This window comes from Somniosus microcephalus, unplaced genomic scaffold (assembly GCF_052327205.1).
Source record: "Somniosus microcephalus isolate GS21.2 unplaced genomic scaffold, FLI_Smic_1.0 unresolved_chr9, whole genome shotgun sequence".
In the NCBI taxonomy this organism is placed as follows: domain Eukaryota; kingdom Metazoa; phylum Chordata; class Chondrichthyes; order Squaliformes; family Somniosidae; genus Somniosus; species Somniosus microcephalus.
The window spans coordinates 41,557,913-41,630,001 of NW_028225187.1; the positions used below are offsets into that span (position 1 = coordinate 41,557,913).

General features: G+C 44.5%; 1 protein-coding gene across 1 annotated transcript; it reads right to left on the reverse strand.

The window, feature by feature from the left end:
• Positions 1-20,832: 20,832 nt before the first annotated feature.
• Positions 20,833-35,855, reverse strand: LOC147085116 (NACHT, LRR and PYD domains-containing protein 3-like). The gene is made up of 6 exons (XM_085979306.1): positions 35,708-35,855; positions 35,541-35,607; positions 28,873-30,649; positions 25,918-26,004; positions 25,609-25,776; positions 20,833-21,401 (listed from the first exon to the last, which is right to left on the reverse strand). The coding sequence occupies exons 1-6, from the start codon at positions 35,816-35,818 to the stop codon at positions 21,314-21,316; spliced, it is 2,298 nt and encodes a 765-aa protein (XP_085835432.1). The 5' UTR covers positions 35,819-35,855; the 3' UTR covers positions 20,833-21,313.
• Between the last annotated feature and the right edge of the window lie 36,234 nt (positions 35,856-72,089).

Genomic DNA, 72,089 nt, shown 5'->3' on the forward strand with positions numbered 1-72,089 from the left:
CCGAGAGCGAGAGTCCCGAAGGCTGTGTTGCGTACCCGGTGCCAGGGTTAAGGACATCTCCTCTGGGCTGGAAAGAAACTTGCAGTGGGAGGGGGTGGATCCAGTTGTCGTGGTCCATGTTGGTACAAATGACGTAGATAGGATTAAGAAGCCAGTTCTGTTAAAGGAGTATGAGCAGCTAGGGGTCAAGTTAAAAAACAGAACCTCAAGGGTAATAATCTGTGGATTATTACCTGAGCCACGAGCGAATTTGGCTTGGACAAATAAAATTAGAGGGTTAAATGCATAGCTCAAAGACTGGTGTGGGAGAAATGGGTTTTGCTTACTGAGACACTGGCACCAGTACTGGCCAGGAGTGAGCTCTTCCGTTGGGACGGGCTTCACTTGGCCGGTGCTGGGACTAGAGTCCTGGCAGATCATATAACTAGGGCTGTAGAGAGGGCTTTTTAACAAACTAGTCGCGGGGGGGGGGGGAGGTTCCTAGAGAGCAAGTAATAAAAATGACAACAGAGAAGGTCATAGACTTAGGTAACAGTGGGGAAATTAAAATCCAGAGCGTGTCAGGAAGGGGCAGAAGGTATGGAGTAAAATGTAAAGTAATAAAAAGGGCAAAAGCAGGAATTAAGTGTCACAAAACATATTTGATCGTTCTCTATCTGAATGCACGTAGCATTTGTAACAAAATAGACGAGTTAATGGCACAAACAACTACATATGGGTATGATCTTGTGGCCATTACAGAAACATGGCTGCAGTGTGACAATGTCTGGGAATTCAAAATACCAGGTTATTTAACGATCAGGTAGGACAGGCAGGAAGGAAGGGGAGGTGGGGTGGCTGTGTTAAAAAAGGAAGGAGTCACTGTAATACAGAGAAATGATATTGGGTCAAAAGATCAGGATAATGAAACAGTTTGGGTGGAGGTAAGGAATACTAAGGGGAAAAAAACACTAGTGGGCAAAGTCTATAGGCCTCCGAACAGTGGCAACTCTGTTGGATGGAGTATCAATCAGGAAATAGTTCAGGCTTGTAATAAGGGAGCATCTATAATTATGGGGGTTTTAACTATCATATTAACTGGATAAATCAAATTGGGCAGGGCTGCCTTGAGGATGAGTTCATTGAGTGTATTAGGGATGGGTTTCTTGAGCAGTATGTAACTGAACCGACCAGGGGGCAAGCAACCGTAGATCTGGTCCTGTGTAACGAGACAGGATTAATTAAAAATGTCCTAGTAAAGGATCCCCTTGGAATGAGTGACCATAACATGGTTGAATTCCATATTCAATTAAAGGGTGAGAAGGTTGGATCTCAAACAAGCGTGCTAAGCTTGAATAAAGGAGACTATGAAGTATGAGAGCGAAATTGAGTAGAGTGGATTGGGAAAATAGATTAAAGGGTAAGACGATACATGATCAGTGGTGTACATTTAAGGAGTTATTTTACAACTTCCAAAAAATATATATTCCACTGAGAAGAAAAGGGTGTAAAAGAAAAGACAGCCATCCGTGGCTAAGTAAAGAAATTAAGGATAGCATTCAACTAAAAACAAGGGCATATAAGGTAGCCAAATCTAGTGGGAGGACAGAGGATTGGGAAAACTTTAAAAGACAGCAAAAAATAACAAAAAGATTGATTAAGAAAGGGAAGCTAGATTATGAAAGTAAATTAGCAACAAATATATAAACCGATAGTAAGAGTTTTTATAGTTATATAAAAAGAAAAAGGGTGGCTAAAGTAAATGTTGGTCCCTTAGATGATGAGACCAGGAAATTAATGGTGGGAAATATGGAGATGGCAAAAACACTAAATGAATATTTTTTATCAGTCTTTACAGTAGAAGACACTAAGAATATCCCAACACTGGACAAACAGGGGGCTATAGGGGTGGAGGAGCTAAACACGATCAAAATCACTAAGGAAGAGGTGCTCGGTAAAATAATGGGACTGAAGGCGGATAAATCACCTGGACCTGATGGCTTACATCCTAGGGCCTTGAGAGAAGTGGCAGTAGGGATTGTGGATCCATTGGTAATAATTTTCCAAAACTCCCTGGACTCAGCAAAGGTCCCGGCAGACTGGAAAACTGCTAATGTAATGCCCTTATTTAAAAAGGGCAGTAGACAGAAGGCTGGAAACTATAGACCGGTTAGCCTAACATCTGTGGAAGGGAAAATATTGGAGTCCCTTATTAAGGAGACAGTAACAGGACATTTGGATAATCATAATTTAATAGGACAAAGTCAGCATGGTTTTATGAAGGGGAAGTCATGTTTTACAAATTTGCTGGAGTTCTTTGAGGAAGTAACATATAGGGTGGATAAAGGGGAACCAGTGAACGTAGTGTATTTAGACTTCCAAAAGGCATTTGACAAGGTGCCACACAAAAGATTATTGCTTAAGATAAAAAATCACAGGATTGGGGGTAATATTCTGGCATGGATAGAGGATTAGCTATTTAACAGAAGGCAGAGAGTTGGGATAAATGGTTCATTCTCGGACTGGCAATCAGTAACTAGTGGTGTTCCACAGGGGTCAGCGCTGGGTCCCCAACTCTTTCCAATCTATATTAACGATTTGGAGCAGGGGACCGAGTGTAACATATCAAAGTTTGCAGATGATACGAAGATGGGAGGGAAAGTAGTGAGTGAGGAGGACATAAAAAACCTGCAAGGGGACATAGACATGCTAAGTAAATGGGCAGAGATTTGGCTGATGGAATACAATACTGGAAAGTGTGAGGTTATGCACTTTGGCAGGAAAAATCGTAGAGCAAGTTATTATCTTAATGGCAATAAACTGGAAAGTGCTGAAGTACAAAGTGATCTGGGGGTCCTGGTGCACGAAACTCAAAAGGTTAGTATGCAGGTGCAGCAAGTGATTCAGAAGGCCAATGGAATGTTGGCTTTCATTGCTAAGGGGATAGAATATAAAAATAGGGAGGTATTGCTTCAGTTGTACAAGGTATTGATGAGACCGCACCTGGAATACTGCGTGCAGTTTTGGTGTCCATACTTAAGAAAAGACATACTTGCTCTCGAGTCAGTACAAAGAAGGTTCACTCGGTTAATTCCGGGGATGAGGGGATGGACATATGAGGAGAGGTTGAGTAGATTGGGACTCTACTCATTGGAGTTCATAAGAATGAGAGGCGATCTTATTGAAACATATAAGGTTGTGAAGGAGTTGGATCGGGTGGGTGCGGGGAGGATGTTCCCGATGATGGGTGAAAGTAGAACTAGGGGGCATAATCTTAGAATAAGGTGCTGCTCTTTCAAAACTGAGATGAGGAGGAACTACTTCACTCAGAGGGTGGTAGGTCCATGGAATATGCTGCCCCAAAATGCTGTAGAAGCTACATCATTACATAAATCTAAAACAGAAATAGACAGTTTCCTAGAAGTAAAGGGTATAAAGATTATGAGGAGCGGGCAGGAATTTGGAGATGAGTCTAGGTTCGGATCGGTCATGGCCCTGTGGATAGCAGAGCCGGCCCAGGGGCCGTGTAGCCTGATCCTGCTCCTATTTCATGTGTCTAATTCTGTTAGATTCAGGAGATGGTTCTGTGATAGTAGATTGGCGGATAGGATCAGATCAGCCATGATCTTATTGAATGGCGGAGCAGGCTCGAGGTGCTGATTGGTCTACTCCCGCTCCTATTTCTTATGTTCTTATGTACCATTTGTGAGCATGAGATTCTATAGCTATCAGTCTCTGATAATCAGTGTCAGTGTGGGATTGATTCTGTATTAGTCAGTGTCTGATACTCTATGTGACAGCAAGATATATTCTGTATCTCTCAGGTATCTCTCAGTCTATGGTAATATGTTTGAGAGTGAGATTCATGCTGTATCAGTCAGTCGTTGATACTTTGTATCAGAGTGGGGATCATTTTCTGTTACTGTATATGCTTGTGGGATGCATTCTGTACCTGTCTGACTCTAATACTCTGTTAGTGTGAGATTCATTCTGTATCTGTCAGTCTCTAATACTGTATATGAGACTGAGATGTAGTCAATATCAGTCACTTCTGGCACGGCATAAGAATTTGAGAATTATTTTTTAACTGCCTGTCTCTGATACCCTATGTGAGAGAGAGATTAATTTCCTGTCTCTTAATCTTTGTTATTGTATGTGATTGTTATATGCAATCTTTATCTCTCAGACCTTGATACACTTTGTCAGTGTTTGATTAATTCTGGATTTGTCAGTTTCTGGTTCAGTATGTGACAATGAGGTGCATTCAGTATCTGTCAATCTCAGGCAATGAGTGAGAATGAGAATCATTTGTTACTTCAATCTCTGATACTGTGTGTCGGTGTGTGATTGATTCTGTATTGGCAATGTCTGGTACTGTATGTGACAGTGAGGTAGATTTTGTATCTGTCAGTGCCTGATACTACGTGTTAGAGTGAGATTCATTCTGTATCAGTCAGTCTTTAATAGTATGTGTCAGTGTGGAATTCATTTCATCTCTATTATTTTCTGGTACTCTATGTGAGTGTGAAATTAATTCTGTGTCTATGTCATGTCACTAAGTTAGTGTGTAAATAATTCAGTCTCTGTCACTCTCTAATACTATGTGTCAGTGTGAGATTCATTCTCTCTGTCAGTCTCTGGTACTGTATGTGAGATTGAGATTAATTCCATGTCTGTCAGTTTCTTGTACGGTATGTTAGATTGGTATTTATTATGCACCTGTGAGTCTGATATTGTATGTGAGATATAGATTAATTCTGGAGCTGTCAATCTCTCGCAAAAATTTGAGATTTAGATTAAATCTGTATCTGTCAATCTGGGTAGTGTGTGTGATTGAGAATCAATCTGTATGTCAGTCTCTGAAAATCAGTGTCAGTGTTTGATTGATTATGTATTCTCAGTGTCTGGTACTGTAAGTGAAAATGAGCTAGATTTTCATATCTATCAGTCCCTGATACTATGTGAGCAAGTGAGATTCATTGAGTATCAGTCAGTCTGTTCTGCTCTGTGTCAGGGTGAGATTCCTTTTGTCTCGATCATTTACTAAGTTAGTGTTACCGTTTTTGATTCTGTATGTGAGAGTTAGATTAATTCAGTATCTGTTAGTCTCTGGGGTTGTATGAACATGTGGGATACATTCTGTCCCTGTCTGTCTCTGATTCCCTCAGTTAGTGTGAAATTCATTCTCTCTTTGTCAGTTTTTGATTCTGTATGTGAGAGTTAGATTATTTCAGTATCTGTCACTCTCTCGTGTTGTATGAAAGTGTAGGATACATTCTGTATGTGTAATTCTCTGATACTGTATGTATGAATGAGATTTATGTTATACATGCCAGTCTCTTGTGCTCTTTCTTGGAATTAGATTAATTATGTGTCTGTCAGTCTTTGCTACTTTGTGCAGGAGTGAGAATCATTCTGTGTATCAGTCTCTGAAACTCTTGTCATTGTGTGATTGATTCTGTATTTCTCAATGTCTAGTACTTTATATGACAGTGAGATAAATTCTCTGTCAGTCTCTGGACTTTGTGTGAGAGTGAGATTCATTCTGTACCAGTCAGTCTTTAATAATCGGTGTCAGTGTGGGATTCATTGTGTCTCTATCATTTTCTGGTATTGCATGTGTGTGGGCAACTCATTCTGTGTCTGTCACATTCCGATACTCTGTGTCAGTTTGTGATTCAACCTGCACCTGTCAGTCTCTGGATGGTGAATTTGGGGTTTGCTCTGTACCTGTCAGTCTCTGATGAGATGGTGTGGGTTTTACACTGTAACTGTCAGCTTCTGATATGTGAATTTTAGGTTTTACTCTACCAGTCATTCTCTGGTTTGTGAATGTTGGTTCTATTCTGTACCCATCGATCTCTTGTATGCTATCTGGTTTTATTCAGTACCAGTCAGTTTCTGATAGATTAGTACGATAGCAAAATACTGCAGATGCTGGAAATCAGAAATAACAACAGAGAATGCTGGAAAAACTCAGCAAGCCAGGCAACATCCGTGGAGAGAAAATGGAGTCAACTTTTCGAGTCAAACTCTTTGTCAAGACTGGAAAGGCTCAGGCAATGAAATAGATTAAAAGGCCAGGCTGGGAGAGAACAAAAGAGAAGTGAAGAGACATTAAGAGGTATTCAAAACGAGATGAGATGGCGATAGGACTAGTGGAGACAAAAGGCGGCTCTTGATTAGGTGTGAAATGCGCTGGCAGAATGGAGACAGCTGCCATGTGGGAGAGAGAAAAAGGGGGGAGGGAAAAGGGCCAAAACAAAGGTGTGGATAAAAAATAAGTAAAAATGTAATGGGTTATGATCTGATTTTGTTGAACTTGATATTGAATCCAGAAGGCTGTAAAGTGCCTAGTCGGAAGATGAGGTGCTGTTCCTCGAGTTTACGCTGAGCTTCCATGGAACAATGCATGAGGCCGAGGACAGTGAGGTCTGAGTGAGAATGGAGCGGTGAATTAAAGTGACAGGTGACCGGAAGCTCGGGGTCACTCTTATAGACTGAACGGATGTGTTCCACAAAGAGGTCACCCAATTTGCATTTGGTCTCCCCAGTTTAGAGGAGACCACATCATGAGCAGCGAATACAGTATACTAGATTGCAAGAAGTACAAGTAATCCGCTGTTTCACCTGGAAGGGGTGTTTGGGGCCCTGGACTGTGGGAAGGGGGGAGGTAAAAGGGCAGGTGTTGCATCTCCTGCGCTTGCACAGGAAGTGCTGGGTGAAGGGGAAGGGGTACTGGCTGAACGCCAACTCTCCGACATCTCCTCCTACCTCCACCTGGACCATGACCCCACTACCGAACGTCAAACCAACGATTCCAAGACTGTCACTGATCTCATCTCCTCTGGAGAGCTTCCCCCCGCGGCCACCAAACTCATACTTCTCCAACCTCGCACAGCCCGCTTCTACCTCCTTCCCAAGATCCACAAACAGGACTGCACTGGTAGACACATCATTTGAGCCTGTTAATGCCCCATGGAACTTATGTCTTCCTATCTCGACTATATCTTTTCTCCCCTTGTCCAGTCTCTCCCCACCTACTTCCGCAACTCTTCGGATGCCACCAACACTTTAACAGTTTCCAGTTTCCTGGCCCCATCCGCTTCCTTTTCACCATGGACGTACAACCCCTCTACAACTCCATCCCCCACCAGGATGGCCTGAGGGTGCTCCGCTTCTTCCTTGAACAGAGGCCCAACCAGTCCCCATTGACCACTACCCTCCTCCGCCTGGCTGAACTTGTTCTCACATTGAACAAATTCTCCTTTAACTCCACTCATTTCCTCCAAATCAAAGGTGTTGCTATGGGTACCCACATGAGTCCCAGCTATGCCTGCCTTTTCATGGGATATGTGGAACACTCTTTGTTCCAGTCCTACTCGGGCCCCCTCCCTCACTTATTTTTCCGATACATTGATGACTGTATCAGTGCCATTTCCTGCTCTCGCCCTGAACTAGACAATTTCATTCACTTTGCCTCCAATTTCCACCCTTCCCTCACCTTCACATTAATTAAGAAGGTGAAAATAGAATATGAGAGTAAGCTTGCATGGAACGTAAAAACTGACTGTAAAAGCTTATATAGATATGTGAAGAGACAAAGATTGCTGAAGTCAAGCGTAGGTCCCTTGCAGTCAGAATATGGGGAATTTATAATTGGGAACAAACAAATGGCACACCAATTAAATACATATTTTGGTTCTGTCTTCACAAAGGAGGACACAAATAACCTCCCAGAGATGTCGGGGAACATAGGGTCTGATGAAAGGGAGGAACTGAAAGAAATCAGTATTTGTAGGGAAATGGTGTTAGGGAAATTGCTGGGATTGAAGGCCAATAAATCCCCAGGGCCTGATAATCTACATCATAGGGTACTTAAGGAAGTGGCCCTAGATATAGTTGATGCTTTGCTGATCATCTTCCAGCATTCGATAGAATCTGGAACAGTACCCATGAATTGGAGGGTAGCTAATGTTACCCCACTATTCAAAAAAGGTGGTAGAGAGAAAATGGGGAATTACAGACTGGTAAGCCTGACATCGGTAGTGGGGAAAATGCTAGAGTCCATTATAAAAGATGTAATAGCAGAGAACTGGGAAAACAGTGACAGGATCGGACAAAGTCAACATGGATTTACAAAAGGTAAATCGTGCTTGACTAATCTAGTGGAACTTTTTGAGGATGTAACTGGTAAATAGATAAGGGAGAATCAGTGGATGTGGTGTATTTGGACTTTAAGAAGGCTTTCAATAAGGTCCCGCATAAGAGATTAGCATGTAAAGTTAAGGCACATGGGATTGGGGGCAAGGTTTTGACTTGGATAGAGAACTGTTTGGCAGTCAGAAAGCAAAGGATTGGATTAAATGGGTCTTTTTCTGAGTGGCAGGCAGTGACTAGTGGGGTACCGCAGGGATCGGTCCTTGGGCCCCAGCTAGTCACAATATATATTAATGATCTAGACAAGGGAACTAGATGTAATATCTCCAAATTTGCAGATGACACAAACCTTTGTGGGCGTGTGTGCGGTGAGGAGGATGCCGAGAAACTCCAGGATGATTTGGACAGGTTGGGTGATTGGGCAGAAGCATGGCAGATGGGCAGAAGCATGGCAGATGCAATATAACGTGGATAAATGTGAATTATCCACTTTGGTGGCAAAAGCAGGAAGGCAATAGATTGGGAGAAGGGGAAGTGCAAAGAGACCTGGGCATCCTTGTGCACCAGTCACTGAAGGTAAGCATGCAGGTGCAGCAGGCGGTTAAGAAGGTAAATGGTACGTTGGCCTTTGTAGCGAGAGGATTCGAGTACAGGAACAAGGATGTCGTGCTACAGTTATACGGGGCCTTGGTGAGACCACATCTTGAGTATTGTGTGCAGTTTTGGTCGCCTTATCTGAGAAAGGATGTTCTTGCCATGGAAGGAGTTCAGCGAAGATTCACCAGGCTGATACCTGGGATGGCAGGAATGACGTATGAGGAGAGATTGGGTCGATTGGGCTTGTACTCGCTGCAGTTTAGAAGAATGAGAGAGGATCTCATTGAATTTTATAAAATTCTGACAGGACTGGACAGACTAGATGCAGGAAGGATTTTCCTGATGGTCGGGAGTCCAGAACCAGGGGTCACAGTCTAAGGATAAGGGGTAGGCCTTTTGCGACAGAAATGAGTAGGAATTTCTTCACCCAGAGAATGGTGAACCTGTGGAATTCTCTACCACAGAAGGCAGTAGAGGCCAATACATTAAATATATTCAAGAAGGAGTTGGATATATTTCTTAAGGCTAAAGGGATCAAGGGTTGTGGGGAGAAAGCGGGGACAGGGCACTGAATTTGGTTGATCAGCCATGATCGCATTGAATGGTGGAGCAGGCTCGAGGGGCCGAATGGCCTACTCCTGCTCCTATCTTCTATGTTTCTATGAAATGTCTGCATTCTGTGATTTGAGTGGCGTGGAATAAAATGAATAGAAATAACCCACAGCAGCTTTTGCTCTGAAAACAGTCCAGAAACCTTCCCCAATAGGGCCCAGTCTAGAAAAACATCAAATGGACTATTCTGAAAATAATAATAATATAAATATAATATATATATAAACTTTGGTTTTACAAAAGCTTTGTCTTGTCTTAGTTGGGTTGGGAATTAAAGGGAGAGTAAGGTACCACAGAGGATATGCTCTGACACTTCCCACAAACATTCCCCCATAAAGTCCAATCCAGAAGAACATTAAAGGGCTTGTTGTATATATGTAGCTTTGATTTTTACAAGTCCTGAAAGAGAAGCAAAGTAAGATCCCACAGCAGTGCAGTCTGGAATGAAATCAGTATGATCCAATGGTGTATACTTTCTGTTTTTACAGACATGAGATGCAGTACCAATGCACACGGCAGATAACTGGAACACAGACAAGCCCCGCATACACTCCAGCTTTTGCTGTCAGTCTCTCTTGCTCACACACACACACACACACACACACAAACACAGGCCTGCCTGCAAAATTACCACACAACACTGTCAGCAATGAAAGAAAGTTGATTGCTTTCATTGCTCTGCTTTGATTGGCAGTTTAAAAGTAAAAAAAACACTTTTCAGTACCTTATCTTTTCATGTTGTGGCCTACAGAATTAGGCTTTCTATTCTGCATCAAAAGCAAAATACTGCGGATGCTGGAAATCTGAAATTCAAACAGAAAATGCTGCAAATACTCAGCAGGTCAGGCAGCATCTGTGGAGAGAGCGAGAGAAACAGAATTACGTCAGGTCATCAAACTCAAACGTTAACTATGCTTCTCCCTCTCTCCACAGATGCTGCCTGACCTGCTGATCATTTCCAGCATTTTGTTTTGATTTCTATTTGCTTGTTGTCTTAATTTCATGTGTCTCTCTCATTGCCTGCCTGTCTTATCATGATTTGAGTGGAGTGGGATAAAAAGAATGCAAAGATCGCAGAGCAGCTTTTACTTTCAGATAGTCCACAAGACATTTTTCAGTATCTCACTGACTGGCTGTCTGTCTTGAAGTGAAGTGAAGTGAAACAAAATGCAATAAAGTGATACACAGCAGCATTACATGTGGGCCAGGCAAGAATGAAATCAATAGGGTTTAATACAACAACAGCAGGTAATAAGACAGCAGACCACATCTCACAAAACACCAGCTTTTGATCTCTCCCTCTCTCGCACACACACACAGCCCCCCTGCTCCCCGGCCAGCCTGCAGAATGATGACTGCCATGTTGGAAAATTTAAACCAAAATTACACATTTATGTATCTTATATTTTCACTTCGTGGCCTACAGAAAAATGGTTTATATTCTGAATCTTGCCTTTTGATTTCAGGTCTCTCTCTCACTGGCTATCTATCTGTCTGTCTCCCACTCACACACTCTCCCTCCCATCCACAGTGAACTAAGACTTACAGTAACATGACACACAGGCACACACTGACTCTGCAATTTGCAGACACACAGACACCCACTCACATACAGACACACTCGCACTGATTCTGCAATTTGCAGACACCCACTCACATATAGATACACGCACACTGACTCTGCAATTTTCAGACACACAGACACCCACTCACATACAGACACACTCACACAGACTCTGCTATTTGCAAAAACTCACACTCACACATCCATTTTGAAAGGGGTGCAGCCTGGGAGTGTCTACTTTTGATGATGTCCCTTCCTGGCTGTGCGGCCATGTTTGATGAGGTCAATCCAACAGGAAGAAGTGAAGCCGAGGCCCCAGAAATCTGGGTCCCCGAGAGGAAATGAAAGCCAGGGAGGGTGAAAAGAAGTAAATACAATCAGGAATAAATAATAATATATATACTTTACTTCTGTTAACTAAGTGTCTGCCTGTCTGTGGTTTGCCTGGAGTGTAATAAAATGACTGTAAAGATCGCTCAGCAGCTTTTGCTCTGAAAACATCCCAAGCACATTCCCCAATAAAGCCCAGTCCAGAAAAAAATCAAATGGATTGTTCTGAAAATAATTTAAAAAATGTAATATATACTTTTATTTTACAAATGTCTTGTCTTGTTTGAGTTGGGCTGAAGGGGACAGTAAGATCCCACAAAGCAGGATATGCCATAAACACTCCACAAACATTCCCCTCTAAAGTCCAGTCCTGAAAAATATCAAATGCCTTGATATATATATGTAGATTGGCATTTTACAAAATTCTTGGGAAAAGCAAAGTAAGATCCCACAGCAGCGCAGTCTGGAATTGAATCAGTATGATCTAATGGTGTATACTTTCTGTTTTTTCAGACATGAGATGCAATACCAATGCACACGGCAGATAACTTGAACACAGACAAGCCCTGCATACACACCAGCTTTTGCTGTCTATCTGTCTGTCTGTCTGTCTCTCTCTCACACACACAAAGACCAGCCTTAAAATTGCCACAAATGAAAGAAAGTTGATTTCTATCATTCCTCTGCTCTGTTCGGCAGTTTAAAAGCAAACCGACAGTTTTCAGTATTTTAACTTATCATTTTGCGGCCTACAGAAACAAATGCTGTGGATGTGGGAAATCTGAAATAAAAGTAGAAAATGCTGGAAATACTCAGCAGGTAAGGCAGCATCTGCGGAGAGAGAGGGAAACAGAGTTAATGTTTCAGCTCGATGACCTTTGGTCAGATTCTGGCAAGGTTCTGACGAAAGGTCATCGAGCTGGAACATTTACTCTGTTTCTCTGTATCTCCACGGATGCTGCCTAACATACTGAGTATTTCCAGCATTTCCTGTTTTTATTTCTATTCTGCAGGTTGTCTTGAGTTCATGTGTCTCTCTCACTGCCTGCCAGCCTTGTCTTGATTTGAGTGGAGTGGAATTACATGAATGCAAAGATGCCAGAGCAGCTTTTATTCTCAGACAGTCCAAAAAGATATTTTTCAGTATCTCACTGACTGACTGACTGTCTTGAAGTGAAGTGAAGTGAAGTGAAGTGAAAAAAGTGCAATAAAGTGATACACAACAGCATTACATGTGGACCAGGCCAGAATGAAATCAATAGGGTTTAATACAACAACAGCAGGTAATAAGACAGCAGACCACATCTCACACAAACACCAGCTATTGCCCTCTCTCTCTCTCACACACACACTCACAGCCTGGCCAGCCTGCAGAGGGATGACTGCCGTGTTGGAAGATTAAAACCAAAAAGACACTTTTCAGTATCTTATCTTTTCACTTTGTGGCCTACAGAAACAGGCTTTCTATTCTGCTACTTGCCTTTTGATTCCATGTCTCTCTCGCTCTCACTGACTGTCTGTCTGTCTGTCTCTCACTCACACAGTCTCCCTCCCATCCACATTGAAATAAAATTTACAGTAACATGATATACACTCACACAGACTCTGCAATTTGCAGACACCCACTCACATACAGACACACTCACACAGACCCTGCAATTTACAGACAGACACCCACTCACATACAGACACACTCACACAGACCCTGCAATTTACAGACAGACACCCACTCACATACAGACACACTCACACAGACCCTACAATTTACAGACACACACCCACTCACATACAGACACACTCACAGACTCTACAATTTGCAGACACACACCCACTCACATACAGACACACTCACACAGACTCTGCAATTTGCAGACACACAGACACCCACTCACATGCAGACACACTCACACAGACTCTACAATTTGCAGACACACAGACACCCACTCACGTACAGACACACTCACACAGACTCTGCAATTTACAGACACACAGACACACACTCACATACAGACACACTCACACAGACTCTGCAATTTGCAGACACACAGACACCCACTCACATACAGACACACTCACAGACTCTGCAATTTGCAGAAACTCACACTCACGCATCCATTTTGAAAGGGGTGCAGCCTGGGAGTGTCTCTTTTTGATGATGTCCCTTCCTGGCTGTGCAGCCACGTTTGATGAGGTCAATCCAACAGGAAGTAGTGAAGCCGAAGCCCCAGAAATCCGGGTCCCCGAGAGGAAATGAAAGCCCGGGAGGTTGAAATGAAGTAAATACAATCAGGAATAAATAATAATATATATACTTTCTTCTGTTAATTAAATGTCTGCCTGTCTGTGGTTTGCCTGGAGTGTAATAAACTGAATGGAATGATTGCACAGCAGCTTTTGCTCTGAAAACATCCCAAGCACATTCCCCAATAAAGCCCAGTCCAGGATAAAACCAAATGGATTATCCTGAATATAATTTAAAAAATGTAAAATATACTTGTTTTTTAAGAAAATTTCTTGTCGTGTTTGAGTTGGGCTGAAGGGGAGAGTAAGATCCCACAGCAGGATCTGCCATGAAACACTCCACAAACATTCCCCTATGAAGTCTAGTCCAGAAAAGTATCAAATGGCTTGATCTATAAATGTAGATTTGCTTTTTACAAAATTCTTGAATGAAAGGCAAAGTAAGATCCCAAAGCAGTGCAGTCTGGAATGAAATCAGTATGATCTAAAGGTGTATACTTTCTGTTTTCTTCCGACATGAGATGCAGTACCAATGCACACAGCAGATAACTGGAACACAGACAAGCCCTGCATACACACCAGCTTTTGCTGTCTGTCTCTCTCTCTCTCTCTCTCACACACACACACACACACACACACAGACCAGCCTCAATATGGCCACAAATCACTGTCAGCAATGAAGCAAAGTTGATTTCTATCATTGCTCTGCTATGTTCGGCAGTTTAAAAGCAGACAGTTTTCAGTATTTTATCTTTTCATTTTGCGGCCTACAGAAACAGGCTTTCCATTCTGCATCAAAAGCAAATGCTGTGGATGTGAGATATCTGAAATAAAATCAGAACATGCTGGAAACATTCAGCAGGTAAGGCAGCATCTGTGGGGAGAGAGAGAGAGAAACAGAGTTAATGGCCCAGTAATCCCGGACCCAACACGTGAGTACGGACGGGGTACTCACACGTGGGCCCATTGGAAGTGCCGGATTTCAGCATGCACAGCGCATGCGCGGGAAACCGGCATTTCCTCTCCTCTGAACCAAGGGGTTAAGAGGCGGTTCCCTAGCGACGTTTGGGGCAGCGTGTACGCGTTGAACTTCGGTTTTTATGACAGGTTTGTCTGTGCGTGAATGCCTCCACCTTTTACGAATGTAAAAAGCAGACGTAAGGACTTAGTTTTATAAGGTAAGTGGTCTAATAATTAAAGTTAGAATTTTTTTTCCACAGGTTTATTATTTTTAAGAATTTACAGTAAGGCAAGTTAATTTTTGAACCCGATTTCTTGAATAAAAAATTTGATTAATTGTTCAAATTAGTTTTTTAAAGTTATTAATAGTTAATTTAATTGTTGGAATGTTTTTTAACTTTTATTTAAAGTTTAAGTAGTGTTTTGGGTGCCCGTACTTTTCATGAGTTTGACAGGTCTTATGTCTAACGCATGAATGGACTTTTATAAACTCCCATTTGTTGCCCAGTGCTCACGTGATCCCAGCCAGCTCATCGCACTAAGTACGACGCTGGATCACGCACGCACAGCGCGCCGGGAGCTGAACCGGGCCACAGACCGGAAATCCACGCAGGCCCAGTCTTCAAATGACAGCGCGATAGGTAAGTGTAGGTCGGGGGCTTGCGCCCGCGGGAAGACCCCGACCCGAATTTCTGGGCCATCGTTTCAGCTCGATTACCTTTTGTCAAATGCTGGCAAGGTTCTGACGAAAGGTCATCGAGCTGAAACATTTACTCTGTTTCTCTGTGTCTCCACTGATGCTGACTAACATACTGAGTATTTCCAGCATTTTCTGTTTTTATTTCTGTTCTGCCTGTTGTCTTGATTCCATGTGTCTCTCTCACTGCCTGCCAACCTGCCTGCCTTGTCTTGATTTGAGAAGGGTGGAATAAAAAGAATGCAAAGATCCCAGAGCAGCTTTTGTCAGAAATTATAAAAATACATTTTTCAGTCTCTCACTGACTGTCTGCCTTGAAGTGAAGAGAAATAAAGTGCAATAAAGTGATACACAACAGCAATAAATATGGACCAGGCAAGCATGAAATCAATAGGGTTTAATACAACAACAGCAGGTAGTAAGACAGCAGACCACATCTCACACAAACACCAGCTATTGCCCTCCCTCTCACACACACACTCAGAGCCTGACCAGCCTGCAGAGCGATGACTGCCGTGTTGGAAGATTAAAACCAAAAAGACACTTTTCAGTATCTTATATTTTCACTTTGTGGCCTACAGAAACAGGCTTTCTATTCTGCAACTTGCCTTTTGATTTCATGTCTCTCTCACGCTCGCTGACTGTCTGTCTGTCTGTATGCCACTCAGTCTCCCGCCCACCCACGTTGAACTAAAATTTACAGTAACATGACACACACACTCACACAGACACTGCAATTTGCAGACACACAGACACCCACTCATATACAGACACACTCAGACAGACTCAGCAATTTGCAGACACACAGACACCCACTCACATACAGACACACTCACACAGACTCTGCAATTTGCAGAAACTCACACTCACACATCCATTTTGAAAGGGACGCAGCCTGGGAGTGTCTACTTTTGATGATGTCCCTTCCTGGCTGTGCGGCCATGTTTGATGAGGTCAATCCAACAGGAAGTAGTGAAGCCGAGTCCCCAGAAATCTGGGTCCCCGAGAGGAAATGAAAGCCCAGGAGGGTGAAAAGATGTAAATACAATCAGGAATAAATAATAATATATATACTTTACTTCTGTTAATTAAATGTCTGCCTGTCTGTGGTTTGCCTGGAGTGTAATAAACTGAATGGAATGATCGCACAGCAGCTTTTGCTCTGAAAACATCCCAAGCACATTCCCCAATAAAGCCCAGTCCAGAAAAAATAAAATGGATTGTTCTGAAAATAATTTAAAAAATAAAATGCTTTTTTTTTACAAATATCTTGTCTTGTTTGGGTTGGGCTGAAAGGGAGAGTAAGATCGCACAGCAGGACATGCCATGAAACACTCCACAAACATTCCCCTATAAAGTCTAGCCCAGAGAAATATCAAATGGCTTGATGTATATATGTAGATTTGCTTTTTACAAAATTCTTGAAAGAAATGGAAAGTAAGATCCCACAGCAGTGCAGTCTGGATTAAAATCAGTATGATCTAATGTTGTATACTTTCTGTTTTATTCCGACATGAGATGCAGTACCAATGCACACGGCAGATAACTTGAACACAGACAAGCCCTGCATACACACCAGCTTTTGCTGTCTGTCTCTCTCTCACACATACACACACACACACACACACAGGCCAGCCTTAAAATTGCAACAAGTCACTGTCAGCAATGAAAGAAAGTTGAATTTTATCATTGCTCTGCTCTGTTTGGCAGTTTAAAAGCAGTCAGTCAGTTTTCAGTATTTTATCTTTTCATTTTGCAGCCTACAGAAACAGGCTTTCTATTCTGCATCAAAAGCAAATGCTTTGGATGTGAGAAATCTGAAATAAAAACAGAAAATTTTGGAAATATTCAGCAGGTAAGGCAGCATCTGTGGAGATTGAAATTGTGTCAATGTTTCAGCTCATTTATCTTTTGTCAGATTCTGGCAAGGTTCTGTCGAATGGTCATCGAGCTGAAACATTTACTCTGTTTCTCTGTATCTCCACTGATGCTGCCTAACATACTGAGTATTTCCAGCATTGTCTGCTTTTATTTCTATTCTGCCTGTTGTCTTGATTTCATGTGTCTCTCTCACTGCCTGCCAGCCTTGTCTTGATTTGAGTGGAGTGGAATAACATGAATGTAAAGATCCCAGAGCAGCTTTTATTCGCAGACAGTCCAAGAAGATATTTTTCAGTATCTCACTGACTGACTGTCTGTCTTGAAGTGAAGTGAAGTGAAAAAAGTGCAATGAAGTGATACACAACAGCATTACATGTGGACCAGGCCAGAATGGAATCAATAGGATTTAATACAACAACAGCAGGTAATAAGACAGCAAACCACATCTCACACAAACATCAGCTATTGCCCTCTGTTTCTCTCACACACTCACTCACAGCTTGGCCAGGCTGCAGAGCGATGACTGCCGTGTTGGAAGATTAAAACCAAAAAGGCACTTTTCAGTATCTTATCTTTTCACTTTGTGGCCTACAGAAACAGGCTTTCTATTCTGCAACTTGCCTTTTGATTTCATGTTTCTCTCACTCGCACTGACTGTCTGGGGTTAAGGTAGAAGCGTTCACATCGCGGCCCTGTTTCAACCAATTCTAGTACCACCACACACAGCATGCCTGAAGACGGAAGTAGTCGTCGATTTCAGAAACACGGGTCTTTTTCATGACCGGCATTGACTGTTATATCTGCTAACGTTGAAGGGTTCTCTATAGCTAAACAAAACATCCTCACTACATTATGCAATGAGTTGGAATGTGATGTCCTCTGCCTGCAGGAGACACATAGAGGAAGTGAGAACAACCACCCAAAAATACCAGGAATGGTCCTGGCTATTGAAAGACCTCATCAACAATATGGCAGTGCTCTATTTGTTAGAGCTGGTTCAGTTGTAGAAGCCACTTCTAAAACAGAGGAGCACAACATCGAAATTCTAACCGTAGAGCGGAACAAAGTACTAGTGACCTCAGTCTACAAGCCACCTTGCACAGATTTCAGCCTCTCTAACCCTGTACCCAACCTGCACAATAAACCACAGATCATCATTGGAGACTTTAATAGCCACAGTACCCAATGGGGGTACAAGGAGACTAACAACGATGGAGAAGCAGTCGAACAATGGATGGACGCTAACCAGCTTAGTCTCATCCACGATCCTAAATTGCCAGCCTCCTTCCACAGTGCCCGCTGGAAATATAGATATAATCCAGATCTTGCCATTGCCAGCAACAACATCGCTGGCCTCTGCAAGAAGCTTGTCACAGACCCAATACCACAGACACAACACCATCCTATTGGCATCCAGGTAAATGCAGCAGTGTTACCAACCGTCGTACCATTCAAAAGGCGCTTCAACTTCAAGAAGGCCGATTGGAACGGTTTTACACGAGCACTTGACCGCAAGGTTAAACGCATTAAACTATTACCTGAGCACTACAACCTCTTTGCAAAAGCTGTCCAAAAAACAGCTAGAAGGTAGATCCCCCGAGGTTGCAGAGTACACTACATCCCTAGTCTCACCAAGGAGAATGCTGAACTCTACTGGGAGTAGGTCTCAATGTTTGAATCTGACCCCTTCTCATAGGAAACAATATCTACCGATGAGAGGGTGATGTTAAGTATCTCTCAAGAACGTCAAAACACCTGGAACACTTTGATAGAGACAACAGATCTTACAAAAAACAGCAAGAAGGCATGGTCTCTCATACGCAAACTTGGAGGTGATCCCAAGAAAGCTGCCCAACATCCAAATGTATCTGCTAACCAAGTTGCACACCAGTTGCTCCTAAATGGATAAATCAACAAGAAACAACCAAGAGCACAACTACATAGGAAGAAGTACAGCGATGATCCTGGCTTCACTAGACCATTCACCATGGAAGAGCTAGAAACTGGTATATCTAGTCTAAAACACGGGAAAGCAATTGGTCTTGACAACATAGCAACGGAGCAGATAAAGCATTTTGGACAGAAAGCAAAGAGATAGCTCCTACAACTGTTCAACCACTATCTGGCAACACACAAGCTACCTAATATCTGGCAGAAGGCACATGTAATAGCACTATTAAAGCCTGGAAAAGATCCCTCAGATCCTAAGAGTTTTCAGCCAATTTCACTGCTTTGCCACACCTATAAGCTGTTTGAACACCTGATACTCAATAGGATAGCACCAACTGTAGATGAGAAGATCATTCCAGAGCAAGCAGGTTTCCACCCTGGCAAATCAACAAGCCAACTGCTCAACCTCACACAACACATCGAAGATGGTTTTGAGCAAGGGATGGTGACAGGTGCTGTTTTTGTAGACCTGTCAGCAGCCTACGATACAGTGAACCATAGACGTCTCCTCTGCAAGATTCTAGAGATGACAAAAGAGATTCACTTAACAGAGCTGTTAGAAAGCATGCTTCAGAATCGTCGGTTCTATGTTGAACTAGGTGGGAAGCGCAGCAGGTGGCGTATTCAGAAGAATGGTCTTCCTCAGGGAAGCATGCTTGCACTGCTGCTGTACAACATCTACACGAATGACCAACCTATAGACGGTGTTACACGCCGTTTTATATATGCTGATGATGACTTATGTTTCACTGCCCAAAGCACTGATTTTAACGCCGTGGAGAAAACACTTTCTGAGGCCTTGGAGGGACTAAAATCCTACGATGAAGAAAACCACCTTCGCGCAAACCCATCAAAGACGCAAGTTTGTGCATTCCACCTCAGAAACGGGAAGCCAAACGTCAGCTGAAAGTAACCTGGTGTGGAGCAACACTGACGCATTGCGGGCACCCTATCTACTTAGGAGGCACGCTTGACTGATGCCTCACCTTCAAGAACCACATCGAGAAGACAAAGGCAAAAGTGAGCGTACGAAACAACGTCCTGCATAAGCTCACTAACAAAAGATGGGGAACAAGCCCAAAAACGTTGCGAACCAGTGCACGTGCTCTTTGCTATTCCACTGCCGAATACGCCTGCCCTGCATGGGAAAGGTCTACTCATGCAAAGAAGATGGATGCTGTTCTGAATGCAAGCTGCCGATTTATCACAGGTTGCTTAAAACCAACAAACACCAACAGCCTATATATCCTGGTGGGTATCGCTCCCCCTGATATAAGAAGGTAGCCAGCAAGAAAGAGCGACTCCGTCAAACATCAGATGAGAGACACCCTCTGCATTGTCATACACCTACACCCAGCCGCCTAAAGTCAACAAAGAGCTTCATGAACAGTGTTGTTCCATTACAATCAACCTCATCTGAAGCCCACATTGCCTTGTGGAAAGACCGGCTCGCCAGTCTTGAACAACCCCCAGCGATGGAAATTTTACTTGATGAAAGCCTTCCCCCAGGAGCTAATTGCAACTGGGCAACCTGGAAGTGCCTTAACAGACTTAGGACCAGTGTAGGTTGCTCAAAGGTGTCACTAAGCAAATGGGGGTATTCAACCAGCCCGACAACTTGTGAATGTGGAACTGAGGCGCAGACTATGCAACATCTCCTGCAATGTCCATCGTTAGAGGAACCCTGCACTGTTGAAGATCTTGCCGAATTCAACAACAAGGCGCAAAAATGTGTCCAGTTCTGGCTGGGTTATGTATAGACTGTCCGTGGACACGATAGGACGACTGACTGTCTGTCTGTCTGCTACTCACATTCTCCCTCCCACCCACATTGAATTAAATTTACAGTAACATGACACACACTCTCAGACTCTGCAATTTGCAGACACAGACACGCACACACATACAGACACACTCACGCAGACTCTGCAATTTGCAGACACACAGACACCCACGCACATACAGACACAATCAGAGACTCGGCAATTTGCAGAAACTCACACATCCATTTTGAAAAGGGTGCAGCCTGGGGAGCAGCTGAGTCACGTGACCCTGTGGCTGGGCCTCTGACCTCAAAATGGGAGATGACGCGATCAGCTCGAGCTGGAAATCCTTAAATTAAATTGAAATCAAATCAACGGCCGGAAATGGTCACACAATGGGAGCAGTGACGTCATCAATTGGAATGTTCACACAATGGGAGCAGTGACGTCATCACTTGGAATGTTCACACAATGGGAGCAGTGACGTCATCACTTGGAATGTTCACACAATGGGAGCAGTGACGTCACCACTTGCAATAGTCGCACAATGGGAGCAGTGGCGTCAATCACTTTGACTGTTCACACCCCCACTTTCAGTCCGGGCCTCGTTTCCTGCAGTGCCCTCAGGTGTCTCTGTCCGGTTAAACTGAACTGATTATCCAACAGCCTGAAACAGATTGAAGACTAATCAGGAAATAAATAGATTGACCAGCAATGTAAATAACCGCGAGACTGGGCTTAATATTACAATAATAATTACAGACAAATATTACCCAGAAAAGTGACTGAATCCCATTGATATTTTACTTAATTAAAGGGGTAAGTCATGCCAGGAGAGCCCAGCCCCGTGTTATGCTCCTCTTGCTCTATGTGGGAATTCAGGGACGCTGCCAGTGTCCCTGACGACCACGTGTGCCAGAAATGCATCCAGCTGCAGCTACTAATGGGCCGTATTGAGGCGCTGGATTTGCGGATGGATGGGTTGTGGAGCATTCATGATGCTGAGAGGGTCGTGGATTACACGTTTGACGCAGCAGGGTAGGGCTGCACAGGCAGCAGGGAAATGGGTGACCACCAGGCGGAGCAATAGAAGCAGGCAGGTAGTGCAGGGGACCCCTGTGGCCAACCCCCTTTCAAACAGGTATACCAATTTGGATACTGTTGAGGTTGATGACTCACCAGGGGAAGGCAGCAGCAGCCAACTTCCTGGCACCAGGGGTGCTTCTGCTGCTCAGGAAGGGAGGAAAAAGAGTGGGAGAGCAATAGTGGTAGGGGATTCTATCTTTAGGGGAACAGATAGGCGTTTCTGTGGCCATAGACGTGACTCCAGAATGGTTTGTTGCCTCCTTGGTGCCAAAGTCAAGGATGTCACTGAACGGCTGCAGGGCATTCTGAAGGGGGAGGGTGAACAGGCAGAGGTCGTGGTTCACATTGGGACCAACGACATAGGTAGGAGGCGGGATGAGGTCGTGCAGCAAGAATTTAGGGAGCTAGGTAGCAGATTAAAGGGTAGGACCTCAAAGGTTGTAATCCCTGGATTACTCCCAGTGCCACATGCTAGTGAGTATAGGAATAGGAGGATAGAGCAGATGAATGCGTGGCTAGAGTTGGTGCAGGAGGGAGGGCTTTAGTTTCCTGGATCACTGGGCCTGCTTCTGGGGAAGGCGGGACTTGTACAAGTCGGACGGGTTGCACCTGAACCAGGGCGGGACAAATATCCTTGCGGGGAGGTTTGCTAGCACTGTTCGGGGGGGGTTAAACTAAAATGGCAGAGGTTTGGGAACCTGAGCAGGGAGACAGAGGAAAGGAAAACAGGGATAAAAGCAAAAGATAAGAAGGAGAAAAACAAAAGTGGCAGTCAAAGAAATCAATGGTTTAAATCAAACGTGGCCACAATAAATAATAATTCTAATAGGTCTAAGAGCGTTAAAAAAACAAGCCGCAAGGCTTTGTGTCTTAATGCGAGGAGCATTTGTAATAAGGTTGATGAATTGGCTGCGCTAATAGAGGTAAACAAATATGATTTGTTTGGGATTACGGAAACGTGGCTCAAAGATGGCCAAGACTGGGAACTCAACATCCAGGGGTATTCGACATTCAGGAAAGATAGTCAAAAAGGAAAGGGAGGTGGGGTAGCATTACTGGTTAAAGAAGGGATTAATACAATTGTAATGAAGGATATTAGCTCTGATGATGTGGAATCTGTATGGGTAGAATTGAGAAATACAAAGGGGAAAAAAACATTAGTGGGAGCACTATATAGACCTCCAAACAGTAAGGTGGAGTTTGGGGATGGCATTAAAAGGGAAATTACAGAAGCGTGCAGTAAGGGCACAGCAGTCATCATGGGTGACTTTAATCTACTTATAGATTGGGCCAACTAAATTAGTAACAATACTGTGGAGGAGGAATTCCTGGAGTGTTTACGGGATGGTTTCCTGGACCAATATGTCGAGGAACCAACCAGAGATCAAGCCATCCTAGACTGGGTATTATGTAACGAGAAAGGATTAATTAGCAATCCTGTATGAGGCCCCTTGGGTTGGAGCGATCATAATATGTTCGAATTGTTCATTAAGATGGAGAATGAAGTCGTTGGCTCAGAGACAAGGGTCCTCAATTTAAATAAAGGAAACTACGATGGTCTGAGGAGCGAGTTGGTTAGCATCGATTGGGGAATGGCACTCAAAGGGTTCATGGTGGATAGGCAATGGCAAACATTCAAAGACCGAATGGATGAGCTACAGAATTTGTTCATAACAGTTTGGCATATAAATAAAACAAAAAAGGTGACTCAACCGTGGCTAACAAGGGAAATTAGGGATAGCATAAGATCCAAGGAGAGGACATATAAATTGGCTAGAAAAAGCAATAATCCTGAGAATTGGGAGCAGTTTAGGAGTCAACAAAGGAGGACAAAGGGATTAATTAAGAAAGGGAAAATAGAATATGAGAGTAAGCTATCAGGGAACATATAAACTGACTTTAAAAGCTTTTATAGATATGTGAAGAGAAAAAGATTGCTGAAGTCAAGCATAGGTCCCTTACAGTCAGAAACAGGGGAATTTATCTTGGGAAACAAGGAAATGGCAGACCAACTAAATACATACTTTGGTTCTGTCTTCACAAAGGAGGTCAGAAATAACCTCGCAGAGATGCCGGGGAACATAGGGTCTGATGAAAGGGAGGAAATGAAATAAATCAGCATTTGTAGGGAAATGGTGTTAGGTAAATTGATGGGACTGAAGGCCAATAAATCCCCAGGGCCTGATGGTCTACATCCCAGGGTACTTAATGAGGTGGCCCTAGAGATAGTAGATGCATTGCTGGTCATCTTCCAGAACTCGATAGACTCTGGAACGGTACCCATGGATTGGAGGGTAGCTAATGTTACCCCACTATTCAAAAAAGGTGGTAGAGAAAAAGCGGGGAAATATAGACCGGTAAGCCTGACATCGGTAGTGGGAAAATGCTAGCGCCTATTATAAAAGATGTAATAGCAGAGCACCTGGAAAGCAGTGACAGGATCGGGCAAAGTCAACATGGATTTACAAAAGGTAAATCATGCTTGACTAATCTACTGGAATTTTTTGAGGATGTAACTGGTAAAAAGATAAGGGAGAACCAGTGGATGTGGTGTATTTGGACTTTCAGAAGGCTTTCGATGAGGTCCCACATAAGAGATTAGCGTGTAAAGTTAAGGCACATGGGATTGGGGGCAAGGTATTGACTTGGATAGAGAACTGGTTGGTGGACAGAAAGCAAAGAGTTGGAATAAACGAGTCATTTTCCGAGTGGCAGGCAGTGACTAGTGGGGTACCGCAAGGATCGGTCCTAGGACCCCAGCTGTTCACAATATATATTAATGATCTGGACGAGGGAATTGGATGTAATATCTCCAAATTTACAGACGACACAAAGCTGGGTGGGAGGGTAAGCTGTGAGGAGGATGTCGTGAAATTCCAATACGATTTGGACAGGTTGGCTGATTGGGCAGAAACATGGCAAATGCACTATAACGTGGATAAATGTGAGGTTATCCACTTTGGTGGCAAAAACAGTAAGGCAGATTATTATTTGAATGGCAATAGATTGGGAGAAGGGGAAGTGAAAAGAGACCTGGGTGTCCTTGTGCACTAGTCGCTGAAGGTAAGCATGCAGGTGCAGCAGGCGGTTAAGAAGGCAAATGGTATGTTGGCCTTCGTAGCAAGAGGGTTCGAGTAAAGGAACAAGGATGTCTTGCTACAGTTGTGCAGGGCCTTGATGAGACCGCACCTCGTGTATTGTGTGCAGTTTTGGTCACCTTACCTGAGGAAAGACGTTCTTGCCATGGAGGGAGTGCAGCGAAGATTCACCAGGCTGATACCTGGGATGGCAGGAATGACGTATGAGGAGAGATTGTGTCGATTGTGCTTATACTCACTGGAGTTGAGAAATTTGAGAGGGGATCTCATCGAAACCTATAAAATTCTGTCAGGTCTGGACAGACTAGATGCAGGAAGGATGTTTCTGATGGCCGGGGAGTCCAGAACCAGGGGTCATAGTCTAAGCATAAGGGGTAAGCCATTTAGGACTGAAATGAGGAGGAATTTCTTCACCCAGAGAATGTTGAACCTGTGGAATTCTCTGCCACAGAGGGCGGTGGAGGCCAGTTCATTAAATATATTCCAGAAAGAATTGGATATATTTCTTGAGGCTAAAGGGATCAAGGGATATGGGGAGAAGGCAGGGACAGGTTACTGAATTTGGATGATCAGCCATGATCTCATTGAATGGCGGAGCAGGCTCGAAGGGCCGAATGGCCTACTCCTGCTCCTATCATTTATGTTTCTATGTTTCTATGTATTACATTAAACATTAACACAAACACTCACCAGATCCGCTCCAGACTCCTGCAGTTCAGTATGAGGTGGCTGAGAGCCGGAACAGATCGGTCTGTGAAGGAGTTGAATTCCATGGACAGATCCGTCAGTGAGCGGTTTGTACTGAGAGCGGAGGAGAGATCCTCGGCACAAGAATCTGTGAGACCGACAACCCATAGACTGGGGATCAGAGAGAGAAATAACAGGAATCAGGGTAAATCCCCAGAGTTTATTAATAACAACATTACTGATACAAATATTAATGTACAGTGTCAGACATCCAGTTATTATAAACACAATCTCTCACAGTCTGGTACTTACTCCAGTTTCTGTATTTTACAGTCCGGGTTCCTCAGAGCAGCAAACAATAGTTTCACTCCTGAATCTCCCAGTTTATTATAACCCAGTCTAAACACAAACAGAGAGAGAGAGAAAAACGGAATCAAAGCCCGGATCTGATATAATTTTCTCTCTGGGATATTACAGCAATCACAAAATACTTCAGGAAATCAATAACCTGGTTTTCGCCCGCGATTTCCCACCCGGGTGGGTCGTGTGGGGCCGGGTCGGTGGGGGCAGGGGCCGGGGTCGGGTCGGGTCGGTTGGGGCCGGGTTGTGTGGGGGTGGGGTCGGGTCGGGTAAGGTCGGGGTCCCAACGAACCCGCCACTGATGGCGCCCGCTGACCTGTTAAATTCCCCCCTCACTGGGAATGTACCTCACTCTGTCCAACTGCCATATATTCAGGGACTGTCCGTAAATGTATTTATTAAATAAAGTGCTGTCTGTGTGAAGCCTTTAAAATGTCCCGCAGTCCGGTCTCATTCCCTGATGATCAGAATTACCCTCCCGGAGCTCAGTGACCGGCCTCGTCATATTTGGAGAAATTTGTCCCATTTCCGCTGCTCTGTAAATCCCGGATTTTATGGGAATGGGGTTATTTTCCCAGAATTAAATGATAAAGCGGTGAATCCCTGTACTTTATACTCTGTGCATTATATTAAGCTGTATAATATCTCGGGGTGAGTTATATTGTGAAATGATAACTGCTGCTGTAAAATCCGTCCCCCAGGATTTTATATAACAAGGAGAATTTATGCTGAAATTAAAACAGGAAATGCTGGAAATACCCAGCAGGTCAGGCAGCATCTGTAGAGAGAGAAACAGAGTTAATGTTTCAGGACAAGGACCCTTCGTCAGAACTGGAACAAGTTACAGATGTAACAGATGTTTAAGCAAGTTAAGGGGCCGGGAAAGGTGGGGGGAGCGGAGGAAAGAACAAAAGGGAAGGTCTGTGATAGGGTGGAAGACAGGAGAGATTAAAAGACAAAAGGGATAATGGTGCAAGCAAAAGGTGATGGTAATGGGACAAGTTAAAAATCAAATGATGAATCTAGCTAAGGTGTAAATGTCAATGGCAAAGTCATCAACAGCTGACATGCGAGAGAAAAACAAGGGAAAAGGAAAATCAATAATGAAACGAATAAAATAGGGGCTGAGTTTATCGTCTGAAATTGTTGAACACGATATTGAGTCCAGAAGGCTGTAAAGTGCCTCATTGAAAGATGAGGTGCTGTTCCTCGATCTTATGTTGTACTTTGTTGGAAGAGTGTAAGAGGCCGTGAGCGGAGAGATCAGAGTGGGAGTGGAGCAGAGAATAAAGTGACAGGTGACCAGAAGCTCGGGGTCACACTTACGGACTGAGCGGAGGTGTTCCGCAAAGCGGTCACCCAATCTGCGTTTGCTCTCCCTAATGTAGAGGAGACCGCATCGTGAGCAGTGAATACAATATACTAAATGGCAAGAAGTATAAGTAAATCACTGTTTTACCTGGAAGGAGTGTTTTGGGCACTGGACAGTGGGAAGGGAAGAGTCAAAAGGGCAGGTGTTGCATCCCCTGCGCTTGCATGGGAAGGTGCCTTGGGAAGGGGAAAGAGAAGAGGAAGTGATGTTGGGGTGATTGAGGAGTGAACCAGGGTGTCGCGGAGGGAGTGGACCCTTCAGAATGCTGAAAGGGGAGGTGAGGGGAAGAAGTGTTTGGTGGTGGGGTCACGCTGGATGTGACGGAAATGGTGGAGGATGATCCATTGAATGCGGAGGCTGGTGGGGTGAAAGGTGAGAACAAGGTGAACACTATCGTAGTTCCGGATGGGATGGGAAGGGGTGAGAGCAGAAGTGCAGGAGATAGAATGGACACGGTCAAGAGCCGTGTCAACCACGGTAGAGGGGAATCCTCGGTTGAGGAAAAGGGAAGACATGTCGGAAGCACTAATATGGAAGGTGGCATCATCAGAGCAAATGCGGCAGGGACAGAAAAACTGGGAGAATGGACCAGCGTCCTTACAGGAAGCGAGGTGGGAGGAAGTGTATTCCAGGTAGCTGTGGGAGTCAGAGGGCTTATAGTGAATGCTTGTCAATAGCAGCAATAGAGTTTATTCTGTCCCGTTACAAGTTTTAAATGTCCCTGTGCTCCTAGTTTATAGGGGAGGATAGTCTCTCACTTTATTGCCATTAAACTGGCTCTACGTTTATTTCAGGTGTAACTGGCCCGACAGTTTTTGGGGAATTTTCGGAAGTTCCCTCCCCGAGCGGGGCCTCACTCACATGGGGGCAGATTATGGGGAATTCCCGGGTTCACTGCCCCCAGTTTACCCAGGAGCCGCCCGCTGTGTGCGAGGCCCCACCGCTGGCCGGTGTGTGTCTGTACTCCGCTTAGAGTGGAACCTTTTCACCAGCAGGTTTAAGATCCTGAATATCAATCTACTAAATCTTTAAGAATGTGTATAGTTGTAAACATTTACAGCTGAAAGAATTCCCGATCCCCCAATATTCCCAATCCAGGAAACTACCCCCTCGACAGGGCACAGTATTGGAGTAAATGTCGAACTGTTAGAGATTTAAACTCGGGTTTCTCTCCTGTTTCCAGTTGATATGGTGGATGTGGAAAACATTTAAAATTAATTTTATCTTTACTGACTGTTTATATTTTATGTTTACATTCCGCTGTCCAGCCTTATTAAATATTATTTATTGTAATTAAATTATCAGACTCTCAGTGACCTGTATCTGCTGATCCCTACTTGTTCACAAGGATCCATTTTAGATTCTCCAGTCCTGAGGGAACTACTGACCGATCCTCTTATTATTGGTCATATTTGTGTTGAATCCGCTTCTCTCTGGTTTAACTGAACTGTTTGTTTCCCTACATTACGGAGCAGCAACACAATGCCTGACTGTTCTACAATTCACCCAACAGTTAGAGACAAATAAACTGTTACCTCAACACCCGGCATTTGTGCAGCACGGGGCCCAGCCGCTGGAGTCCTTCACACAGAATGTTGCAGTTCTCTAGACCGAGTTCTTTTATCGTATCACAGAGTCCAATGACATGAGACAGGACTGCACAGTCAATCGGAGTCAATGGCAATCCACTAAATGTAAGTGTTTTCACAGATCCCACTGTGGTCTGAGCCAGTGCTTTATTCTGAGACTCAAACAGGTAGTGGAATATATTCAGGAGGTTCCTTTTACCAGTTTCACTCGTTGTGTTTCCAATCTGTCCTTCAATCTTCTCCTTCACCCAATCAATCACTCGGCAGGTGGTTTGATGAAGAAGAAATGGACCCAGAAACTCCTCCAGGGGCCGAGCTGCCTGTGGGGAGGAGAGACCAGCAACAATATGGAGAAATATCTCAAATCGCCCATCTTCCTTGCTGTGGGCTTCTCTGAGGAGTTTCAGGATGTCCCCGGGATCTGGAGTCAGGAATTGTGCGAGTGCGGCTACAAACTCTTGGATGGTGAGGTGCGGGAATGTGTACACCGCGCTCTGGGCAGATTCATCTCTCTCCAAAAGTTCCATCATGAACCCAGACAGGAACTGGGAAGGTTGTAGATTGTACTTGACCAAATCTCCATTTCCAAACACAATCTTCTTCTCGGAGACTCCTGTGAAGGCCATCTCACCAATCTTCAGTAACACATCACGGGAGCTTTCAATCTCCCGGCCATGGTTTTTAAGAATGTTGTAAATATAGTAGGAATATAGTTGGGTGATTGTCTTGGGAACTTGCTTCTGATTCCTGTCTCTTTGTGTAAAGAAGGGGCCCAGTGACAGACCGAGGATCCAGCAGTAGGAAGGGTTGTAGCACATGGTGTACAGGATCTTGTTCTCCTCCACGTGTTTGAAAACAGCTGCTGCCACCATCTGATCTTCAAAAAACTTGTTGAAATATTCCTTCCGTTCTTCACCAACAAATCCCAGGATTTCAGCCCAGACACCGATCTCAGCCATTTCCAATAAATGTAATGCAGTGGGGCGGCTGGTCACTAGCACTGAACATCCTGGGAGCAGCTTGTGCTGTATTAAACTGTACACAATGTCAGACACTTCACACCAGTCTTCAGGATCTGTGCACCTGTGCTGAGGTCCTGTATTTCTCCGATTGTCAGCAAAATCGATGCTGTCATTGAATTCATCCAAACCATCGAATATAAATAGCAATCCCTCTGGGTTCTTCCAGAGCTCTCCCAGAATATTCCCAAAGTAAGGATACAGATCCAGTATCAAATTCCTCAGATTTATTCTACAGTTAATAGCGTTCAAATCCCGGAATTTAAAACTGAAAACAAATTGAAAGTGTGGGTATATTTTCCCAGTGGCCCAGTCATGGACAATCTTTTGTACCATTGTTGTTTTTCCAATTCCCGGGACTCCGCTCACTGCTGCTGAACTCGCAGACTTGGATTGCCGGACGTTACCCTTGATTTTCGGAAACAAACCTCCAATCTGAGAAAAACAGCTCTGGAACAATTGATCAGTTCGGATTTTTTCCAGCACTCCCCGGAGGTGTTTCTCTCTCCACTCTTCATGGTCTCGGCCTCTTGCCAGCAGTTCATGTTCTACAAGTGTCCGATCTCGAACAGTAGAAATTACCGTTAGCTCAGCGTATCGATCAACCAGCTGGAAAATCTTAACCTTCTCCCTTATTAGGATAGTGTTCACTCTCAGTTTTTCAGTTTGTACCCGGAGTGTTTCCTTGTGCTTCTGCTGAACATCTCCGATTAGAACAGACATAAAATGGTTCTCAGTATTATTTGTATTGACATAAAAATAACTTTTCAATACCATTTCACTATTAAGTAAAATAATGCAAGATTCAATTGGCAATTTCGATAGAGGTGCGTGTAGAAATTAAAACTCAGTTAGTCGCTGAGAACTGTTTCAAATCCTCACGTGATTCTAATATTTACTGGGAAATAGGGCACAGGATATTACTGGGATATGGACAGAGTACGAATGGTCAAATGTACCACTTTTATTGTACCAGACCTTGGGCAGGCTATCTGGGGCATTGTGTGAATTGGGAGTGGGACAGACTGTGAATGGTCAATTGTCCCACTGCTTCTGTATGAGACCTTGGGCAGGTTATCTGGGGCATTGTGTGAATTGGGAGAGAGACAGACTGTGAATGGTCAAGTGTCCAACTGTTATTGTATCAGACCTTGGGCAGGTTATCTGGGGCATTGTGTGAATTGGGAGTGGGACAGACTATGAATGGTCAAGTGTCCCACTGTTACTGTATCAGACCTTGGGCAGGTTATCTGGGGCATTGTGTGAATTGGGAGTGGGACAGACTATGAATGGTCAAGTGTCCCACTGTTACTGTATCAGTCATTGCGCAGGTTATCTAGGGCATTGTTTGAATTGGGAATGGGACAGACTGAATGGATGGATGTCCCACAGTTATTGTATCAGACCTTGGGCAGATTATCTGTGATATTTTGTGAATTGGGAGTGGGAAAGACTGTGAATGGTCAAGTGCCCACTATTATTGCATCAGACCTTGGGCAAGTTATCTGGGACATTGTGTGAATTGGGAGTGGGACAGATTGTGAATGGCCCAGTCTTCCACTGTTACTGTATCAGACCTTGGGCAGGTTATCTGGGTCATTGTGTGAATTGTGAGTGGGACAGACTGTGAGTGGTCAAGTGTCCCACTGTTATTGTATCAGACCTTGGGCAAGTTATCTGGGGGATTGTGTGAATTGGGAGTGGGACAGACTGTGAATGGATGGATGTTCCACTCGGCATTCTACTGAACCATTAACTGAGCTTCCGACCCCATATCCTCACCATCACAAAGTTTGCCTACTTCCACCTCTGCCATATCCTCAATCTCCACCCTTGCCTTCGCTCAGCTGCTGCTGCAGCACTCATCCATGCTCCTCATTACTTCCGGACTCGATTATTCCAATGGTCTCCTGGCTGGCCTCCCACCTTACACCCTCCATAAATAAGCTCATTTGAAACTCTGGTGCCCATATCCGAATTCGCATCAATCCTGTTTACCCATGGGCTACATTGGCTCCTGGTCAGGCAACGTCTGGACTTAAACATTCTCATTCTTATTTTCGAATTCCTCCATGTCCTAGCCCCCTCGTTATCTCTGTAACCTCCTCCAGCCACACAATCCACTGAGGGAACTGTGCGCCTGCAATTCATGCCCCTTTCACATACTAGGTTTACATTGTTCCATCATTGCCGGCTGTGCTTCAGCTGCCAGGACGCTGAGCTCAGGAATTAGCACTCTTATCATTTCCCTCCCTTAACAAAAGGTTCACTGCAAATGTCTCAGGGTTTGGGCAGGTTATCTGGGGTATTGTGTGACTGAGAGAGGGACCGACTGTGAATAGGCCGTAGGTAGATTGCTATTGTTTCATAAATTGTGCAGGTTATCCGATGTATTGCGTGCACTGAGAAAGGTGATTGAAAGTATTCAGAGTTTAGGCTGTAAGAAGGGTTACTGGGTTTGATGAGTTTTGTTTGGTCAGGAGACTTCGGTATTGAAATGCTTTAATGGATTTCACAAAATGAATGCAGGAAGCAGGCTCACAATTAGCAAAATAATTAACAACGGAGTGAATTGAAAGTAAGAGGGTAACTCAGGGTATTTTTGTCACCCATAGTGTAATTCATCGGGTGGGCCACGTTAGACGGGGTAGGGACAATTGAATGAGTTTGTGTAGATACACAGGGAGGAGGGGTAAGTGGGTCATCTCTATAACAGGGACAGGCTTATTTTGGTTCAAAAACACATTTTCTGCACCTAATCATTCTCCTGTTATAATGGGCCGGATTTTCCTACCCCTACGGTTGGTTACGAGGTGTGTACGCACCCATAGGCATCTCGCACGTGTCGGTTTCAGGCAATAGAAGCGCATGTGCTGAAAACCGGCACTGGCGATCTGTCAAGGTCCGCCTGCCCAGGAAAATTGCCTCTGCGGGTGGAGAGATGCGCTTTTTGCACAACTTCCGCCCGCTGAAAGGCCATGGAATACCTATGCCTGGTAAAAGCAGGTGTAAGGCCTGCTTTTATCAGCTTAAGAATGTTGAAAAATAGAAAAATTAAATTTGATAACGCCATAGCATACAAGGCTACAGTCCAAGTGCTGGACAATGGGATTAGATTAGACAGGGTTTGACGGCCAGCACAGACACGATGGGCCTCTTTCTGTGCTGTATAACTCTGACTCAATTCTGTGTGTACAGACCTGTCAAAAGTATGAAGGGGAATCCCGTTCTTTAATTTGTTCACCTAGCCCACGTGATCCCAGTGGTGTGCAAACCACATGCGCCCCTGGGATACGGGGGCCTCTACCAGTGTGGACCCAGAGAGGCCCGGCGCGGACCCGGAGAGGCCCAGCCTCGGGGTCTATGGATCCAACAGTTAGGTTCGTAGATTTTTTTCCGATCTGAGGCATCCGCAGGCAGGAAGCCTCCGATCGGAAATTCAGGGCCATTGTTTATCAGAAATTGCGATCATTTTTTCAGCAGTTTTCTACATGGGTTTATTGAATGTGTTTTATAACAATCCTGTCATATCACTGATTAGAAACAGAAATAGAACTATAGCCCACTTCACTCAGTGTAATGTTAGTGCAGAAAACATTGACAGTTCATTTGAAATGTTCTACCAATAATCATACTCTGTTGTTTAATGTTGGTCTTAGTTTCCTATACTGCAGCTTTGGGAACTAACATATTTCCGTTAGTCATTACATTGGGTCTAAAAAGACTCGGGAATTGAAGGACTATTCTTTGAGTAGAATAATGTTCGCTCTTTCACTGCAATTGCGAAGCTACTTAATAACCTAATCAGCTTCAACATTGGCCTGGATTTTGCTGTAATAATAATGGGGAGACTGTCAGCGCTCGCCGTTATTACTGGATAAAATTGACAGCAACTTCTTGTGTCTCACATGTGTGGTTAAACACGGAAATCCAGTAGTTGCTGTCAGAGATACCCTCCTCTCCCAGAAGAGGCGCTGTTGCAGTCCTCGCCGATAGTCGGCATTGAAATCACTGCAACGGCGTAAACTTGGGGTACTTACCCATTAATTCCACACTGAAGACGGCTGAAAGAGTTAGGGCTAGGGCATACAGGATTAAGTGAGATTTTTAACGGCCTAATAAGTGATAATTACTGCTGAACAATCTCTCTGGCCCTGAAAAAAATTAATATATATGTGTGGAGTCTCACACCAACAGAAGAAAATTAATGTTGCAGATTTAATATGTGCATATTTACATTTTCTGCTTGTCTCCTTTATCTCTCTTCCTTAATCCCATGTACATTGCTCAAACTTTATTTCATTTGCTCTACTTGATATAAATGTAATTTATATTTCCTGTTTTATGATTCCTGGTTTGGAATCTGTGTCTCAGTGAGGATCCTTCCCTGTGACTGGCTGAAGAGCCGCGCTGTTTCTTCCCCTGCTCACAGTCCACAGATACCCTGTAGAGGGCACTACACTGGAAAATACAACTCGTGGCAGCAAGTCTAAAGACGGTCAAATCTTTGTGGGCAACTGTCAACGCACCTTTGATGCGGTTTCGTGAACCTGCCTGGTTTGTATGGGATTTCACAGTTACCAGGATCCTGCCAGGTGTGTATGTTGATTCGCAGTGTATAATGATCCTGCCAGGTGTTTATGGGCTTTCACAGTATATCAGGACCCTGCCAGGTGTGTATGGGGTTTCACAGTGTACCAGGATCCTGACAGGTGTGTATGGGGTTTCAAAGTGTATCAGGATCCTGCCAGGTGTGTATGGGGTTTCACAGTGAACCAGGATCCTGCCAGGTGTGTATGGGGTTTCACAGTGTATCAGGATCCTGCCAGGTGTTTATGGGTTTTCACAGTGTATCAGGACCCTGCCAGGTGTGTATGGGGTTTCACAGTGTACCAGGATCCTGACAGGTGTGTATGGGGTTTCAAAGTGTATCAGGATCCTGCCAGGTGTGTATGGGGTTTCACAGTGAATCAGGGTCCTGCCAGCTGTGTATGGGGTTTCACAGTAAATCAGGGTCCTGCCAGGTGTATATGGGGTTTCACAGTGTATCGGGATCCTGCCAGGTTTGTACGGGATTTCACAGTGTATCAGGATCCTGCCAGTTGTGTATGGGGTTCCACAGTGCATCAGGATCCTGCCAGGAGCGTATGGGTCATCACAGTGTATCAGGATCCTGCCAGGTGTGTATGGGGTTTCACAGTGTATCAGAATTCTGCCAGGTGTGTATGGGGTTTCACAGTGTATTAGGATCCTGCCAGGTGTGTATGGAGTTTCAGTGTATCAGGATCCTGCCAGGTGTGTATGGGGTTTCACAGTGTATCAGGATCCTGTCACGTGTTTGCAATGTGCAGTTGGATTAACTGGAGAATAGAAGACCTGTAAATTTGCCAATAATTCCAAAATCGGTGTTAAATGTAAATTGAACCTACGCAGATCTTTTGTGGATTAATCACGAATCCAAATGATGTTTAATGCTGTATCTCCAGCCTTTGTTCCTCTGACTGCCAGATTCTGACAACCTCTCACAAACGGATACAGTCAAACATTCTGATTCTAACGTGAAATAAACATTGAAATTTCCCTTTTCTCACTTACCTTTCAGGTGACTGGGTACTTCGGATAAACCTTGTGCAATGTTCATGTAAACAAAACGTGTCACAACCTGTTGAAATCAATGAACTTTCATGAAATCAGATCTGTGTGATATTATAGTAAACTCTGCAGTGTTTGAATCTGAATTTGCATTCCATGTGTGATTTTACCGTACCATGTTCCTCGATTTCTTTCAGTATATTGTTCAGCTTTGGTAATCTGTGGCGCATTTTCACAAAGGATTCCCACATCACCCTTCGGGCCCCAGAGCCTTTCTCCATCACCAGATTTAGGAGAAGTTTGGAACTGTCGGCCCGGTTTCCCGTCTCTCTGAGCTCAGTGATTTTCTGTAAAGAATAATAATGAATTTATTGAGGAGCGGAGTGGAAGATGAATACTGTTAACGAGAAGGAAAGGATCTACACGGTGATGGGATCTCCCCATTGTTTTGAGCACAGAAAGTAATCACTGGGACGGGTACTGGTCCATTCTGAACATGGGCTGAATTTTCTGTAAACATCTTGATTCACTCATTCACGGGAAATAAATAAGATAGAAGGAAAAAATAAATCCGAAATCTTGTTCTAGGAGAGTGAGGAATCACTGAGTATCAGCAATAGGTTTAATGGGATTAGTTCTCTCTCTCCCTCAGTGTCCAACATGACATCAGATTCCTGACTGACAATATGATACACTTGCTTCTCATACTTACTTCCTGCTGTCACACTTTGTTATTTACTTAGAAATAAAACACAGCGAATCAGAGCTCCAGTGGCAGGGAAGGGACGACACGGAAGTGAGGGAAGCAGCTAGAAAACTGCCTGAGAAATTACACCGACTAATCAAAACAACCACTCTTGGTATATTGGTCAGCAGAATCTACCAATAATAACAATAATAATGATGACAAATCCAGTCTCTCCAATAGCATGCTTCTTCAGCAATTGAAATGACAGACACTTAATTTCTTGCACAATCGCTGCCGGTATGAAACCCCAGTAACTGGGAGCACGTGTCCACCAATGGATAGTCAGGGCTTCAATCACCAACTTACATTTTTATAGGGCTTTTAAAGTAGAAACTAGTCCCAGGGTGTTACAGAGAGGCGGAATCAGACAATGAACCCGTGACATGGCAGGATAAAATAGCAGAGGTGGCCAGAAGCTGGAGGAAAGGTAAGGTTTAAGGAGTAGAGAGAGGTGGAGAGGCAGAGGGGTTGATGGAGTGAATTCCTGAGCGTGGGGCCTGAGACAATTGAACGCTCAGCCACCAGTGGTGGTGTGAAGGACTGGGTGCACAAGAGGCCAGAGTCAGAGCAACGGAGAATTCCATTTGCACGGGAGGTTGTAGGGCTGTAGTGGGTTACAGAGATAGGAAGGGTCGAGGTCCTAATGTTATTTAAAGAGAAGAATGGGAATTCTAAACTGAAGGCATTCCAGGAGCGGGCTCCATGAAAGTTGTGTGAGCACACGAGTGATATCTGAATGACACCTGGGCTGGTTGCTGGCAGCAGCATTTAGGAGTTGCTGAACATTAGAGAGGGTGCAAGGAGCGAGGCCGGCCAGGGGAGCATTGGGACAGTTGGGTTTAGAGATGGGCCGAGGCAGGGGCGGGCAATGTTACGGGGATAGAAGTAGGGGATCTTTGTGATGGCGGGTATATGGTGCAGGGAGTTCAGCTCAAGGTTGGATGCGGAGATTGCAAACAGCCTGGCTTAGTCTCTGGCAGTGGCCAGGGAGGGAGATGGACTCAAGCGCTAAGGCAATGGAATTTGTGGTGGGGAAGCAGACGGTGGCATCAGTCTTCCCAATGTTTAACTGGAGGTAAATGGGGAGTGACATTCCACACCAAGAGCGCTGTTGCAGGTAATTTACCCAGATGCATAGAGATTTGGAAACACAATTATAGGAAGGAAATAAAATACCTCGAAAAACTGCTCAGCAGGTTCACTGGGATGTGGATTTCCTGTTCTAGAGGGGATTTGAGAAGTTAGGGCTCATGCTACACTAGTTCAGCAGATTTGGCGAGGAGTTGATGGAAGTCTTCAGTTTCTCTGAGCTTATGATGAAAAAAAATGTTTGCAGATTGTTTCCACTGTTTGGTCAAAGGGCTTATCCAGAGTATTAAGAGTGAGGAAGCAAGTCGAAGAATTACTTTAAACAAATAATTCGATTGTTTTGAAGAAAAGGGATTGTTAGAGTTCATGGGGTGAACAGCAGGTTGGGATTAGATTAGGTTGGTTATTAAAGGTATCGGATAGTGAGCAGTATGTTCGGATTAGATTAGGTCTGTTATTAACGGTATTGGGTAGTTCGCAGCATGTTGGGATTAGACTAGGTAGGATATTAACTGTAATGGATAGTGAGCAGGAGGTTGAGATTAGACTAGGTGGGATATTAACGGTAAAGTTTAGTGAGCAGGAGGTTAAGATTGGACAAGGTGGGATATTAACGGTAATGGGTAGTGAGCAGGGCATTGGGATTAGACTAGGTTGGATATTAACAGTAATGGGTAGTGAGCAGGAGGTTGGGATTGGACTAGGTGGGATACTAGCAGTAATGGGTAGTGAGCAGCAGGTTGGGAATTAGACTAGGAGGGACATTAACAGGAATGGGCAGTGAGCAGGAGGTTGGGATTAGACTCGGTGCGATATTAACAGTAATGCATAGGGAGCAAGAGGTTGGGATTAGACTAGATGGGATCTAATGATAATGGGTAGTGAGCAGGATGTTGATATTAAAGTTGGTGGGGTATGAACGGTAATGGGTAGTGAACAGGCTGTTTAGATTAGACAAGGTTGAATACTAATGGTAATGGGCAGTGAGCAGAAGGTTGGGTTTACACACGATGGGATATGAATGGAAATGGGTAGTGAGCAGGACGTTGGGATTAGACTAGTTGGGATATTAACGGTAATGGGCAGTGAGTACGAGGTTGGGATTAGACGAGGTGGGGTATGAAAAATCACGGGTAGTGAACAGCAGGTTGGGATTGGACTAGGTGGGATATTAGCAGTAATGGGTAGTGAGCAGGAGTTTGGGATTAGACTAGGTCAGATATTAACAGTAATGGGCAATGAACAGGAGGTGGGGATTAGACTAGGTGGGATATTAACAGTAATGTGTAGTGAGCAGGAGGTTGGTGTTAGACTAGGTGGGATATTAACAGTAATGGCTAGTGAGCAAGCGGTTGTAATTAGACTGGTGGGATATTAATGGTAATCGGTCGTGAGCAGGAGATTGGGATTAGGCTAGGTGGGATATTAACAATAATGGATAGTGAGCAGGTGGTTGGGGTTAGACTAGGTGGGATATTAACAGTAATGGGTAGTGAGCAGGAGGTTGGGATTAGATTGGTGGGATATTAACAGTAATGGGCAGTGAGCAGGAGGTGGGGATTAGACTAGGTGGGATATTAACAGTAATGAGCAGTGAACAGGAGGTTGGGATTGGACTAGGTTGGAAAGTAACAGTAATGGGCAGTGAGAAGGAAGTTGGGATTGGACTAGGTGGGATATTAGCTGTAATGGGCAGTGAGCAGGAGGTTGGGATTAGACTAGGTGGGATATTAACAGTAATGGGTGGTGAGCAGGAGGTTGGGATTAGTCTAGGTGGGTTATACACGGTAATGGGTAGTGAGCAAGCGGTTCTGATTAGACTGGTGGGATATTAATGGTAATCGGATGTGAGCAGGAGATTGGGATTAGGCTAGCTGGGATATTAACAGTAATGGGTAGTGATCAGGAGGTTGGGATTGGACTAGGTGGGATATTAGCAGTAATGGGTAGTGAGCAACAGGTTGGGATTAGATTGGTGTGATATTAACAGTAATGGGTAGTGGGCAGGAGGTTGGGATTAGACTAGGTGGCGTATTAATGGTAATGGGTGGTGAGCAGGAGGTTGGGATTAGTCTAGGTTGGTTATTCACGGTAATGGGTAGTGAGCAGCAGGTTGGGCTTAGACTAGGTGGGACATGAACAATAAGGGGCAGTGAGCAGGAGGTTGGGATTAGATAAATTGGGATATTAAAGGCAATGGGCAGTGAACAGGAGTTTGGGATTGGACTAGGTGGGATATTAGCAGTAATGGGCAGTGAGCAGGAGGTGGGGATTAGACTAGGTCGGTTATTAGCAGTAATGGGCAGTGAGCAGGAGGTTGGGATAAGGCTAGATGGGATATTAACAGTAATGGGCAGTGAACAGGAGGATGGGATTGGACTAGGTTGGAAAGTAACAGTAATGGGCAGTGAGAAGGAGTTTGGAATTAGACTAGGTGGGATATTACCGGTAATGGGTAGTGAGAAGGAAGTTGGGATTAGACTAGGTGGGATATTAATGGTAATGGGCAGTGAGCAGTAGGTTGGGTTTAGACTAGGTGGGATATTAACGGTAATGAGCAGGAGGTTGGGATTAGACTTGGTGGGATACTCATGGTAACGGGTGGTGAGCAGAAGGTTGGGAATAGATTAGGTGGGATATAAACTGCAATTGGTAGTGAGCAGGAGGTTGGGATTCGACTGGGTGCGACATTAATGGTAATGAGCAGCGTGCAGGAGAATGGGATTAGACTCTTGGGATATTTATGGTAATGGACAGTGATCAGGATTTTGAGATAAGACTGGGTGGGTTAATCGAGGTAATGGGTAGAGAGCAGAAGGTTGGGTTTATGCTAGTTGGGATATTAACAGTAATGGGAAGTGTGCAGGATGTTAGGATTAGACTTGGTGGGATGGTAACAGTAATATTCAGTGAGCAGGAGTTTGGGATATGCCTGGGTGGGATATTCACGGTAAACGGCTAGTGAGCAGGACGTTGGGATTAGACTAGGTGGGATATTCACAGTAATGGCTAGCGAGCAAAAGGTTGGTATTAGACTAGGTGGGATATTAATGGTCATGGGCGGTGAGCAGGAGGTTGGGATTAGACCAGGTGGGATATTAAAAATAATGGGTAGTGAGCAGGAGGTTGGGATCAGAATGGTTGGATATTAACAGTAATGGGTAGAGGGCAGGATGTTGGGATTAGACTAGGTGGGATATTAACAGTAAAGGATAGTGAGCAGGAGGTTGGGATTAGACCAGGTTGGGTATTTACAGTAATGGGTAGAGAGCCTGAGGTTGCGTTTAGACTAGGTGGGATATTAACAGTAATGGGTAATGAGCAGAAGGTTGGGATTAGACTAGCTGGGATATTAAGAGTAATGGGTAATGAGCAGGAGGTTGGGATTAGACTAGGTGGGATATTAACGGTAATTGGTAATGAGCAAGAGGTTGGGATGAGACTAGGTGGGATATTAACGTCAATAAGTCGTGAGCAGGAGGTTTGGATTAGACTAGGTGGGATTTTAACAGTAATGGGCAGTGAGCAGGAGGTTGGGATTAGAATGGTGGGATATTAACAGTAATGGGTAGTGAGCAGGAGGTTGGGGTTAGAGCATGTGGGACATTAACAATAATGGGTAGAGAGCATGAGGTTGCGATTAGACTAGGTGGTAAATTAACAGTAATGGGTTGTGAGCAGCAGGTTGGGTTTCGACTGGGTGGGATATTAACGGTATTGGATAGTGAGCAGCTTGTTGGTATTAGACTAGGTGGGATATTAACGGTAATGCGGGGCGGGCAGAAGGATGGATTAGACTAGTGGGATCTTAACATTAATGGGCAGGGAGCAGGAGTTTGGGATAAGACTGAGTGGAATATTCACGGTAATGTGTAGTGAGCAGGAGGTTGTGATTAGTCTAGGTGGGATATTCACCCTAATGGGAAGTGAGCAGGAGGTTGCGATTAGACTAGTTTGGATATAAACAGTAATGGGCAGTGAGCAGGAGGTTGGGATTAGACTTGGTGGGATATTAAGGGTAATGGGTATATTAAGGGTAATGGGTAGTGAACAAGAGGTTGTGATTAGAACAGTTGTGATCTTAACAATAATGGGCAGTGAGCAGGAGGTTGGGATTAGACTAAGTGGGATATTAACGGTAATGGGTGGTGAGCACGCGGTTGGTATTAGACTTGGTGGGTTATTCACGGTAATGGGCAGTGAGCAGGAGGTTGGGATTCGACTTGGTGGGATATTAACGGTTTTGGGTAGTGACCATGAGGTTGGGATTAGACTAGGTGGGATATTAACGGTATTGGATAGTGAGCAGGATGTTGGGATTAGACTAGGTGGGATATTAACTGTAATGGGCTGCGGGCAGGAGGATTGGATTACACTATTGGGATATTAATCGTAATGGGCAGGGAGCAGGAGGTTGGGAGTAGAGTAGGTGGGATATTAACGGTAATGGGCAGTGAGCATGAGATTGGAATTAGACCAGGAGGGATATTAACAGTAATTGGTAGAGAGCAGGAGGTTGGGATTAGACTAGGTGGGATATTAACTGTAATGGGTAGAGAGCATGAGATTGGAATTAGACCAGGAGGGATATTAACAGTAATTGGTAGAGAGCAGGAGGTTGGGATTAGACTAGGTGGGATATTAACAGTGATGGGTGGTGAGCAGGAGGTTGGGATTAGAGCAGGTGGGATATTAACGGTAATTGGTAATGAGCAGGAGGTTGGGATGAGACTAGGTGGGATATTAGCAGTAATGGCTAGTGAGCAGGATGTTGGGTTTAGACTAGGTGGGATATTAACGGTAATGGGCTGCGGGCAGGAGAATGGGATTAGAATAGTGGGATATTAACGGTCATGGGCAGTGAGCAGCAGTTTGGGATAAGACTGGGTGGGATATTCCCGGTAATGGGTAGTGAGCAGGAGGTTGTGATTAGACTAGGTGGGATATTCACCCTAATGGGGAGTGAGCAGGAGGTTGCGATTAGACTAGTTGGGATATTAACAGTAATGGGCAGTGAATAGGAGGTTGGGATTAGGCTAGGTGGGATATTAACTGTTATGGATAGTGTACAAGAGGTTGGGATTAGACCAGGTGGGATATTAACAGTAATGGGCAGTGAGCAGGAGGTTGCAATTAGACTAGGTGGGATATTAACGGTAATGGATATTGAGCAGGAGGTTGGGATTAGTCTAGGTGGGATATTAACAGTAATGGGTAGTGAGCTGGAGGTTGGGATTAGACTAGGTAGGATATTAACAGTCATGGCTAGTGATCAGGATTTTGGGATTAGACTAGCAGGGAAATTAACAGTAATGCGTAGTGAGCAGGAGGTTGCGATTAGACTAGGTGGGATATTAACTAATGGATAGTGAGCAGGAGGTTGGGATTAGACTAGGTGGGATGTTAACAGTAATGGGCAGTGAGCAGGAGGCTGAGATTTGATTTTAGGGATATTTACGGTAATGGCTAGTGAGCAGAGGTTGGGATTAGAGTAGGTGGGATATTAACGGTAATGGGTAGTGAGCAGGAGGTTGGGTTTATACTAGGTGGGATATTAACAGAAATGGGCATTGAGCAGGAGTTTGGGATTCGACCAGGTGGGATATGAACGATAATGTGTAGTGAACAGCAGGTTGTGATTAGACGAGATGGTATATGAATGATAATGGGTAGTGAACAGAAGGTTCGGATTAGATGAGGAGGGATATGTATGATAATGGGTAGTGAACAGGAGGTTAGGTTTAGACTAGGTGGGATATTCTCGCTAATGGGTAGTGAGCAGGAGGTTGCGATTAGATTAGGTGGGATATTAACAGTAATGGGTAGTGAGCAGTAGGTTGGGATTAGACTAGGTGGGATATTAACAGTAATTGGTAGTGAGCAGGAGGTTGGGATTCGACTGGGTGGGATATTAACGGTATTGGATAGTGAGCAGGATGTTGGGATTAGACTAGGTTGGATATTAACAGAAATGGGCTGCGGGCAGGAGGATTGGATTATACTATTGGGATATTAATGGTAATGGGCAGTGAGCAGGAGTTTGGGATAAGACTGGGTGGGATATTCACGGTAATGTGTAGTGAGCAGGAGGTTGTGATTAGACTAGGTGGGATATTCACCCTAATGGATATTAAGCAGGAGGTTGAGATTAGACTAGTTGGGATTTTAATGGTAATGGGCAGTGAGCAGGAGGTTGGGATTAGACTAGGTGGGATATTAACAGTGATGGGTAGTGAGCAGGAGGTTGGGATTAGAGTAGGTGGGATATTAATGGTAATGGGCAGTGAGCCGGAGGTTGGGATTAGTAGAGTTGGGATATGAACGATAATGGGTAGTGAGCAGGAGGTTGGGATTCGACTGGGTGGGATATTAACGGTATTGGTTAGTGAGCAGGAGGTTGTGATTAGACTAGGTGGGATATTCACCCTAATGTGTAGTGAGAGGGAGGTTGCGATTAGACCAGTTGGGATATTAACAGTAATGGGCAGTGAACAGGAGGTTGGGAGTAGAGTAGGTGGGATATTAACGGTAATGGGTGGACAGCAGGAGGTTGGTATTAGACTTGGCGGGATATTAACGGTATTGGATCGTGAGCAGGATGTTGTGATAGAATAGGTGGGATATTAACGGTAATGGATATTGAGCAGGAGGTTGGGATTAGATTAGGTGGGATATTAACAGTAATGGGTAGTGAGCAGGAGGTTGGGATTAGACTAGGTGGGAAATTAACTGTAATGGGTAGTGAGCAGGAGGTTGCGATTAGTCTAGGTCGGATATTAACTGTAATGGATAGTGAGCAGGAGGTTGGGATTAGACTAGGTGGGATGTTAACTGTAATGGGCAGTGAGCAGGAGGCTGAGATTTGATTGGTGGGATATTAATGGTAATGGGCAGTGAGCCGGAGGTTGGGATTAGTAGAGTTGGGATATGAACGATAATGGGTAGTGAGCAGGAGGTTGGGATTAGAATAGGTGGGATGTTAACTGTAATGGGCAGTGAGCAGGAGGCTGAGATTTGATTGGTGGGATATTTACGGTAATGTGTAGTGAGCAGAGGTTACGATTAGAGTAGGTGGGATATTAACGGTAATGGGCAGTGAGCAGGATGTTGTGATAGAATAGGTGGGATATTAACAGTAATGGGTAGTGATCAGGAGGTTGGGATTAGACTAGCAGGGAAATTAACTGTAATGGGTAGTGAGCAGGAGGTTGCGATTAGACTAGGTGGGATATTAACTCATGAATAGTGAGCAGGAGGTTGGGATTAGACTAGGTGGGATGTTAACAGTAATGGGCAGTGAGCAGGAGGCTGAGATTTGATTTTAGGGATATTTACGGTAATGGGTAGTGAGCAGAGGTTGGGATTAGAGTAGGTGGGATATTAACGGTAATGGGTAGTGAGCAGGAGGTTGGGTTTATACTAGGTGGGATATTAACAGAAATGGGCATTGAGCAGGAGTTTGGGATTAGACCAGGTGGGATATGAACGATAATGTGTAGTGAACAGCAGGTTGTGATTAGACGAGGTGGTATATGAACGATAATGGGTAGTGAACAGAAGGTTCGGATTAGATGAGGAGGGATATGTATGATAATTGGTAGTGAACAGGAGGTTGGGTTTAGACTAGGTGGGATATTCTCGCTAATGGGTAGTGAGCAGGAGGTTGCGATTAGATTAGGTGGGATATTAACTGTAATGGATAGTGAGCAGGAGTTTGGGATTAGACTAGGTGGGATGTTAACAGTAATGGGCAGTGAGCAGGAGGCTGAGATTTGATTGGTGGGATATTTAAGGTAATGTGTAGTGAGCAGGAGGTTGGGATTAGAGTAGGTGGGATTTTACCGGACATGGGTAGTGAGCAGCAGGCTGGGCTTAGACTAGGTGGGATATTAATGGTAATGTTAATGAGCAGCAGGTTTGGATTAGACTAGATGGGATATTAACGGTAATGTGTAGTGAGCAGGAGGTTGGGATTAGACTAGATGGGATATTAACTGTAATAGGTAGTGAGCAGGAGGTTGGGCATCGACTGGGTGGGATGTTATCGGTAATGGGCAGCGGGCAGGAGAATGGGATTAGACTAGTTGGATATTAAAGGTAATGGTATTGAGCAGATGGTTCGGATTAGACTAGGTGGGATATTCACAGTAATGGGTAGTGAGCTGGAGCTTGGGATTAGCCTAGTTGCGATCTTAACAGTAATGGGTAATGAGCAGTAGGTTGGGATTAGACTGGGTGCGATATTAACAGTAATGGGTAGTGAGCAGGCGTTTGGGATTAGACTAGGTGGTGTATCAAGAGTAATTGGTAGTGTGCAGGAGGTTGCGATTAGACTAGTTGGGATATTAACAGTGATGGGTAGTGAGCAGGAGGTTGGGAATAGAGTAGGTGGGATATTAACGGTAATTGGTAATGAGCAGGAGGTTGGGATGAGACTAGGTGGGATATTCGCAGTAATGGCTAGTGAGCAGGAGGTTGGGATTAGACTAGGTGGGATATTAACTGTAATGGGCAGTGCGCCGGAGGTTGGGATTAGTAGAGGTGGGATATGAACGATAATGGGTAGTGAGCAGGAGGTTAGGATTTGACTGGGTGGGATATTAACGGTATTGATTAGTGAGCAGGATGTTGGGTTTAGACTAGGTGGGATATTAACGGTAATCGGCTGCAGGCAGGAGGATGGGATTAGACTAGTGGGATATTAACGGTAATGGGCAGTGAGCAGCAGTTTGGGAGAAGACTGGGTGGGATATTCACGGTAATGGGTAGTGAGCAGGAGGTTGCGATTAGACTAGTTGGGATATTAACAGTAATGGGCAGTGAATAGGAGGTTGGGAGTAGAGTAGGTGGGATATTAACGGTAATGGGCAGTGAGCAGGTTGTTGGGATTAGACTAGGTCGGATATTAACTGTTATGGATAGTGAACTAGATGTTGGGATTAGACCAGGTGGGATATTAACAGTAATGGGCCGTGAGCAGGTTGTTGGGATTAGACTAGGTCGGATATTAACTGTTATGGATAGTGAACTAGATGTTGGGATTAGACTAGGTGGGATATTAACGGTACTGGATATTGCGCAGGAGGTTGGGATTAGTCTAGGTGGGATATTAACAGTCATGGCTAATGATCAGGAGGTTGGGATTAGACTAGCTGGGAAATTAACTGTAATGGGTAGTGAGCAGGAGGTTGCGATTAGACTAGGTGGGATATTAACTAATGGGTAGTGAACAGAAGGTTGGGATTAGACTTGGTTGGATATTAATGGTAATGGGTAGTGAGCAGCAGGTTGGGATTAGGCTAGGTGGGATATTTACGGTAATGGGTAGTGAGCAGGCGGTTGGGATTAGACTAGGTGGGATATTAACGGTAATGGATAGTGAACCAAAGGTTGGGATTAGTCTAGGTTGGATATTAACGGTAATGGGTAGTGAGGAGGAGTTTGGGATTAGACTAGGTTGGATATTAACGGTAATGGGTAGTGAGCAGGAGGTTGGGATTTGACTAGGCGGGATTTTAACGGTAATGGGTAGTGAGAACGAGGTTCGGATTAGGCTATGTGGGATATTAACGGTAATGGGCAGTGAACAGGAGGTTTGGATTAGACGAAGCGGGATATGAACGATAATGGTTAGTGAACAGAAGGTTGGGATTAGACAAGGTGGGATATTAACTGTAATGGGTAGTGAGCAGGAGGTTGGGATTAGTCTAGGTGGGATATTAACAGTAATGGGCAGTGAGACGGAGGTTGGGATTATACGAGGTGGGGTGTGAACGATAATGGGTAGTGAACAGGAGGTTGGGATTAGAATAGGTGAGATATTAACTGTAATTGGCAATGAGCAGGAGGTTGGGATTAGACTAGGTGGTATATTAATGGTAATGTGTAGTGAGCAGGAGGTTGGGATTAGACTAGGTTTGATATTAACTGTAATTGGTCATGAGCAGGAGGTTGGGATTCGACAGGGTGGGATATTATGGGTAAGGCACAGCAGGCAGGAGGATGGGATTAGACTACTGGGATCTTAACGGTCATGTGTAGTCAGCAGATGGTTCGGATTAGACTAGGTGGGATATTAACAGTAATGGGCAGTCAGCAGGAGTTTGGGATAAGACAGGGTGGGATACTCACGGTCATGGGGAGTGAGCAGGAGGTTGGGAATTAGACTAGGTGGGATATTCACGCTAATAGCTAATGAGGAGGAGGTTGTGATTAGACTAGGTGGGATATTCACGGTACTGGGTAGTGAGCAGCAGGTTGGGATTAAACTAGGTGTGATATTAACAGTAATGGGTAGTGAACAGGAGGTTTTGATTAGACTAGGTGGGATATTAACAGTAATCGGCATTGATCAGAAGTTTGGGATTAGACCAGGTGGTACATGAACGATAATGCGTAGTGAACAGGAGGTTGGGATTAGACGATGAGGGAAGTGAACGATAATGGGTAGTGAGCAGAAGGTTAGGAATTAGACTAGGTGGGATATTCTCGCTAATGGGTAGTGAGCAGAAGGTTGTGATTAAATTAGGTGGGATATTAACCGTAATGGGCAGTGAACAGGAGGTTGGGATTAGACTAGGTGGGATATTAACGGTAATGGCTAGTGAGCAGAAGGTTGGGATTAGATTGGTGGGATATAATGGTAATGGGCAGTGAGCAGGAGGTTGAGTTTAGGCTAGGTGGGATATTAACAGTAATGCGTAGTGAGCAGGAGGTTGGGATTACACTAGGTGGGATATTAACAGTAATGGGTAGTGAGCAGGAGGTTGGGATTACACTAGATGGGATATTAACGGTAATGGATAGTGAGCAGGAGGTTGGGATTGGACTAGGTGTGATATTAACGGTAATGGGCAGTGAGCAGAAGGTTGGGATTACACTAGGTGGGATATTAACGGTAATGGGTAGTGAGCAGGAGGTTGGGATTACACTAGGTGGGATATTTACAGTAATGGGTAGTGAGCAGGCGGTTGGGATTAGATTGGTGGGATTAGACTAAGTGAATCGGAGGAGAAAAGAAACAATTGCACTTTATTGAATGGGAACAGTCCGGTTTTTCCAGACCCACACTGCTTTTTTTGTCTTGTTTCCTTTCTTTGTGTCTCAATATTTCACCATATGAGCTCCTCTGTTTTTTAATGTCATTTCATTAACCCAGAGGTGATTTTTTGGTGCCATCTGACATTTCCCCGATTTAATATTAAGTAGTTTCCTGGTCACTCACTTCATTGCCTTCCCTCTAACTCCTGTCTGTTGCCTCTGGTCTCTCCTTTTCCCAGTCCCACTAAAACCGTTTCCCTTTGTATTCAGTCCACGCAAGTGTTATACCAGAACCTTTCCCCTGTTCTTTGTACAGATACTGACGGTTCCGCTTGGTATTTACACCTCTTCGTATCATTGTTTCAGTTTCACAATATTTGCAGTTTTATCCATTTCTTTGATATTTTGCCAATTCCATTCAGTAACATTCTCAGATTCCAATATTTGATATTGCAACAATTCTCAGTGGCAGTGAGGAAAGAAAATCAGATTTTGGATGTGCTAACAGATCAATATTAAGCAGATGTAGTGAGATAATCCCGCTACTTTATTAATCATTGGTGTGAGCGCACTGAGAATACGGTGTACAGTTCTGCTTGCCTCAGTACAGAAACTTTATCACAGCTATTGAAGACAGCAACTAGAGTGATTGAGAGGGTGGAGGGGTTGGATTAAGAGGAGCTAATGTGTAAATTGGGCATGTTCTCACTGGAAAAGAGAAGTTTGAGGTAATATTATTGCTGTTTCACTTTGTCCAGTATACTACAATCAGAGGACACGGCCTGCGCTTGGAGGGTAAATTCAAAACTAATCTGTGGAAACAATATTTCAGTGAGCGAGTGGTCAATCTGGGGGACAGGCTCCCTAGAGAGATGGCAGAAACAGTTTGTATTGATTCATGAAACGGCAAATTAGATAGATTTATTTCAGAAAATCACATTTGGGATTGCCTTATATGAGTAATCTGAGATATGATGTGGTAAGTGTAGCATGCTTGGGAGGAAGAGGTGTCTTTGGTTCTACGGTTCCCAAAGCTCGCCACCTCTCGGGTTTTCCTCACCTCATGTCTGGGTCTGTTGTAGATTAATTGATAGAGATCGATTAGTCAACAACTCTATTATAAATGTAGCATTCGATTATCAGGATGTTTGTAGGGGAATTAGATACACCTCATCGAGTAATTCCTTTGTTCCTATGTTAGGATATTCGGTCAGCGCTGTGACGTAGAATAAACTAAACTCATTCTGTGTCCCTCCCACTCACCTGATACTCTGGTCCACTGAAATGGTCCTCGCCTGTTAACCCGAGATTGAGTCCCTCCACACCCTCTTCAACCGCCTGTTCCAGTCTGTCCCGGTAGAATTTCGTCAACTGGAACAGCTGGTAATCGTTGCACTTTGTCAAGCACATAATGATTGTCGAGTTCCGATCTGTGAACGCAAAGGACCACATTAACAAACACCTCCTGAAAACGCACATACATCGCATGTGCTACATTCCTCAATCTATAAAGTCAGATTTGTCAAACATGACTTATCGACAGCTTATCGGTTCCAGCCACCCCATCATCCACTGTCCCCATCATCCACTGTATCAGTAAATATTCTCAAAGTATTCTTTAATAGAAACATAGACATAGAAACATAGAAGATAGAAGCAGGAGTAGGTCAATCGGCCCCTCGAACCTGCTCCGCCATTCAATGAGATCATGGCTGATCATCGAAATTAAGTACCCTGTCCCTGCCTTCCCTCCATATCCCTTGATCCCTTTAGCCTTAAGAAATATATCTAACTCCTTCTTGAATATATTTAATGAATTGGCCTCTACTGCCTTCTGTGGTAGAGAATTCCACAGGTTCACCAACCTCTGAGTGAAGAAATTCCCCCTCATCTCTGTCCTAAATGGCTTACCCCTTATCCTTAGACTGTGACGCCTGGTTCTGGACACCACGGCCATCGGGAACATCCATCCTGCATTTAGTCTGTCTAGTCCTGTTAGAATTATATAAGTTTCAATGAGATCCCCTCTCATTCATCTAAACTCCAGCGAGTATAAGCCCAATCGACCCAATCTCTCCTCATACGTCATTCCTGCCATCACAGGTATCAGCCTGGTGAATCTTCGCTGCACTCCCTCCATGGCAAGAACATCCTTCTTCAGATAAGGCAACCAAAACTGCACACAATACTCAAGGTGTTGTCTCACCAAAGCCCTGTACAACTGTAGCAAGACATCCTTGTTCCTGTACTCAAACCCTCTCGCTATGAAGGCCAACATACCATTTGACTTCTTAACCGCCTGCTGCACCTGCATGCTTACCTTCAGCGACTGGTGCACAAGGACACCCAGGTCTCGTTGCACTTCCCCTTCTCCCAATCTATTGCCGTCAGATAATAATCTGCCTTCCTGTTTTTTCCACCAAAGTGGATAACCTCGCATTTATCCACATAATAATGCATCTGCCATGCATCTGACAATCACGCAAACTGTCCATATCATACTGGAGTTTCTCGGCATCCTCCTCACAGCACACACGTCCACCAAGCTTTGTGTCATCAGCAAACTTGGAGATATTACAACTAGTTCCCTCATCTAGATCATTAATATATATTGTGAATAGCTGGGGTCCTAGCACCGATCACTGCGGTACCCCACTAGTCACTGGCTGCCACTCGGAAAAATACTTGTTTATTCCAAGTCTTTGCTTCCTGTCTGCCAACCAATTCTTTATCCGATTCAGTCCCTTACACCCAATCCCATGCGCTTTAACTTTACACGTTAATCTCTTAGGCGGGAACTTATCAAAAGCCTTCTGAAAGTCCAAATGCACCACATCCACTGGTTCTCCCTTATCTATTCTACCAGTTACATCCTCAAAAAATTCCAGTAGATTTATCAAGCATGATTTACCTTTCTTAATCCATGTTGACATTGTCCAATCCTGTCACTGTTTTCCAAATGCTCTGCTTTAAATCTTTTTTAATGGACTCTAGCATTTTCCCAACTGCCGATGTCAGGCTTACCAGTCTATAATTCCCTGTTTTCTCTGTACCACCTTTTTTGAATAGTGGGGTTACATGAACAACATTCCAATCCATGGGAACTGTTCCAGAGTCTATAGAATTTTGGAAGATGACCAGCAATGCATCTACTCTTTCTAGGGCCACTTCCTTAAGTACCATAGGATGTAGATTATTAGGCCCAAGGGATTTATCGGCCTTCAATCCCGTCAATTTCCCTAACACCATTTCCCTACTAATATTGATTTCATTCAGTTCCTTCCTCTCATCAGGCCCTGTGTTCTCTGCCATATCTGGGAGGTTACTTGTGTCCTCCTTTGTGAACACAGAACCAAAGTATGTATTTAATTGGTCTGCCCTTTCTTTTTTCCACATTATAAATTCCCCTGTTTCTGACTGCAAGGGACCTATGCTTGACTTCAATCTTTTTCTCTTCACATATCTATAGAAGCTTTTACAATCAGTTTTTATGTTCTCTGCAAGCTTACTCTCATACTCCATTTTCCCCCTCTTAATTAATCCCTTTGTCCTACTTTGCTGCATCCTAATCTGCACCCAATCCTCAGGTTTGCTGCTTTTTCTGGCCAATTTATATGTCCTCTCCTTGGATCTTATGCTATCCCTAATTTCCCTTGTTAGCCACGTCTGAGTCACCTTTTGTGTTTTATTTTTATGCCAAACAAGGATCAACAAATTCTGTCGTTCATCCATGCGATCTTTAAATGTTTGCCATTGCCTACCCACTGTCAACCCTTTAAGTAACATTCCCCAATCCATCCTAGCCAAATCGCGCCTCATACCATTGTAGTTCCCTTTATTTAAATTCAGGATCCTTGTCTCTGATTCAAATACTTCACTCTCCATCTTACTGAAGAATTCTCTCTTATTATGATTGTTCCGCCCCAAGGTGCCGTGCCCAACAAAATTGCTAATTAATCCTTTCTCATTACATAATACCCAGTCTAAGATGGCCTGATCTCTAGTTGGTTCCTCGACATATTGGTCCAGGAAACCATCCCGTATACAGTCCAGGAATTCCTCCTCCACAGTATTGTTACTAATTTGGTTAGCCCAATCTATATGTAGATTGAAGTCACCCATGATAACTGCTGTGCCCTTATTGCACACGTCCCTAATTTACCATTTAATGCCATCCCCAACCTCAGCATTACTGTTTGGTGGTTTGTATACAACTCCCACTAACGTTTTCTGCCCCTTCGTATTTCTCAGTTCTACTCTTACAGATGCCACGTCATCAGAGCTAATATCCATCCTTACTATTGTGTTAATCTCCTCTTTAACCAGCAATGCTACCCCACCTCTTTCATTTTTGCCTGTCTTTCTTGAATATTGAATACCCGTGGATGTTGACTTCCCAGCCTTGGTCACCCTGGAGCCATGTCTCTGTAAGTCCAGTTATATCATATCCGTTTACATCTATTTGCATAGCTAATTCATCCACCTTATTACTAATGCTCCTCGTATTAAGACACAAATCCTTCAGGCTTGTTTTTTAACACTTTTAAAACTTTTAGAATCATTATTTACTGTGGCCATGTTTGATTTAAACCCTTGATTTCTCTGAGTGCCACTTTTGCATTTCTCCTTCCTGTCTTTTGCTTCTATCCTTGCTTAACTTTCCTCTGTCTCCCTGCACAGGTGCGCACACATATTCCAGGAGGTTGCTCAACAGAAAACAATCCTCCCTCTCTGTCTCATCTGTACTGCTCGATAGCCTGCAAAACCCACCGCAAAATGTGCTATTCCCCTTCCTATTCCTTTGCTGTATACATATAGATTCTATCTTATAATAACTCCAGGAAACATCCAGCGCGGACATAGAAATTTTTGTAAAACTGTCATCCACAACTATATTTTCATTCTCCTCAAAATGTTATAATCAGGATCGTTTCGCTCCGAGTTCCATTCAATCCTCAGTCCTGTCTCATTGTTAATCGATCACAGCACCCAGGAGGATAAAGGGAGAAGGTGCATGGGAACACCATCGGCTCCCATTTCCCCTCCAAGTCACACACCGACCTGCCTTGGACATATATCGCCGATCATCATCATCGCTGGGTCAACATCATGGAAATCCCTACCCACATGTTCCTGTTTCAACAGTTTTAGTAATTCGGCAGTCTAGTCTCAGATCCGGACATTCCCCATCCTCCAGTCATATCAGCCGATACCCTCCCACTTCTCCATTCAACTTTTCTGTAAATCCATTGTTGTTGGTCGGTTCAGATCATGGCCGTCCTTTGCCTCCCGACTGAACTCACTCTAGTGCCCCAAGATCGTGAAACTTTCCCCCTGATCCAGCCCTGCAGCCACACAATGACCAGCCTCATATTACCCGCCTTAAGCAGCCCAGTGCAAAACAATCCAGAGCTCAACAGCTTGAGGCCTTGTGTCTTAGTTTAATGCCTCAGTCTTAATAGTCACTCTATAAATGTATTTCTATCCATGTTATTGGTTCCGAACATGGCTATTTTCTGCTCCCCTTTGCTTCCCTGAGATGGTCCCATACGTATCATGATATTCTTCCCCCTGGCACCAGGGAGGTAACTAATCATACCTGACCTGCTCAGGGCTGCAGAAGAGTCTGTCTATTCCACTGATGATAGAATCTCCCACCGGTATAGCTCTCCTATTCCTGTGCCCCACCTGCCTCTCACCCCTGCCCCACTTGGGGTGGTCTCCTGCTCTCTGGTGCCACTGTTGCTCAGGAAGACGATCCTCTGAGTCACTGCCTCTATCCACCTTAGAGTCCCCAATGTCAGGTATCCATTGGATAGTTCCATTACTCAGGGGTTCCTTCCACCTGGGACTGCGGTATCCCTCTAGGTGGTCACTCACTTCCCTCTTTCTATTCAGCCCCTGTCCTACTCCATCTACTTGTGTGAGCTGCAGGTTCAGGCACTAGATCTGGACCTTTTGCCAGGATAGAAGTTGTATTTTAAAGTATTATCTGAACCAACCTGTGTCCATTCTCATTCGTGTTGAAGATGTTCAATCTTCTCCCTTGTCTGAACCTTCAGCCATGGTGGTGACAGGCGTTCCCAGGCTCTGATGCTCTGTAACAAATATTATATTAAAGGAGGGTTAGACGGAATTATTAAAATGAGAAGGAGAACATTGCCTTTTTAACATGATATCAAGTCCCTCCTCCCCCATCAGTACAGCAGCTGGTAGCTCTGGGATCTCAGAAAACACCATGAATATACAAGTGGTGGATGTGACTGCTGTTTTACAATCATAATTCTCCATTTGTGTGTGTGCCCGCACACGTGCGTCCATTGAAACTATCAATCAGCAGCCTTTCCTTTCCCCACTGTGGAAACGTAAAACTGATTCAGTTAATTCAGTACCAGTTTGAGTCTTTGTAAATTTAAGTACGTTGCTGTTGCACTAACGCTGCCACTAGTGTAATAAACACACAACAGCAACAGAGGTGCAAAGAGAATGTATGAGAAATGATTAGTGGTAACATAATAGGGAACACTAATGCCTTTTATCAACATATAAATAGTGAAAGAATAATCCAATGAAAGGTGGGGCCGATTAAGGACCGAAAAGACAATCATCTTGTGGAAGCAGAGGACATGAATGAGGTACTAAATTAACACTTTGCCTCCGTATTCACTAAAGGAGAGGATGCTGCCAATTGTACATTAAAGGAGGAAGTGTAGAGAAATTGGACAGGATATACATCGATTAGGATGATGGACTAAATCGGTTGTCAGGGCACAAAGTAGAAATGTCACCCGCTCTGCCACAATCTTCCAATCCTTGATTATGGGAAAGGTGCCAGAGGAAGGGAGGACCGCAAACGTTACTTCCCTGTTCAAAAAAGGAGAGAGTGATGAACCAAATAACTACAGGTGACTCAGCTTAACATGGGGGTTGAGGAAACTCCTCGGGTCAACATTTCTGAAACAAAATTAACTGTCACTTGGAAAAACATGGGTTCATTAGCGACAGATAAAATGGATTTTTTGTCAAGGCAATTCAAACCTGGCTGACTTGTATGAGCTATTGGATGAAATAGGAGAGGGTTGATGAAGGTAGTGAAGTTGATGTTCTGTATATGGACTTTCAGAAGGCGTTTAATAAAGTATCTCATAATAGACTGGTTAACAAAATTGGAGCCAATGATATTAAAGGAGCAGTGGCAGCGTGGATACTAAATTGGCGAAGGGACAGAAAACAGACAGTAGTTGTGAACTGATATTGTTCACACTGGAGGGAAGTTTACAGTGTTCCCAGGGGTCAGTATTAGGACCGCTGTTCTTTTTGATATATTTTAGTGACATGGACCTAGGTATACAGGGCACAATTTAAAAGTATGTTGAAGACACGAATCTCAGAAAAGTCGTAAACCATGAGGAGGCTAGCGGCAGACTTCAGGAGGAGATAGACACTCTGGTGAAATGGGCAGACGCATGGCAGGTGAAATTTAATGCAGCGAAGTGTGAAGTGATGCACTTTGGAAGGAAGAATGAGGTAATATAAACTAAATGTTACAATTTTAACTGGGTTTCAGGAAAAGAAAAACTTGGGAGTACGCATAGAGAAATCTTTGAAGGTGGCAGGACAGGACGATAAAGCTTTTAGAGAAGTAAACGAGACCATTAGCTTTATAATAGAGGAATATAGGAATATAGGAACAGAAGTAGGCCCCTCATTCACTCGAGCTCGTTCCTCCATTCAATTTGAACATGGCTGAGCTGTATCTTAACTCCATCTACCCGCCTTGGTTCTGTAAGCCTAATACAATTGCCTAACACAAATCTATCAATCACAGTTTTGTAATTTTCAATTGACCGAAACTCAACAGCTTCTTGAGGGCGAGTGTTCCAGATTTCCACTACACTGTGTCTGAGGAAATGCTTTCTAACATCACCCCTGAACGGCCTCGCTCTGCGTTTAAGGTTATGCCGCTTTTGCTGGACTGGTCCACCAAAGGACATAGATTAACTCTTTCTATGCTAGCAATTACTTTGATCATCTTAAACCCCTCAATTAGATCACCCCTTAAAATTGTATAATCAAGGGAATAAAAGCTTCGTCTATGCAACCCAACCTCATAATTTAAAGCTTTTAGCCCCAGTATCATTCTGGTGAATCTGAGCTGCACCACCTCCAAAGCCAAGATATTGTTGCCGAGGTGTGGTTCTCTAAATGGGTCTAACCAGATCTCTGTACAGCTGGAACAGAACTTCTACCCCTTTGTATTCCAGCCCTCGAGATAAAGCCCAACATTCCATTAGACTTTTACTTATTTGTGGTACCCATCAACTAGCTTCTAGTGATTTATGTACTTGAATCCAGAGTTCTCTCTGCTCATCCACAGTTCCTAACTTCTGACCATTTAGAACATTCTCTGATCATTCCTTTTTAGGTCCAACGTGAGTGACATCACACATTCCCACACTGATCTCCATCTGCCACTGTCGAGCCCAGAGAGTGCAAAGCAAGAAAATTATGCTAAACCTTTACCAAACAGTGGCTAGGCCTCACCTAGAGCATTGTGTCCAATTCTGGACACCACACTTTAGGAAGGCTGTCAGAGCCTTGCAGAGGGTGCAGAAGAGATTTATTAGAATGGAAACAAAAATGAGGGATTTCAGTTACATGAAGAGACTGGAGGAGGTGGAATTGTTCTCCATTAAATCTGCGAAGGTTAAGACGAGATTTAATGGAGGCGTTAAAATCATGAAACGTTTTGCTATTTTCATAGAATAAATAAGGAGAAACTGTATCGATTGACAGAAGGGTCGGTATAAAGAAGTCACAGATTTAATGCAATTGGCAAAAGAGATGAGGAGAGATTTTTAGGCATCGAGTTACGATGTTACTGGAATGCAATGCCTGAAAGAATGGTAGAAGAAAATGCAACAGTAACTTTTAAAATGGAATTGGATAAATAATAAAAGTAGAGAAAGTTGTAGGGCTCAGGGGAGAGAGCAGTGGAGTCGGACTAATTGGATTGCTCATTTAATGTTCTGGCACAGGATTGATGGGCCCTCTGAGCTGAAGGATTCTATGCTTCATGACATCGACCTCTGACTCTTTGTTCCTAAGTGTGTTTTACCTGATCAATGTGCTTGAATACTATTTACAGCAGCAGCAATTTAGCGTGTGAAATTGCATTTGGAAGTTTTATTCTGTTAAATCGCACAACTCCCAGTAAATTAATTTCTGGAAATACATCCGCTGTTACCTGTCCACTATTGTGATGTTAACTTGTCTCTATCTTTGAAATACTGGTAAAATAAACGGCGATTTCGCTATTTTAGAATACAATAATTTTACTCAGTATGTTTCGGGTCCTTACCTTGTGCTGCGGCTCCTGATTCTGGTTCCAGAGAGTCGGGGTAAGTTAGTGCTGTGAGTTCTGCAGGTTAATGAACACACCCTGGGTAAAGATCAGTTACACCTCACAGTTATAAACACCACCTTCAGCCTGATCAGTACAATCCCTCCCCGCCCTGTGCTCTGGTACAGGGCTCGATCAGAACCACACACGGTTGCATTCAGTTTGAATTGATCTGATAAATTGCTGACTTTTTAATTAAAGTCATTAACCCTCTGTGTGGTAACAATGACTACATTTCCCCACAGCTCTTCCATCTGCGGTTCAGAAGAACCGACAGTGAAACCTTGTCCTGTAGCGGGAATCAGTTTCAGAACTTCAATTAGATTTCATTGCTCACCATAAAACCAGTTTATTATCGGACCAGAAAAGGCCAAAGATACCAAGGGACAAAGATCGCTGATGAGAATCTGCAAGAAACAGTCTCTAGTTAATGAGTAACATTCTGGTCATTGATCAGGATGGTCAGACCCGTCAGTATCAGGGTCCAGGTTTCAGTAACTGGAACTGAATCAGCCAATGTGGGCGGTAAACAAATGAGGTGTCTTCTACACCGCCCTGTTAACTTTTAGTGCTCGTGATGTAATTTCACATTTTATTTTAATCTTTCTTTTAGCAGTTTCGGATTATATTTATTATGAGAATGGGAAACTCTGCACATTAAACTCATTTGGTAATTAGTATTTGTATTAAATATAAAGAGTAAAAGTTCAGGCTACCTCTTGCAAATGCTCTGTGTCTCGTTCCCCTTCCTGCTTCTCTGTGCTGCCGCTCACCGTCTGTTTACAGCTCCCCCTGCTCCGTGTCTCATTCCCCTTCCTGCTTCTCTGTGCTGCCGCTCCCAGTCTGTTTACAGCTCCCCCTGCTCCGTGTCTCATTCCCCTTCCTGCTTCTCTGTGCTGCCGCTCCCAGTCTGTTTACAGCTCCCCCTGCTCCGTGTCTCATTCCCCTTCCTGGTCCTCTGTGCTGCCGCTCCCAGTCTGTTTACAGCTCCCCCCGCTCCGTGTCTCATTCCCCTTCCTGCTTCTCTGTGCTGCCGCTCCCAGTCTGTTTACAGCTCCCCCTGCTCCGTGTCTCATTCCCCTTCCTGCTTCTCTGTGCTGCCGCTCCCAGTCTGTTTACAGCTCCCCCTGCTCCGTGTCTCATTCCCCTTCCTGCTTCTCTGTGCTGCCGCTCCCAGTCTGTTTACAGCTCCCCCTGCTCCGTGTCTCATTCCCCTTCCTGCTCCTCTGTGCTGCCGCTCACAGTCTGTTTACAGCTCCCCCTGCTCCGTGTCTCATTCCCCTTCCTGCTTCTCTGTGCTGCCGCTCCCAGTCTGTTTACAGCTCCCCCCGCTCCGGATCTCATTCCCCTTCCTGCTTCTCTGTGCTGCCGCTCACAGTCTGTTTACAGCTCCCCCGCTCCGGATCTCATTCCCCTTCCTGCTTCTCTGTGCTGCCGCTCCCAGTCTGTTTACAGCTCCCCCTGCTCCGGATCTCATTCCCCTTCCTGCTTCTCTGTGCTGCCGCTCCCAGTCTGTTTACAGTTTCCCCTGCTCCATGTCTAATTACCTAGCCTTTTACCTGTCTGCGTCCACCTCACCCATGCCGCCACTCCCTCAGCCCCCTCCCCCCACTCCCTCCCTCCCCCCCCACCCCCCCCCTCCCCGGCTCCACATCTGTTTCTCCCCAGCTCTATTTCTGATTCTGCCGTAACTTCACTTCTCCAGATAGATTTTGCACCCCACCTGCTCCATGCCTGAATGCCTCCTGCATCTTTAACCCCCTCCAACTCTACAACCTTCCTCCACCCCAACTGTTCCCTAATCCTTTATTACTTTCCCCACCTGCTGCGAACCTATTGTTACCCTTGCCTTTCCTCCTCTCCTGCTCCATGCCCGATCAATCCCACATCAGTTCGCCCTCAAGCTATGTGTTCTCCACCCCCTACTTTACTTTCCAGCTGCCCCAAGTCTGATTAGCTCCCCCTCCTGCTGCATGTCTGATTTCCCCATCCACCTCACCGGATACATCAAAGCTGTTCAATGTGCTCCAGCGTCACACTAATGTACACAAAATCCCCAAACCCATCCCATGCTATCTTCACCGTTTGTTGTTACAAACTCGAGAAATCATATAATAGGATCGTAGATATTTGTGGCACAGATGAACCCATCGTGTGTGTGCCGACGGAAACAGTGTTATCGAGCTTAATCCCACTTTCCAGCTCTTGTCCAGAAATGATACCAACAATAATTCACCAGCATTACCCAGCTGGATAATGTTTTCTTTAATATTCTTTTTGTTTCATCACACTTCTTCCCGTTAAAAATTCCACTTGTGTACTTTGTCTATTTTGTAGTTTCACTAGGTCAGGGTCTCATTCTGAAGTCCAGTTATACCCCCTCGTTCTTGATTCCCAGATCAGAGGAAATCCTTTCTCTCTATCTACCCTATCGAAGATTTTCAACGTTTTAAACACCTATGTCAGATTGCCCTGAATACTCGATACTGCATTGAATATATGTCAGGCTTTTGTGACCTGTCAATCTGTCTACATACCATTGAGCCCCACTCGTTCTCCTAATTCCCTAACAATTTCTAATCCAAGCCAAAAGAATGCCTCCATTTCCAAGCGCTCTGATCTTTGCCAATTATGGACCCTTATGTGAGGTCCCTTATCAAATGCCTACATCAGGCCCACGTAGATAACATCCCTAGGCATCTTATTAGTGATATCTTCAATATATTCAACTGGATTAGTCAGACATGACTGAGCTTTAATAAAGCCATGAATGCTCTCTCTGATCAGCTCATTTTACTCTATCCTTAATGACCGATTCTAGTAGGTTCTCCTCAACCGACATTAAACTAGCATGCATGTAGTTACCTATTTTTCTATCTCATCCATCTTAAATATTGGAGTGACGATAGCAATTTCCAGTCTAACAGTACAATTCCTGAATCAAGAAAGCTGTGAAAGATTCTAACTAACGCTTCTGCATTTTTACCCCCACTCTTTAATAACCTTTGGTGGAAATCATCAGCTCCCAGTGATTTATTTATCCTAAGTCCCATTATTTTCTCCATCAACAGTTTTACAGTTATATATACAGTAAGTCCCTCATTGATTTAATGTTGTTTTCCATTCTATCACTATTATTTGTCCTCCTCATCTATTGTAGAAACCAGCGTAAAGTATCAGTTATATAAATCTGCTGTGATCTAGTTAGCTATTACCATATCATCTGTGTTTCTCTTTTATGGGACACATCTCCCTCAGACGCCCTCTTAATCTTAATATATTTATATAAGTTTTACTATTTGTTTTTATATTAATTGCAAGTTTTTGTTCTATTTCCCTTTTTCAGATCTTAATATTTACTTTGTGTCCTTTGTTGGTTTCTATATTTCTCCCAGTCCTCTGGATTACTGCTTTTATTGATAATAGTGAGAGTCACTTCCTTTAGATTTAATCTGCTTCTTATCTCATATGCTGACCATGGTTGTTTGTCTGTACAACTGGAATTCTTGCTCTTTAGGGATGTATATTGGATGACCAGCAAGGTCCTACCTACAAAATGAAGAACAGATAGAATCCAACCAATTAGCACCCTACCAGCCACCTCACAATGATCAGCAAAGTGAGGGATGAACTCATCAATAGCGCCATCAAACAACATTCACTCACCAATAACCTGCTCAGGGATGCTCAGTTCGGGTGGTGCCTGAAATCCTCGGATCCCGACTTGGTCGCAGATACAAGAGTTAAAGACCAAAGCAGAGGTGACCGTTAATCCCCTCGACAACAAGACGATATTTGACTCGGTTTAGCACCAAGGAGCCACAGCATCCTGAGGTCAATGCGGGTCAAAGGTGAATCTCCCGTGGCTGGAAACTTTGGATTTCGGTGATGGTTATGCTAACTGTGTTATGTTGAAGAGTCTCGATCTACGTTTTGGCTCATATCCGTGTCACAAATGGGAAATATATGTTTTAATACTGTTTACAGTAGTATAATTTTAGCATGGGAGTTTCATTTTGAGGTTTTAATCTGTTAAGTGGCGCTGCTTCCATTAAGTTAATTTCTGAAATAAACAATCCTTTCTTACCTTACTCAAAATGGATTCTACAGCATTTCAATATCATTGAAAAATTACACAAAAAAACAAGATGATGAGTCCAGTCCGGTTTATTAAAGCACTATAATTGTGCTTAGTATATTCCAGGTCCTTACCTTGTGCTGCGGCTCCTGATTCTGGTTCCAGAGATTCCGGGTAAGTTAATGTTGTGTGTTCTGCAGGTTACTGAACACACCCTGAGTAAAGATCAGTTCCACATCACAATCATAAAGCCGACCTTCAGCCTGATCAGTACAATCGCTGCCCGCCCTGTTCTCTGGTGCAGGGCTCGATCTGAATCACACACGGTTTTATTCGAATTGAATTGTTCTGATGAAATACTGATCTTTTAACCAAAGTCATTAATATTAATTGCGACAGCAATAACTATGTCTCCCCCCCAGCTCTTCCACCTGTGGTTCAGAAGACCCCGCGGAGAGACTGCGTTCTGTAGCCAGAATCACTTTCGTGTCGCAACTCGATTTGATGACTCACCATAAATATTCACTATTATCGGAGTATAAAAGGGCAGAGATTGCCAGGGACAAAGATCGCTGTTAGTTTATTGGGATCAAATATCAGAGGGAATGTCAGAGTGAGCTCTCGGAGTTAACACGTTAATGTTTTGCAATTACCTTCCCTTTCGATCATTAGCTGTTTCTTTGACCCGATTCCAACTCTGTGTAAATGTAAATCATTAGGATCTCGGATCTATCAATCTGGGTATCCGGCTTTTTACAATGTTCACCTGATCTGGATTGACACGGAGTTCCCAATTCCTGTCACATGACTAGTTACCGGTCAGTTTCCAATGATGCTCATTTATTAGCAACAAAGCAACGATTATAAAATCCGGGAGACAATCTCCAGTTAATGAGTAACAGTGTGGGCCTTGATCAGGTTGTTCACACCCAGGTTTATCAGGCTCCATGTTTCACTTACTGGAATTGAATCAGTAAATGTGTGCGGTAAACAAGTGAACCGTCTGTATCATTGACCAGTTAACTGTTATTGGTAGTGCTGTAAATTTACATTTAATTTCACTTAAAAAAGCGGGCAGCAAATTCAATTCATTATGAGACTGAGTAACTCTTAAAAGTAAACCCATTTCCTAATTATAATTTGCATTTAACATAAATATAAACTTCATAAAATATCTCCCGACTCCTCTATGTCTGATTCCCCTTCCTCCTTCTCCGTGCCGCTCCTTCCAGTGCTTCATGTCCGGTTCCCCACCTATTCTGTTCCTGATTTTTCCTTCCCTTCCCCACCTGTTACAATCCTAATTCTCCCCTTTACCTTCCGCTTCTCCTGCGCAGTTGCTGATTCAACCCCTGCATTCATTCGCCCTCCGGCTCTATATCTGATGCTTCCAGTCCTTTCCCTTCTACCTGTTCTATTCCTGATTATCTTGCCTGCTTCCCTCTCCATTCTGCTACAAGTCTGATTCCCCATTCACCACAAAGGGCACATCAAAGCTATTCAAAGTACTCCAGCCTCACACTAAATGTCCACATAATCCCCCATAACCTACAGAGTCCCTCTTATATTAACTTCACCGAATGCAGTTACCGATTGGGAAAATGATACCTACACTATCACGCGATCAGCTGCCTCATGTTTCTCTTCAATATTCCTTTCTTTTTGCTCACACATCCCCATATTAAAAAATCCATTGTTTCTCATTCTACCCGATGGTTTTATCTTTTGTCTCTCGCTGCCTCAAGTAGTTTCTGGTTGTCCTTTTTGAACCGCAGCAAAGCTGTGTGACGATGCTGCTGGGATTGTGTTAACAATGCAATCGCAGGATTTTGTGTCAGCAACGATGAAGTAACCTTGATCTGTATCCAGGTCAGGATAGCCTGTGATTTGAAGGGGTCTTATGGAGCAGCGGGTATCTCACGACATTTCTGCTTGTATCCTTATCAGTGATAGAGAGAGCAGGTCTGAGCGGTGATGTCAGGTTAAGCTTGGTGATTTGCAGTGGATAAGACAGACTGCACTGTTGGTGGACGGGGTTTATATTATCATTCTTCTTCTTCTTAGGCAGTCCCTCGGAACGGAGGATGACTTGCTTCCACATTAAAAATGAGCTCGCAGGTGGCTGATTAATCCAATGCGGGACCTACAGTCTCTGTCACAGGTGGGGCAGACGGTGGTTGAAGGGGCGGGTGGGTGTGGTGCTAAGGTTGATGTGTGCTCCTTGCGCTTGGCTTCTGCTTGCACCGGGCGAAGAGACTCGAGGTGTTCGGTGCCTTCCCGGCTGCTTCTCCTCTACTTTGTGCGGTCTTGGGCCAGGGATTCCCAGGTGTCAGTGGGGATGTTGCACTTTTTTAAGGAGGCTTTGAGGGTGTCCTTGAAGCATTTCCTCTGCCCACCTGGGGCTCTCTTGCTATGCCGGGGCCCCGAGTAGAGCGCTTGTTTTGGGAGTCTTGTATCAGGCATGCAGACAATGTGACCCGTCCATTTATATTATGGACTTAGAATCACATAAAATATTTTGTCCTTGGTGACACTGAGCTTTCTGAGTGGTGTTGTGGGTGCATCCATTTAAGACAAGTGGTGATTATTCCATCACATTCCTAACGTGAGGCCTAGTGAAGAGGCTTTCAGTCGATCAGGAAGAGAGACACTTAGCATGGAGAACCCAGTCTCTGCCGTTCCTCTTTTTGTAAAACCCCAAAACAGTCATTAAACAAATAAACTGTAACAAAAAGCCCAATAAACCCCTAAACAAAACTTAACCAATCAAATTAAAATTTGATTATTTAACCCAACTACGCACTCCAGTCCCCGCGGCACCCACCGGTCACGAAAGAGCTCGAGCTCGCCGGCGGACACCGCGTGCTCCATCTCCAGGGCCACCCAGCCGCGAACATGGCCGCGGAAGAGAGGGAGGCAATCCGGCCGGACGACCCCCTCGACCGCCCGCTGCCTGGACCAATTAATGGCTTTCTTGGCCAGGCCCAGGAGCAGGCCCACGAGGAGGTCCTCCGACCTGCCCGCTCCCCTCCGCACCGGGTGACCGTAGATCAAGAGCGTGGGACTGAAGTGCAACCAAAATTTGAGGAGCAGCCCCTTCAAATAGTGGAAGAGGGGCTGCAACCTCCCACACCCGACATAAACATGGAACACGGACTCCTCCAGACCGCAGAACAAACAGGCGGCCTGGGAGTCTGTGAACCTACTTAAAAACCTATTGCACGGGACTGCTCTGTGCAACACCCTCCAGGCCAAGTCCCCAATAGAACAAGGGAAGACTCCCACATAGAGAGCCCCCCATTGGGGATCTCCGCCTCCGCCGGAAGGTAAAACGGCACGCCACGGCGTGTCCGGATGGCAGGCGAAGATGGCAAAGTGGAAGGTGTGCAAGAGCAGCCCGTACAGGAAACCCCTCCGTGCAGAATGGAAAGGCACGGAGGGCATCTCCTCGAGATGGCTCAAGTTGTGAGGCACCAAACCCCTAGTGGAGCTTTGGGGCAGGGCGCCGATAAGGAATTCCGTCCGAACGGGAGTAAGCTCGGGCGGGATCGCCCCACGCGCTTGAGCCGCTCGATACACCTCATGGCGCTGGGGTGCAACCTCGCCTTCACTGCCTCGATGGCATCGACCGCGAGCCGGACATCGTCCCACGACATACGCCGTGCCAACTCCTCCGGCGCCATCCAGCCCGCTCCTCCGCCATCGAGTAGGTCCCCGACTCTAGTCACCCTGCCTGGCACAGCCCTCCGCTCCGCCAGCCACCCGAACTCACGGATGCGGAGGTGCGGATTCCTGAACAGCGGCTCTCGAAGGACAGCCGCCATTCCTGACGGGGGAGAGCTCCGCCTGGAGGCGACAGAGTTCCAAACCCATAGCAGTTCCTGGTAAAAGACAGGCAGCTCCTGCAGGCTGGCACGCCTGCTGGCCACTTCCCGAAACAGGAGCTGCATGTCGTAATTGAGGCCGTGCAGCTGGCGGAAGAAATACGTCGCCAGCGCACACCATCTGGGAGGATTCTCAACGTACAGGTATCTCTGCAGCGTCTGAAGACAGTCTCTGCCGTTCACCTGCATTGTTGATACAGCTGCTGCCGTTTATCTTCTGGTCAATGGGCACTTCCAGGATGTTGATGAGGCGGCAGGAAGTGATGTTGTTGCCCAAAATGATGGAGCGATTTGTTGTGCCTTTTCCTGTTGGATCTGGTAATTGCCCGGCACTGACATGGCACAAATGATACCTGCCTTTTGTAAGCCTGGAAAATGTTCTAGTAGTGAATTAGGCTGCCATGCGCTGCTTCATTATTGATGAAGTTGTAAATGGAGCAGAGCACTGTTGAATTGACAGATAACTGATCGATTGCTGAACTTATGACAGAGAGAAAGTCATTTATGAATGTACCTAACCAAGGGTGCAGTCCTGAGAAAGTCCAGCAGTGACAATTGTGATGCTTGGCTGTTGGCATATGGAACTCGGTTAATTCAGCTTCTGAAAGGGGTTCATGTTTAGTTCATTCGATATAGGGAGAACATATGGTTGGTATCATTGGAGAGAGAGAGGGAGAGACGGATTTCACTCAGCCACAGCTGGTGTTTGTGGCCTTGGATATGTTACCACAGCAAGGCCACGATTTTTATGTGCTTCTAACGTTGTTGACGTATGTTGAAGAAAATGGAGACGTGTGTCTCTGGACTACCATATTAGGCAATGCCTGCTCTAGTTTGATAAGAAAACAATGTATAAATATAAGTTTTTCCTTCGTTCAGGCGGCAGCAAAAGACCCATGCTTAGTTTGCTTGACTAACTGTGACTATTCTCCGCTTGTAAATTGATTTTCATGGCGAAGTTAAAGAATAAAATGATTATAACCAGAAGACTGAATTCGGTACTACTCAAGTGAACAAACAGAACCCTGTTTGAGACAACATTGGCAAGCCAAACCAGGGGCCTAATCCTGTTGTTGTTTGAAAACCGGGGGCGTCGAGACGGACCTGAAGATGAACCTCCGCCATCAAGAACTCAATGGTGAACTAGCTCTGGGGAAGGAGTTAGACTTCTTTTACCAATGACAAACCAAGGTAACACAGCAGGACTCAGGATAATATAAGCTACACGTCTGAGTATTATTCAATTTGATAGTGGGGTATAGAAGATAAAAGGTTATTTGGCATTTTATCATGGCAGTGTTTGAAGGACCACTGTACTAATCATATAGTCCTCAATCTCTTATAGACACCATTGAATGGGGAAGGGTGTTGTAAGGAAATTGGAGACTGATCGCCAGCAATAAAGGCCGAGTCCAAGAAGGAGGGGGCCGAACAGGGAATAGCTGTAAAAATAAACAATAATAAATGAATATTATCGTGTAATGTTGTAGTCAGAAGGTTAGATCCAAAAGCTCACTCGGGAAGAACCTTCTGAGGAGGGCAACAGTGACCCTTACAGGGACCGCACGATGAAGTGTGATAAAGGCCGAGTCCAATCAGGAGATGGCCAAACAGGGGACAACTGTAAAAATAAAATGTGAAATGGTAGCAATGAAGTATCCTCACGGAGGGTGCGGCCAGAATGTTAGAAGGACAGGCAGTTGTTACACTGGGCAGCTCAGGTGTGCACACAACGTGGTGACATATGGTTTAACAACTCTCAGAGAGATGAAGGAGAGAGGGGAAAAGAACGTCAGATGCCAGATTTCAGGAATGGTCATCTAAGCTGTATGCTCACCAAACTCCAGGCTCGGACTCTTCTGGCAGAGGTAGAGAGATTGAAAAAATGCATTGGGTGCTGTACAGGAAGAACCAAGATTAGCCGCCAACCAACAGTTGGAGATGCACCAGTTATGCGTCCAGCTGCAAAATTATTAAGAAACAATAGCAAAGATGCAGGGAAAATAGAAGGGGACCAAAATAGCTCATCGAGATCTATGGAATTTTTTGCAGGAAAACAAGGATAGAAAGGAGGTAAATCAATTGAGAGAGAAGAGACAGGAAAGAGCAGAGGACAAGAACAATATTAAAGAATTAAAAGCTGGAGTGGCAGCCTTGTCTGTGGGCACTTGCGAGAAGGAATGCAATACTGACAATGGCGAGGATGATCCAGTTCTCCCAACAGCGCTCCCACAGTCTAGTAGACCAGTGAAGGTGGAGGTCTGTAATGCCGAGCAGGGAGAAAGTCATACTTCTCGTATCAGTAGTAATGTAGGGAGTGGCGAGGATTATACCCAGTCTAAAACAAGAGATTATATGGTGGGTACACACGTCTGCTAAGATGGCCCCCATAGTTACCAAATACCTGCGTACAGGAGAGACGACAAACAGGGAAAGTCAAGTCGGGTATGAATACAAAGATACAGAAGCAAATCGGGATCTGACCCTTTCAGAATTATGCAAACTCAGTGGCCAAATGCCCAAATATAAGGAAATAAGAGACCCAACTCAGTTAGCAAGTAAAGTTCGATTGCTGCAGCAGGCAGACGCATCCACAGACGAGGATGCTTTTCCACTGCTGCAGGCTGCCTTACCTCCAGGTTTGACAGTGCCCGAGGATCCTGTGGCATCAATAGCAGCTAATAAAAACCCTGGGTTGAAGACTTAATGTGCACCAAAAGGGTTTCGGAAAGGGAGAAATTAATTGAACAGCCCACAGCCAAAGTTAAATAATTAGGATTGCTGTAAGGAAGGAATATGATTTGTGACGTCATCATGTTTATTTTCATTTAAAAAAGAGAAAAACGTTTCCGAGAGTTTGTGTGAATGTTTCTTGGCTCGCGACATGTGAATAGCACTTAAATTTTGGCACTTTGAGTTCATAACCCATTGCAGGGATCAATGGAAGGAAAAGTAGAGGAGACAGGTCCCATCCATTAGGGGCCAAATGAGTATGGGAAAGAACCAGATCTAAGAAATCAGTGTCATTTTAGAGCAGTCCAGATGTGGACACGCAACAAAAGGCAACAGAATTAAGGGTGACAGCCTCAAACAATGTTGCAAGGCCCTGAGATAAGAAATGGTTAAAATCGTTAGAAATTGTATTTCAAAGTTGCATAAACGTGTGAATATAGTTGATTGGGTGTGTTCATTTTAAGTTAAGATTGTGCACTCAGAATTGGGGGAAAAAGTCTCTATTACAATTTAAGTTAGAAACGCTGGTGTGGAAAAGCTGAGAAGTGCCAAAACAAAACAGTTTGTTTAACAAAAGCTAAGTTTTAGTCCAAGCATCAGCCTTGAAGTTAAGTTGCCATGGTAGACAATAAATTTTAACGTTTCTAAACATTGGACTAGAGTTAACAAAAAATCCGTTTGAAGATCCTGGGGTATTGTTTAAATCAGTTTGAACAATTACAAAGCGCTGTTAGGGCAAGTCTACCGATGACACAAGGGTAGGCAGAAATGTAAGCAGTATAGATAGAAGCTTAAAGTGCAAAGAAATATTGATAGATTAAATGGATGGGCAAAACTGTGACAAATGGATTTTAATGTAGGCAAATGTGAGGTCATCCACCTTAGACCTAACAGGGATAGAAGAGAGCTTGAGCACCTAGTTTGGAGACAGAGCTGGGAGATCGCAAGCAGAGTGAGGAATTTTTTGAGTGCAGGAATTGGTGAAGAGGAGGAATTCACTGCTCGGTATGAGGTAAGTTAGGTAAGTAATCATCAGATTGGAATTTGGTTTTGATTTCTAACATAAAAGAAACTGCATGGTCAGTGCCAGTTCGCAGTTTAGAGCTATCAGCAGTAAGAAGTTGCTTCAGAAGGTAGTAAAAGCTCTGAGTTAGAAGCTGATTATGCAGGCGTAGATTGTTTGACTCTCAAAAGGTATATCACAGAAATCACAGAAACCCCACAGTGCAGATAGAGGCCATTTCGGCCCATCGAGCCTGCACCGACACATATCCCACCTGATCCTCGTAACCCCACGTATTTAATCCCCCTAACACTAAGGGTCAATTTATCATAGCCAATCAACCTAACCCGCACATCTTTGGACTGTGGGAGGAAACCGGAGCACCCGGAGGAAAACCTACGCAAACACGGGGAGAATGTGCAAACTCCACAGTCACCCAAGGCCAGATTCGAACCCGGGTCCCTGGCGCTGTGAGGCAACAGTGCTAACCACTATGCCACCGTATTTTAGGCACTAGTTTGCAAAATCACAGAGCTAGGAGTTTGCAAACAAAGTGACTCGCCAGAAGAGTGAGGAATTTTGTGAGTGCAGGAATCGGTGTAGAGGTGGAATTGGTGGAAACGTCGGACTGAAAAGGAGGAGTGGAGACAAGTTAATAGACACGAGAGTGGATCTGCGGGAAATCGAGAGGAACGGCCACAGATAAAGTTAGGCCCAAGAGCCTGGAAGGAGCGTGAGTATCACTGAGCGAGGTGAGTGATGTCAGTGCAAATGAAGGAGCTGATTGGTGAGTAGTTGGTCATTTTATTTTAGGTTTTATGTTTATTTTTGTCAGTTACTTAATAGTCAATTCAATAAAGCAATTGCAGGGCACCTCGATCCCTTGGAATAGAAACATAGAAACATAGAAGATAGGAGCAGGAGTAGGCCATTCGGCCCCTCGAGCCTGCTGTGCCATTTAATGAGGTCATGGCTGATCATCCAAACTCTGTACCCTGTCCCTGCCTTCTCTCCATATCCCATGATCCCTTTAGCCTTAAGAAATATATCTAACTCCTTCTTGAATATATTTAATGAATTGGCTTCAACTGCATTTTGTGGTAGACAATTCCACAGGTTCATCACTCTCTGGGTGCAGAAATTCCTCCTCATCTCAGTCCTAAATGGCTTACCCCTTAAGCTTAGACTGTGACCCCTGGTTCTGGACCCTGCCGCCATCAGGAACATCCTTCCTGCATCTAATCTGTCCAGTCCTGTCAGCATTTTATAAGTTTCAATGAGATCCCCTCTCATTCTTCTAAACGTCATTCTGCCATCCCAGGTATCAGTCTGGTGAATCTTCGCTGCACTCCATCCATGGCAAGCACATCCTTCCTCAGATAAGGTGACCAAAACTGCACGCAACACTCAAGATGTGCTCTCACCAAGGCCCTGTACAACTGCAGCAAGACATCCTTGCTCCTGTTCTCGAATCCTCTCGCTATAAAGGCCAACATACCATTTGCCTTCTTAACTGCCTGCTGCACCTGCATGCTTACCATCAGCGGCTGGTGCACAAGGACACTCGGGTCTCGTTGCACTTCTGCTGCTCCCAATCTATTGCCATTCAGATAATCATCTGCCTTCCTGTTTTTGCCACCAAAGTGGATAACCTCACATTTATCCATGTTATATTGCATCTGCCATGCATCTGCCCAATCACCCAACCTGTCCAAATCATACTGGAGTTTCTCGGCATTCTCCTCACAGCACACATGCGCACCCAGCTTTGTGTCGTCTGCAAACTTGGAGTTATTATATCTTGAATGCGCATCTTGTGCCATGTGGGAACTCCAGGGCGCTTCCCATGTCCTGTTCAACCACATGCGCAGGAAGTTTCAGCAGCTGGAGGAGCTCAAACTCCAGATTTCCGTGGTTGGGTAGCAGCTGGCATCATCGCGCTGCATCCGTGAGGCTGAAAGCGACGTGGACAGCATGTTGCAGGAGGTGCTCACCCCTCAGTGTAAGGGTGCACAGGCAGAGAAGGAGTGGGTGACCGTCAGAGATACGGGGAGGACCAGGCTGGGAATGCAGGAGTCACCTGAGTGCATCTCGGTCTTTAACGAGTATGGTTAGGGCGATGGTTCCTCTGTGGAGTACAGCCAGGGCCAAGTCCATGGCAACATGGGGGGGCTCAGCTGTGAACGGGGCGGAGGCAGGGGGGCAGGAGGAAGATCTGCAAATCAATATTGCTAGGAGATTCGATAGCTGGGGAACAGGCAGTCGTTTCTGCAGCTGCAGAAGTGATTCGTGGATATTATGTTGCCTCCTTGGTGCTAAGGTCAAGAATGTCAGTGAGTGGCTGCAGGACATTCTGAGAGGGGAGGGTGAACAGCCAAAGGTCGTGGCCCATATCGGTATCAATGTAACAGTTAGAAAGAAGGATGAGGTCCTGCAGGCAGATTTCAGGGAGCTAGGAAAGAGATTAAAAAGCAGGTTTTCAAAGGTAGTAATCTCCGGATTACTCCCGGTGCCTCGAGCTAATGAATGTAGAAATAGGAGGTTGGAACAGATAAATGCGTTGCTGGAGAGATG

Bases quoted from the DNA above. Each gene is read 5' to 3' on its own strand.
- LOC147085116 (XM_085979306.1), bottom strand. From the start codon at position 35,818: ATGGAGAAAGGCTCTGGGGCCCGAAGGGTGATGTGGGAATCCTTTGTG. The intron at 26,005-28,872 runs GTAACAGTTTAT...GTTTGTGTTTAG, and splicing joins CACAAATGCCGGGTGTTGAG to ACTGGGTTATAATAAACTGG. The intron at 25,777-25,917 runs GTAAGTACCAGA...TCTGATCCCCAG, and splicing joins TGTAAAATACAGAAACTGGA to TCTATGGGTTGTCGGTCTCA.